Raw genomic sequence first — 72089 nt, 5'->3', positions numbered from 1 at the left:
GCCAAGAGCTTGGGGGTAGAAGTGATCGAAGCCAAGTGCGACTCCCTCCTTGTGGTAAACCAAGTCAATGGAACATTCGAGGTCAGAGAGGAATGAATGCAAAGATACTTGGACAAATTACAGGTGACATTACATCGGTTCAAAGAATGGACTTTGCAACATGTACCTCGGGATCAAAACAGCGAGGCCGATGCCCTCGCTAACTTGGGGTCATCGGTCGAAGACGACAAGTTAAACTTGGGAGAAGTCGTACAACTTATAAAATCAGTAGTGGAAGAAGGCCACGCCGAGATTAACTCGACGAGCCTAACTTAGGACTGGAGGAATAAGTACGTAGAATATCTCAGATCCGGTAAACTTCCATCGGATCCAAAAGAGTCAAGGGCCCTACGTACAAAGGCGGCCCGATTTAGCTTGTCCGAAGATGGAACCTTGTTCAGAAAAACATTTGATGACCCACTTGCAATATGTCTAGGGCCGGGCGATACCGAGTATGTTTTGAGGGAAATCCACGAAGGTACCTGTGGAAATCATTCAGGTGCTGAATCGCTAGTTCGAAAAATAATCAGAGCCGATTATTATTAGATCTAAATGGAAAAAGATGCAAAGGAGTTCATTCGAAAATGTGATGAATGCCAAAGACACGCTCCGATAATCCATCAACTCGGGGAGCTTCTCCATTCGGTTTTATCATCAAGGCCGTTCATAAAGTAGGGAATGGACATTGTTGGCCCTCTTCCATGGGCACGCGGTAAGGCTCAATTTATATTATTTATGACTGACTATATTTCTAAGTGGGTTGAAGCACTGGCATACGAGAAGGTTAGGGAGAAGGAAGTCATCGACTTCATTTGGGACCACATCATATGTTGGTTCGGAATGCCATCCGAAATCGTATGTGACAATGGGAAACAATTTATCGGCAGCAAAGTGACCAAGCTTCTCGAGGATCATAAGATCAAACGGATCCTGTCAATACCTTATCACCCTAGTGGGAACGGACAAGCCGAATCGACCAACAAAATCATACTCCAAAACCTCAAAAAGAGGTTAACCGATGCCAATGGAAAGTAGAAGGAAATCCTACCCGAAGTCCTATGGGCATACCGTATGACCTCAAAGTCCAGTATCGGGGCCACCCTGTTCTCATTGGTTTACGGCGCCGAAGCTCTAATACCGGTCGAAGTCGGAGAGACAAGTATTAGATTCCGATATGCAATAAAGGAATCAAATGACGAGGCAATGAATACGAGCTTGGAACTGTTGGATGAAATGCGCGAAGCCGCCCTTGTCCGGTTGGCCACCTAAAAGCAACGAATCGAGAGATACTATAACAGAAGGGCCAACCTTCGATACTTCAACGATGGGGACTTAGTGCTAAGAAAGGTCACACTGAACACCCGAAACCCGAGCGAGGTAAAGTTGGGGTCGAACTGGGAAGGACCGTATCATATTGTCGAAATCACCGGAAAAGGATCCTACAAGCTCGGAACGATGAAGGGTGAACAACTACCCAGCAATTAGAATATAACTCACCTAAAACAATATTACTGGTATGGTACGACCCCATTCATTTTCTTTTATTTATATTTCGGACTAACACTTGCAGGTGACCGACAAGGAGAAGTACAAAGTTTTAGGTCTGAAAGCACGCGTTGCACTCTTTTTCCCTTGAACCGGTTTTGTCCCAAATAGGATTTTTGGCAAGGTTTTAAACGAGGCAACAGTGGATCGTGCTAGCTTAGAAACAAAGACCGATCACGAATCAGTGTCGTAGATCACATTAAAAGTATCAAAAACTTCTATCTATGATCAACTTCGAATACTGGGGGGCATTACCCTCATATATCGACTTTAGCAAGGAAATTACTTCGTAATGGAAGGTTCTCGATAGGTACGATTTATTGTAAGGGCCAAACGGTCAAACGAACCGTGCCCACATAGATTGCTCGAGCCCTAGCATAAAGCATGCACACATGTATGACTGTTTTACACAAGAATAAAGAGAAGTTTCTTCCTTGCAATCATTTTGTCTTTTAAAAATTTCTTATTTATATTTCTTAACGAATTCCCTGCTTCCAATCCCCTAAAGGTAACGAGCCCAAGGGCCGCTTTAACCTGAGATCGAACAATCACTCTCTCACTCGAGGATTGCCGTCCGAAAACAAACTCGAACGGTCCAAGCTATTAGACCTCGAGAGCATAAGACCTATTAGGCAACCCCCAAATTTTAAAGGCCACGGCCATCCCCATTCGGGGATTGTTATCTTAGGAAAGCCCAGATAACTCGGGAAAGCAAGCCCACTGGGCGACACCCGAACTAAAAGGCTACGACCATATTAATAAGGCTCTGAGACATCCGAGACCCGTAATAAAAACAAGGCCTTCGAAAAGAAAATTTTCATAACCTGTTCTAAAGGCTACCCTCGGCGAACTATAATCTCAACTACTTACTTTGGGAGGAAGTTTCCGGTAACACCGAACCCCCAAAATGCCTTAAAACAGAATAATGTAAAGGCAAGGTTTATTTGAATCTTCGAACATAACCTAATTATTTCGTGCTAAGGCATTTCGGTCTTTGTGAATATAAATAATAAAGCAAAGGGAAAAATTCGAAAGCCGTGAAAGGGAAAGAAAGACTTATATATTTATACAAAATTCTTTTTACAAGGGCCAAACAGCCCGATAAAATTTTTTACAAAGGCCGAACGGCCTCAACAAAAATGCACAAAACAAAAAACAAAAATATCTAAAGACCTAAGTGGCCTGGTCCTCATCGGGGGCAGCGGCTTCACCCTCGGGATCTTCCCCGCTTTCGGACTCGCTTAAACCCTTGGAGTCATTATCATCCTCGGCATAAGGCAACCTTTTAGCCTCAACTTTGAGCTCCTTGGCGTTCCCGATCTCAGCTAATAGGTCGAAACCCCAAGCATGGATTTCCTCGAGGGCCTCCCTTCGAGATTGCCATTTAGCATGCTCAGTGATGTCTTTTTATTAAACCAAAGCAGCCTCAACATCGGCCTTATAAATGGCCACCATCTCATCGACATTGGCCTTAACTACTTTGGCCTCCGACTTGGCCGCTTCGAGATCCGTGGCCAGATGTTCTCTATCAGAGATAGCTGAATTCAACTGGGATTGGAGTTACTTGATCTTCTTGGCCTGCACCAAGGTCATCACCTTTATACCTCGGAGCTGGATTTCAGCCGAAGCCAGTTGGGCCCGAGTGGTCTCCTTTTTGAGGCCAGACGGTCCATGTTCTTTCTCCATTCTTCGGCCTGAGCCTTTACCGCATCTACCTCTTCTCGAAGCTGTCCGATCTCATTGATCTTCTGCTGGACCTGCGGGTTCGGACCGTTAGTCACCGTGACCGATTCGTCGTCACTAACTTCAAATATTCTTCTTACCTGCTCAGCCAGGTCTGAATGCTCTTTCCGAACCACCTCTAACTCAGCCCGGAGGCCCTTAGCCTCGCCTTCTCTTTGCTCACTGAGAAGTTTGTAAGTATATCTTTTCTCAGTGAGCCCTCGGATCTCGGCCTCGTACTGGTTTAGTTCTTCCCGGTATCGGATTTTATGGTGGAGTACTGAAGCCTACAAACACAGAAGGAGGAGTTACGATCATTCACAAAATAATCTAAGTACACCCTAGAAGTTTTTAGGAGGTATCTGAGGTTACCCGATTTAATGCATGTTGGGCTTCGTTGAATAAACAAGGCACTTCCACCTCATTTATCTTGGCTTGATCCTCTTCGGTCACAAGCATCGAAGGTAACTGGCCACCCCCATAGGGGCAGAAAGAACCCGGGCATCCTCCGGAATGGACATAACAATTGATCTCTTCCGGTCAGGATTCAAACTCGGGGCTGGGAATCGGTTGACTAGTTTCAGGCTCGAGGCAGGTCCACTTGTCCCCGATGATGGACTCTTCTTCGGCACTGGTATATCACCCAACCCGATGATGTCCTCCGTAGCGGTAGAGTCTACACCATCAAAGAAGTTTTAAAAAGAGTCTACCGCCCCTTTTGGCTCTTCGTTGGGTCGTTCTTTCAGCGCCTAAGCATTAGCGATCATAAACTCAGTAAATAATGGCGAACCGTAGAGGTCTATCACTCCGGGTATACCCTTCGGAACACTATTCACTGTTCGGGAAGAACTGGCTATGATCTCGTTATCGGCCTCCCTATCTCGAGGCAAAGCAGCCTCGCCTCGTTCTGGGTCAGAAGCTTCGGCTAAAACTCCCTCATCGACCTCCCTGAGTCGAGGAAATTCAGTTTCAGCTCTCACCGGTTCGGGGGCTCCTCGTACCTCAAGCCCTAATCGCACACGGGCCACCAGTTCAGAGTTTTCTTCTTTTTCTTCTTCTTCTGACTCATACCTGAGCCGGTGGAGTGAGTCCGAAGAGGGAACCCGAGCACTGGTGCAACCCTTAGTTTTACGCACCAGACTTCTTTTTTGTTTTCTTTTTTTTTCCGAGCTCGGAGAACTCGGGGCCCTCTTCCTTTTCTTCTCATCACCCTGCCTCGAAGCAGGGGACTCGAGAGGCACATCCTCGTCACCGGATGGAGGCCTCATAGAAACATCCTTGGGAAGACCTGCAAAAGAAAACGGAAATAATAAGAACTCAACTGCACGAGGAAAAAATCAAATATTATTAAATCGGAAAAGGAAAATTACCATGGGAACGGGCCTCTCACCGGCCCTTCGATAGTTCGCACCACGCGCGCTCGGAATAGGGTTTCTGTGACACGAGGTCCTCGACCCACTTTTTGAGTCGAGGAACTGCATTCGGCATTTGAGCAACAGCTTCACCACAAAACGTCGATAAGAAGGGAGGAAAAAGAAAAAACAATAAACGAAGTCTTTAAGGCAAAGTTATACTTACGTTTCATGTTCCATTTATCGAGAAATGGCATGTCCTCGGCCGGGATTAAATCTGAGGTCTTCACCCGAACAAATCGGCCCAACCAGACTCGGTCTTGATCCTCGTCTATACTCGAGAATGGGGCCTTACTGGCCCAGCGGGCAAGCTTTATTAATTCCCCTGGATAGAGTCGGGGACTGTACAGGCGCATGAGATGATCGAGGGTGAAGGGACACCCCTCGATTTTGTTTACAAAGAAGCGGAGGAGAATTACTATCCTCTAGAAAGAGGGATGGATTTGACCAAGGGTCACTTCGTACCTCTTACAGAAGGCGATGATGACAGGGTCCAAGGGGCCCAACGTGAAGGGATAAGTGTAAACACTTAAAAAACCTTCCACGTGGGTAGTAATCACTTCCTCACGCGTGGGCACCACCACGTGTTTATCGACCCAGTTGCAATCCTCTTTGACCTTGGGAAGGAGACCGTTGGTGATCGAGCATATATATCTCGAGACCGGCTCGCATCGACCCGGTACCGAGGAAGTATTTTCAACCTTGAAGTCAGCACCAGTCGAGTACCTACTAGGAACAAACACTTCAGGGTGAGGTTCCGCCGTTGTTTCCTTGCCGCCGGCCGTGATGAAGAGGCAGTTTCTTTTTGTGAAACTGTCTTAGAAGTTTTTGCCATTTTTTCTAAATAGAGATGAAGAAGAGGAAGTTAAAAGGTTACGCTAATGTTTTGGAATGAAGACAAATGAAGATTCTAGCAAAAACCTCAAGAAATCTGGTACAAGTATTAGAGAATGCGAAGATTTTTTAAAGAACAAAAGTAGAAGAGGTTTAAACGTAAAGTTTGAATGAATGAAGGATGAAGTATATATAGTATGCAAACGACGGTTCAAAGTCTATAGCGGCCGACTAGCGACTGAAGAACATTTAATGTCATTAAGATGTGACTAACGAGGCGTTTGGTCTATTTTTATCGTTTTTGAAGCGAAGTATTGAGATCAAGATCAGGGGCTCATATAGTTTCTCGTTGTTTACACTCTGAAAAACGAGAAGACTATCTGTATACGGTATAAACCGAGCTCGCCTATTGCATGACAGACCGAGGGTGAAACATAATGGGTTGAGTATCAACCCCGGATTCCGTCGAACCTAGGTACGAGGTTAGAACATGCGCCTTCAAATATTATCGAGTCCGTGACCCCGGAACTGACTCCAACTCCGAATTAGCTCGAGATAACATCATCGAACCAAAATAACGGAAGGCCGAAATATCCGTAATCGGTTGCGCATCACGGCGGAAATCTCGGCACGTATCAATGAAACCGCTTAATTAGCAAATCATGAGATTGTTTTACTTTATATAGAGTTGCACCTAAAATAAGACTCCCCAACTATATAAAGAGGGTCTGATTATTTGTAAATCACATGGTAACACGCATCCTAAAAGCATTATAATATCATTTTCTTTCTGCAAGCTACTGTTCTTATGTATTTGACATTATTTGGATCGTATTCAGTTCGAGTAAGGTCTATTTCTCAAGGTTATAACTGTTCAAATCGCATGATTTGAATTTACTTTATTATTGTTTGCTTTACTTATAGTTCAATTTATCGCTTTGTGTTAAATTAATTCATGTATCCTTAAAACCACTTATGAATTTAATTGTTATTCAATTTTGAGGGTAAAGACATATAGCGTGATCTTTTAACAAGTAACTCGGGGGCAAAGTTGGTAGTAGCTAGTATTGAAGATGCTGATCTAACTCTAGACCACAACTGATTTTATAGAGAAATGAGTGAGATTACCGGTGAAGATTGGAGTTGTTTCTATTTCTTTTTTGCCTTTATAATTAGTTTTTTCTTGTAGTCTTTGCTGCTGCTAGTGCTAGTGCTAGTTCGTGATTTTGGAGTATAAGAGAACGATTACTCCAAAAATAACGACAGCCAATTTCTATTTTAGTGAAGTTGAGAAACTTGAACAACCAACCACACCCTCTTTATAAATCTGAAGTTTTAAACCATGATTCAGATGGTGGTAAAAGCATAAGCATAAAAGTAAAACCAAAACGCCGTTGCCGGGGATCGAACCCGGGTCACCCGGTGACAGGCGGGAATACTCACCACTATACTACAACGACTTTGTTGCATGTTTGAAGGCACATTTACATCAATATTCATTTCTGTATAGCTGTTGTTTCTAGTTCTTTGTTTTCATAAAATAAGTAAACAAGTAATAAGATTCAGAAATAAAAGAAGTAACTATGCGAAGAAATTAAGGGGCCGGATTCAACATATATACATGAAAAAAAGTTAACCTTATATAATAATGTAATTTTCAACGAAGGGGGTTCGGATAAATCAACTAGTGTACTCCAACCTCTGCTAGCCGGAAACGACACGAATTGATCAAGAAGATCTTATGATGTGTATACATGTTAAATTTCTTTTATACTAATATACATAATTCAAGCCTATAAAAGTAATTAGTTTGTTGGACCTATAGAATTCACCCTAAATTGTCTTTGGTTATCCATTTTTTAAGTGGATAATATGGTTCTTTATTCATATTTGATTCATTTTTAAATAGTTCATTATTCGACCCATTTTTTAATGGATAATATGAGTGGATAACTGTTTTCTTTTTTAACCATTTTGCCACCACTACTCATGCGTGTCAGAAACATCGACGTGAACATTACATTCCAAACACTTGTATATTATATGCAAACATCAAAATTTAGGGTAAAAATGTAAGCGTAAGAATCAACATATTGTTGTATCAGTAGTGCATGAACTAGTTACTAGTGCTAATGTAATTTCACTAGACAAATTTTAATTATATAATCATTCCATGCAATGCACACAATACCAGTGCCAGAAATAATGGCCTAAAAATTCAAAAAGGCCACACTTGAGATTTCTACCTATATTTCTCTTATGTTTAGAAAATCAGATTCAAAATTTTATACATGTATAAAAAATATTATTTTTATCTTATTTACATAGTATTCGGAAACAACCTCTCTACTCCTCGAGGTAGGGATAAGGTGTGCGTATTCACTACCCTTCCCAGACCCCACTTGTGGGATTACACTGAATTGTTGTTGTTGTTATTTACATAGTATATCTTTCCAACGAATTGAATCCCATTCATGGTAGGGGCGTATCTAGTCTTATGGTACCGGGTTTATCTAAATCCGGTACTTTTGATGAGGAGCATAATTTATGTGTAAAAATTTATTAATATTGCAATAAATAGTAATTATGAACCCATAACTTTAAAAATATAATGGGTTCAATGCTAAAAAACTCATATATTGAATCCATTAAATTTAAATCTTGAATCCGCCTTTAATTTATTGCATGGCATGCATGTCCAACTAGTTTGTTTACAAATTACAACTTGATTGCAGTCTCAAAAAACGTGGCTTAATCAGCTAAGGATTTCCTAGTCGAACTAGAGGAACCTGCATTAATTGATGTGATTATAACAAAGATGTCTGGCCCGTTAATTATCAATTTCTATAATCTCTAAAATCAACCTTAATTTGTGAAGGACGATTAAATTAATTTTAATTTTGAAAGAAAAACATTTTGAACATATATATATATATATATATATATATATATATATATATATATATATATATATATATATATATATATATACACACACACACACTTTATGTGATCTTATTTGGTGTTCAGTTTAAGAAGGAAAATAAGATTTTTGAAATATATGGTGCCAATTTTTGTGGCTATAAAAACTTGTAACCCTTTTTTTTTTTTTACGGTCTCATTTTCAAATCTCTATGTTGTTCGGGGTTTTCCATTTTCATTCAACTTTCCCCCGTGGGAAGTTTAAGGTTAACTTACTTTTAAAGTTATAAAAGAGTCATTTTTATTTTAAAATAGACTAAAAAAATATAGAGTCACATAAATTGAATGGGAGGACTATAATTGAAGAATTTTAACTATGATGGAACTCAATTAAAACTCTATGGCTTTCCTACAACAATAAGCATCACAAGGGTTTTAGGAGGGGTTTTCAGGATTACGGCTTTTAACGGTTGTTTCTTTCCCATGTTTACCCGCCGTCTAATTCCTCCTAAAACCCTCTACACAGTCCCCTTACACCGGCAGTGGTTGGCACAAAATCTCCGTTCATTTCACAATGCACGCCAAGTGTTTGATAAAAGTCTTAAACCAGCTCTTGTTTCCATTCACCAATCCATGCTCAATTGGATACACCAAAACTGTAAAATTGAAGCTCTTAAGCTATTCAAGAATCAGCTCCAAATGGGTATCTCAGAAATCGATGAAGTTGCAATAGCCTTAGCTCTAAAGGGTTGTCGTGAAAATGTAAATCTTGGGTCTCAAATCCACAGCTTGGCCATTACCAGTGGGTTCATTTCATTTACAACAGTCCCAAATTCATTAATGAGCATGTACTGTAAAAATGGGCATTTCAATAAGGCATTGTGTGTGTTTAATGCCCTTGATTTTCCTGATAGAGTTTCTTATAATACCCTGCTTTCGGGTTTTGAAAATGGTAAAGAGGCATTGAGTTTTGCACTTTGGATGCATTCCATTGGGTTTCTGTTTGATGCTGTGAGTTATACTACTGCTCTTAGTCATTGCACGAACGAAGAGGAATTTCGTTTTGGTATCCAATTGCATTCTCCTGTTTTGAAGTTCGGATTGGAGAATGACGTTTTCGTTGGGAATGCACTTGTGACTATGTATTCGAAGTGGGGTAGTAATATGGCCGAAGCTGAAAGAGTGTTTTATGAAATGTTGCATAAAGATTTGGTTTCGTGGAACGCATTGCTCTCAGGCTATGCACAGGAAGGGAGTTACTCGTGCCAAGCCACTTTGGGGTTTAGGGAAATGATGAAGGCAGGAGTGAAACCTGATCATGTGTCGTTCACCAGTGCTGTATCTGCTTGTGGACAGGAAAGATCTTTGGATCTTGCGAAGCAGATACATGGTTTGGTTATTAAGATGGCGTATGGTACTCACATTTCAGTGTGTAATGTTTTGATATCATTGTACTATAAGTGTGATGTCACCGAAGATGCAAATAAGGTTTTCCAAAGTATGACCGAACGTAACGTAGTGTCTTGGACGACAATGCTTTCTATGAATGATGAAAGTGCTGTATCTGTTTTTAATGGGATGCGGAGAGATGGGGTTTACCCTAATCACGTTACTTTTGTTGGATTAATTCATTCTATAACTGTCAAGAGTTCGTTACCAGAGGGCCAAATGATTCACGGATTTTGTTTAAAAATGAACTTCTTCTCCGAACTAAATGTTGCTAATAGCTTCATTAGCATGTATGCTAAGTTTGAATTAATGGAAGACGTGTTTAAAGTTTTTGAAGAGCTCGACCAGAGAGATCTCATATCGTGGAACGCATTGATTTCTGCATATGCTCAAAATGGAATGTCTCGGGAAGCTTTACAAACATTCTTGTCAGCATCAATGGAGTTGCCACCTAATGAATACACGTTTGGCAGTGTCTTGAGCGCAATCGCCTCATCTGAGTGCATTTCTTTAAAGCATGGCCAGCGATGCCATGCTTGTTTGATTAAGCGAGGTTTCAACAGGAATCCAATTGTTTCAGGTGCTCTTCTTGACATGTATGCTAAACGTGGGAGTATCGCTGAATCTCGAGGAGTTTTCTATGAGATAGCTGACAGGAGCCAAGTTTCGTGGACTGCTATTATTTCTGCTCATTCGAGGCATGGAGATTATGAATCGGTAATGGCTTTGTTTAAGGAGATGAAGAACAAAGGCGTGAGTCCAGACTCAATAACTTTTCTTTCTATACTAACAGCATGTGGTCGAAAAGGGATGGTTGATATGGGAGTAGATATTTTCAATTCCATGGTTAGAGATTACTCCATTGAACCATCTTCAGAGCACTATTCTTGTATGGTGGATATGTTTGGTCGGGCGGGGAGGTTAAAGGAGGCTGAAATATTTTTGGCTCAAATTCCAGGAGGACCTGGATTGTCTGTGTTGCAAAGCTTACTTGGTGCATGTAGGATTTATGGAAATGTGGAGATGGCAACAAAAGTAGCCAATACTTTGATTGCATTAGAACCAGAGCAGTCAGGTTCATATGTCTTGATGTCGAATTTGTTTGCAGAGAAGGGGCAATGGGAAAAGGTTGCAAACATCAGAAAAGGAATGAGAGACAAGGGAGTGAGGAAAGAGATAGGATTCAGCTGGGTAGATGTAATAGGTAGTATTGATTGTTCTTTAAATTTGCATGGATTTTCATCGGATGACAAGTCTCACCCCCAGACCGAGGAGATATATAGGATGGCAGAATGGATTGGTTCAGAGCTGAAGTATTTGGAGCACGAAGAAGAAGAGAGCGAGTCTGTGGCATTAGCGTGTATAATATGAGTTCCTTAAAAAACTTGCTGGAACCTATTAAGCTGCTGCAGTTGAGAACCATGCTGATTTTCTTGGTCACATTGTGGTTGATGTTGGTGCTGGTAGTTGCATTTTGTCATTATTTGCAGCTCAGGTGATCTACTTGTAGCAATGCATTTTGTGCTTTTCGGTGAACGATATCAACATCTGCTGATATACTTATCTTTTCTTTTCCCAACTATCTTTCAAACCAAAAAACCCTCTCAGGCCGGTACAAAGCACGTTTATGTCATATAGGCCTCTGAAATGGCTGAATATGCCAGGAAACTTATTGCTGGAAATCCATCACTGAGTAAAAAGTTACTGTAAGTGTTCTTTTTACTTGTTTAAGCTGACCCCAACTAGTATGCGATTGAGGTGTTGTTGATTGATTGATTGATTGTTCTTTTGCCTTATTTGGGTGTCTTTTCCATTGCTATTCTACATATTCATATAGTATCTTGGTTGTCTTCTTATTCTTTTTTGTATGTCTTCTATTCATGATGTTTAGGTAGTCAAAAGAAAGGTTGAAGAGGTAGAATTACCTGAGAAAGCTGATATTTTGATCTCTGAGCCAATGTGTAAGCTTATCTAGTTAGTCTTGTTCTTAATATTTGATAGATCGATCATGTTAACTTCCTAGATAGAGCATTGTGTTGGTATACTTTGGTCATGCTGCGAGCTTGTTAAAGTTACTCTCTTGGAGTGACGACTAAAGTTCTTTATGAAACTTATCTACAGCTATGTGAGTGATACAGTGCTCATACCTTACAGGTACTTGATTAGTTAATGAAAGAATGCTGGAGTCTTATGGGGGCTTTGGTCCAGTTTTAAGAGCATAGCACGTACATGTGTGGGTTAGGCGCACGTCACAGGTTCGAACCCTTCTGCATACAAAAGTCTGGTATTTAAGTGGAGTAGTATAGAAGGGTGGGCTCATTATTGGCCGAGTTCTGAACCGTGCACCATTGACCCGCAAGGATTTCTCAAGAATTCTGGAGTCTTGTATGATTGCAAGACCAATTTTTTTGTTCAAAATCTTTAATTTGATTGTATACGGCTTGTATACAGGGTTTTCCATCAGTAATAAAAATTGTTTACCTTATAAATTTGTCTTCCTACACTAATCAATATGGATCCCAAGGGCACTTACAGAGGTCTGTATGGTTGGCGGCTAGAGGAGCGATTTTGACTGCCAAAAATTTGAGTAAGAGGAGGATCTCCTATGTTAGTTGGTGTTTCACGTGCACGAATTTGAGAGGATGTGGGTCACCTTCTATTGTGAGATGAATCCTGATTATGGTGGGAGATTTTGAGATGGTTTGGGTTAGTGTGGACCTTGCCGAGCATAATGAAGGATGCTCAATTCAGCTAGGCATTTAGAAGGCGGAAGAGAAGACATAGAGTGCAGGATATTGCTCCATTGGCTTTTAATGTGAGCTGTACGGAATGAAAGAGAAATAAGAGAGCGTTTGAGGCAAGTGAGCTTGATTTTGTGCATTTGAAGAACATTTCTTATCTTTAATATCTCTTTGGTACACCCATAAGGTTCCTATTTAAACTGAAGAACCATTCATTTTTGTAGGTTCTCTACATTTTGGTATACTTCTATAGGGGAGTTTATCCCCCATTATTAATGAATTTCTTCCTTGTTCAAGAAAAATTCTCATTATTCAGCATTTGCTAATGTTTTGTTTCCTTAGTGTAGAATATAATGTCCTGAATTTCTGCAGACAGCTCAAGTCTTTTTTGCCAAAAAAGACTTCATTTTAAGATGCATTCAATAGAATCATGAAAGGATTTTTTGATCGGCATGAAAGATTCTTTTTTTTTTTTTCTTCTCCTCCTTTTTGTAATACAAGAGTTCTCTTTTCGATTTCAAGCGGAGAATAAAATTGCAATCTTTAGAAATAAGTGATTTTTCGCATCTGTCTAAGCTTTGATAGCAGAATTATCTAGTACCCGTACTAGTGCTATAACAGATATCCGATGGAATGGTCGAGGTGCGTGCAATTTGGTCCAAACACTACCGTCACTAAAAATTTCTCCAGTTTCGTCTATACCTGCTACCTTCTACGAGTAAAAGTACCGAGTAATTTTGCCCATAAAGACTTGGGCGTATGGAAAGAAATCACAAACATTTTTTTAGCGCACTTGGGCACATCCTTTCAGAATTTAAAAGAAAAACAATAATAAAAGGGAAAACGAAGTGAACGAACTTCATTCAAAGGAGAAACCAACTAGGAATATCATTACTTGGCTTTAGTTTGCGTACCTTAATTCTCATTTTCACTTTGTTAGTGACACAATCAAGGGGTCATTATCACTGGGATTAGAGAATGTAAGGGATGAGACAATTTCTCTCCGTTGTTTTAATTATGTTAAATTTATCAAAGGAAATGATCCTTCATTACTAGATGTATATTACTTTATTCTCAATGTATGTAATTGGTGTAATCCATCAAATTAACTTTTTAAAATTTGATTTTGGGGGAATAAACGTAAACAAACCAATTCAATCTCTTTTAACTTTTTACATTCCCAAGTTTGTTTTAAAGATCAAACTCATCCTCCAACTTTGAACAACTATCATTCTGCTCCTTATATTAAAGGTGACTTCTTAAAATGTCTATTTTACTTGTTACAAATTTTATCTCTTATTTTAATTCTTTAATATAATAAAATTTTCTTACTTTAATTTATGTTATCGACTTACAGATAGACAAATTAAAAAAACTTTTTCGAAATCAAAAAAAGTGAGAAGTAATAGTCAAGAATATAAGTTAATGATGTTCAATGGTGGAATAAATGAGAAAAATAAGAAATTACAATAAATAATTTACTCATATCAGTAATTTTATTAATAGAAATCAAAACTCAATCTATTTACAAAATTGAGAATAAAAGAGAGTGAAAATTTTATAAATTATACAAGGAAAATTTTATAAATTATACAATGCAAGTAATAAAAATATAATGGGCAAAAAATAGATGTAAATTTTATAATAAATTTGTAGAAATTATCTATTTACATTTTACAAGAACTTTAATTATAATTTAGAAAAAATCAAGTAATAACAATCAGAACACAAAAACTCATATACACATATAAAATAATAAAAATAGTAGAACTTAAAATCACACACACACCGACATAAATTATATGCATTTTAATATACATAATATTAAAATAATAATAATAATAATAAAATAGCAATATATTTTGTAATAAATTTTTAATATGAATATTTATTTATAATGTTAGTGAACTTAGATTAAATATATAATAAGATATAATATTTTTAACATAAAAATAAATACCTGCATTAAAATATATCTAAATAATATAAAAAAGGTATTATATGTATGGAGATTTGATATATATGGGGAGTCGAAAATATCGAGGGTAATATAGAGATTGCGTAGGATGAAAGGATGAAAATGACAAATGTTCAAAATTGAAGGATGAGTTTAATTTTTAGAGTAAACTTGGGGGATGTAAATGATTTTTACCCTAGCTTATTCCCTTTTATAGCCAAACATACACTAACTTGTGAAGGAAAAATCCCAATCAAATTCTTACGAACCTTTTAAAAAAACTCTCACTTTTTGAATATCAAATGAGATTTATACAGTATAATATGGAGAATAGATTCACTACTAATTTAAGTTGAAGAATACGATTAAGAAAGACTGTTGATGCTTATTAATGTCACTTTATTAGAGAAAATTCCATTCGTTAAATAAACAAACATATATGTATAGCTGGCGAAGAAAAAGTACAACTAAGGGATCATAAAATTGTATTTACCCATTGAAAAAGTAATAGGCTTGTGAATCAAGCTTTCTAATTTATGAGATTAGAGTATGTAATCATCATCTAATTATGAGATGCCTTTAAATCTTTATACGCAAGAATCATTTTGCTGATATATATCTTAATCGTACGTGAAAAATATTGAAAATTTGTTTTTTTTTTCCTCTTCTTTTGGCAGTTGTCTAGTGAGTACACCACTTTTAAAAAGATAAAGTTCTGCCAACTTTGCATGCATATAATTTTCAGGAGCACACCAAAAATAAACTTTTTTCTTTGATTAAGATGGATCACTACTTGTTTTGCTTTGTAGAAGATAAGGTTTATATAAATCTCCAATGAATAAGGAGAAGTAATCAAATTGTTAAGGAAATTTAAGAACTCGTTTTTATACCTTGAGAATAAGATAAAACGTCAAAACAAAGTGATTACGTTGCAGTAACGGAACAATATATTTACCCAAGAAAGATTGTGGTGGAATAGATAGGATTTCGTTCTCCATCGATCATTTGGGTTCGAGCCTTTAAAATGGAATTTTATTTTTATGAAGAGCGCTTTCCCTTTTAATAAATCTTATTAGATTAGTTAGAGTCCCGGTTAATGATATAAGACACTATAAGTGGGAAACATATATATATTTGTCACTTGTTTTACATCATTGAATGCGTAATGTAAACATTGTGCAGGAATATTCTGTTGTTTCGTGTGGCTTTAACATTTGGCTTTGCTTTATTTTAGGGGGGACAGATTGGAATTTGTATGCAGATCGATAAGCCAAATTCTTCCTTCTTTCTTACAAGTCCGTATGTTCAATAAATTATGAATTTAACTTATATCCGTTAAAAGTATAATCTGCTATTATATATATATATCCGTGCAATTTAATCTGCTATTGAAGATGCTTTCAATTTTCAAGTTATTAATATTACTACTCCTTCCGTCTCATATTAATAGTCATTATTACTAAAAATAGTTGTCTCAAATTATTTGTCATTTTAGAAGTACAAGACAAAATCGTTTGTTTTTTTTTTCATTTTTAACCCTTAGTAATAATTGTTCCTGAAGATAGAGATAACACATAAATTGAATAAATAAACAATGAAGAGAAATTATATCTTAAGATATAAATAAGGGTAGAATAGTCTAATCCCTTTTATAATATTAATATTTCTTAAGGGGCGTGTAAAAGAGAAACACAACATATAATATAAGTCGAGAGAGTAATTGTTATGAGTAACTAACTATACAAAGTAGATATAAAGACACAAAGGATCTCCAAGGTGGCAATGATATTGATAGTTGGGGAAGCTAAACCAACTCAAATTTAACATAATATCGAAGCAACTGTAGATTTTGGTTTGAATCTCATCATTTATTGTCAACAAAATATTTCACGTATTTGACCAAGAAGTCAATAAAAAATTAAAAGTATATATACCATAAATTCAACCATTTTTGTGAGTTAATTTCCTCATGATTTTACTTGTACATATTCGACATCACAAACAACTTCCTTTTTGTTTTGTGATTTTCATCATCAAATTTCCAACCATTTTTTTGGGGCGAATCTAGGCTTAATTAAGCTTATGGGTTTTCGTCAACTTAAAAATTTTTGCTTAAATTTTGTATTTGTATTAAGAAGTTTACTGTAAATCCATTTATTATTATATATATGACTCAAAATTGCAATAAAAATCTATAAACTTTAAATTTTGGATCGGTATCCGCTGACTTGAAGCCATGCAATTGCATGAAAGTTGTTTTCTATTGGTCTTTTTGTAGAAAAGTCTGAGACAATTCCAATGTTTCCTCTCCAATCAAAGATTAATTCCCTTTGGTGGGGTTAAGGATTTGGATGGATAAAGTAAACAGGATTCTCCACAACTAATTAATCCAATTATTCCTTTTCTAGAATTTTACATTCTTTCTTCTAGACTTTTAGTTATATGGTCACATACTACATTTTCATGGTCTTACATCATTGTATAGGAATTTACTTATGAAATACGTACGTGTCGATAGTATATCTGTATAACGAGAAACGTAGAGCATTTGAAGAATTCAATATTCTTAATGTAGACATTTGTCTTTTATGCAGAGACAGACAGATTTAAGATTTGAGCTTTATAAATTAGAATTCGTAATTCTATCTTAACTCATTTGATTTATTGAGTTCGAATCCAATTATTTGCACTTGTTTATGAACATTTTAAACAAATATATTAGATTCGAGTCAGAAATACTGAGTTTGTATGAAGCCATAACTTACTATCTATATTCGCGTTCATGTATATATATATCGATGCACATAACCAAAACTTATATGTTATAGAGTAATTTTTTTTAATTATAGTGTACAACTTTTACACCATCAGGTTAAGATGGTCTATAACAGTAGATAATAATTATTATAGTTGTCCTAATTTGATAATCTACAAATACAACAACTAATCGGCTAAAATATATTGATAATGTAAAAGTTTTTTACTCTATCAATATATCAGTTAATTTCTTGAAAACAACTTCTCTATCTGAGAGCAACCTCTCTACATGCACAGTGTAGGAGTAAGGTCCACGTAAACATAATCCTCCACAGACCCAACATGTAGGAATATATTAGGTGTATTGCTGTTGTTATTGTTGTTGTAATGTATCAGTTAATTCTATATTATATGTAGCCAAGTTATCTATATAAACCCTGCACACTTATATATATATTCCCAAGCTGCACACTTATATATATATTCCCAAGCTGCACACTTATAGATATATTCCCATATTATTCTCCTTTCTTCTACAAATTTTTTTGTATTTATTAACTCCACACATACTAAGAAGAAGATGTCTGGTGTTTGGGTATTCAAAAATGGAGTACTCAGACTAGTAGAAAATCCAGGAGATCATTTCCAAGGTTCTAGGAAAGTGTTGGTTCATGTTCCTACAAATGAAGTTATTACATCCTATGCAATTCTTGAAACTAAACTATATAACCTTGGTTGGGAAAGGTACTATGATGATCCAGAATTACTTCAATACCATAAGAGATCTACAACTCATCTTATTACTCTACCAAAAGATTTCAACAAGTTTAAAACCATGCATATGTATGATATTGTTGTCAAGAATCGCAATGAGTTTGAAGTTAGAGACATGTGAGAAGAAAGACATTAAAAAAAAAGTTTATGTTTTGCCTCATTTTTCCAGGTGTGATTAGGCTTCTTGAAATCATGTTGTATTTTGTTTTGGTTGGTTTTCACAGTGTTGCAATTTTGTTATGGCAAGGTTTTGTTTCATGGTGCTTGAAAGTCAATGTTGTGTATTTAGGGATATTATCACTTTTAAGCCGCGCTATAAACTATTTACATCTGGTAGCCGAAAAAGTGTATAAAACTTGTATAATTTTTCTATATAACATACAGAATATATATATATATATATATATATATATATATATATACAAATTTTATACATTTTTCGGCTATTATTTTTACAGCGGCTATACAGTGTCATTTTTTCGTGTATGTATTTATAGGAGTTGTTTGCATGTACAAATTCAGAATTTGAGTTTATGGGTTTAGATTCTAGAAAAGGAAGCTTACTATATTCTAAATAAATTATTTTTATATATTAAATAGATTTCTTAAGATAAATACATGATTTTGTCCAAAATTACTGGGTTCTGCCGAATCCGTAAACAGAACTCTAGCTCCGTCCCTAATTGTTTGAATAGTTTGTCTTAAAGTAAATGAATTCACAAATGAACTGCAAACTGATCTTGTCTAAACGATTATTGTATTGCTACTACAAGTAGAAACAACTAGAGAGGGAGAGCTTCTCAAGTGTAGAAATCAGAGCTAATTAAGCCGTTCATGTCTTGAGAAATTGTATTATACATGCATATGGTTATTTATTTGAATTTAATTTGTTGTTGGATTAATTATATGAAGTATTAATTACTTACTACTAGATTGATTGGTATTCATTATTAGCTACAGAGAAGTGGATGCCAAAAAATAAATGTGCTTCAAGAGTTGTGGGAGGTAGGGTTGGGTATTCGGGCGATTCGGATTGGATATGAAAATTTCGGTTTGGATTTTCGATTTTGGGATTGAAGAAATGACAATCCAAATCCAATTCAAATAAACTTGTCAGTTTAAGGCCAATCCATCAATTTATGGTCAGTTTTGACTTCACCTTCCTACACTGAGATGGTGATATAGGATCACAAAGGATTGTGGTGCGATGAATTACACAGTTTTTAACTTAACATTCCTACACTTAAATGGTAGTATAAGATCACCTAGGATTGCGGTGCGATGGATAGGATTTCTCTCACTCTTAATTAGAAGTTTCGAATTCGAGTCATTGGTATGTAGTTTTTTTGATAAAAAGCGTTTTTCTATTTAATGAATCTTACGTGGTATGAATACAAATTGCTACGTACTTTGGGTATATATATGGTAGGGGTCTTGTCACGCCGCAAAACCGATGAGCGCGACCGGCGCTCAACCGAGTGAACCCGGCCGAGCAAGCCTATTAGATTTCCTTCTACCCAAACTCATTCATGAATAAAGAGAATATATATATTCGTTAATCAAACAATAAAGTGATCATGTCTGTAATACCAATTTTTTTTTACCATTAGTCACTTCATTTCAAAGTCTCAATTTCCCACACATTTTTCAAAATCTTAAGTGGAAATAGTAATTCAAACACAACATAACGCATTTAACTTCTCGAGCACCAATATACAACTCACACTATGTCTACAGAGCCTCTATAGATAAAGAAGAGTACAATGATAATGTCGGCAACAAGGCCCCGACAATACCTCAAACAGAATATACAAAGTACAATAGATACATGACCCCAGGATGAAGTGGGGCTCACCAAGTCAGGTGGGAAGAAGGTGTATTGCTATCACTGATCAATATCTCCTGCTGTGGAACCACCTGCATCCATTTAAAGATGCAGCGCCCCCGATAAAAGGGACGTTAGTACTGTCGAATAGCACTAGGATGTATAACTAAACGCCCTCTCAATAGAACAAATAATATTACAAGGAGGAATAATCATAAAATCAATGAAAGTCTCGAACAATACCAAAACATTAAGTTTTACGTAAATTCCCATATTTTCAAATTGGTGATTCTTAGCACCGATATACCATTGTTCACAATATCATTATTCACAACACCACCAATACCACCGTACTCTTAGCACGGAGTCCGATCACGACCCGATCGGTTAGGCTGTCTTATTCGAGACATCAACCCCTTTGTTTTTTTTCTTTTATCAAAGCATTTCGTATTTCTTTCATTAAAGTACATCATAAGACTACAAAATATTGTGTAGGTTCAAATATCAAGCCTTATTATACTTGCATCATTCTAAACTTCTTTTAGGGTCAACCGAGCCATATAATCTATACTCAGAACACATAATATAATGTAATTCAAACAACATGTACAAACGAGGACAACGAGGGTGGAACCTATTGTCTGCATTAATAATGCGTCTCATTAGACTGTCCTTTGTGTTCATATATCATATTATACACTTATGTGTTTCATAGACCGTCCATAGTGTTTATTCATACAGTATACATATACATCTCATATACAATGCACCTATGCATTTCATAGACCGTCCACAGGATTTCATAACACAATATACCTATATGTTTCATAGACCGTCCACAGGATTTCATAACACGATATACCTTGTGTTTCATAGACTGTCCACATGATTTCATAATACAATATACCTATGCGTTTCATAGACCATCCATAGAATTTTATAACACGATATACCTATGCGTTTCATAGACCGTCCACAGGATTTCATAACACGATATACCTATGCGTTTCATAGACTATCCATGGGATTTCCTAACACAATATACTTATGCGTTTCATAGACCGTCCACATAATTTCATAATATAATATACCTATGCGTTTCATTATTCGTGTTTTGGCAAACTACCACAATTCATGTTCATACTATCGCTTACTTGCACTAGCCACGGGTGATCATAGGACATTAATGACATTATTATGTAAATGAACTAAAACTCATTTTATAATGTTCATGTATTCTTTCACTTCATTGGCACTATTGGCCACATATTTAATTCTCATTCTGGGCACGATGGCCATATTATTATTCCATACTCACCCATTTCACTTTCAAGCATCATCATCATCAACAACAACAACAACAAGGCATTATAAATCAATGTTTTTAGTGCACATGTGAACAATTAAGAGTCTTAGGCACATAGAGGGTTTTCACAAAATTTGGCTTAATATCCTTTGTTGAACTTGACTTGAAGTCGCAATATTATTTACGCATAACCCAATGACCCATACTTTGAACATATTCTCAAATACCTATACATATTATAGACCGTCCATAGGATTTCATAACACGATATACCTATACGTTTCATAGACCGTCCACAGAATTTCATAACACGATATACCTATGCATTTCATAGACCGTTCACAGAATTTTAAAACACGATATACCTATGTGTTTCATAGACCGTCCACTTGATTTTATAACACATTATACCTATGCGTTTCATAGACCGTTCACAGGATTTCATAACACAATATACATATGCGTTTCATAGACCGTCCACAGGATTTCATAACACGATATACTTATGCGTCCTATGCGTTTCATAGACCGTCCACAAGATTTCATAACACAATATACCTATGTGTTTCATAGACCGTCCATAGGATTTCATAACATGATATACCTATGCGTTTCATTATTCGTGTTTTGGAAAACTGCCACAATTCATTTTCATATTATCGCTTACTTGCACTAGCCACGGGTGATCATAGGACATTAATGACATTATTATGTAAAGGACCTAAAACTCATCTCATAATGTTCACGCATTCTTTCATTTCATTGGCACTATTGACCACATATGTAATTCTCATTCTGGGCACGATGGCCACATTTAGTATTCCATACTCACTCTTTTCACTTTCAAGCATCATCACCATCATCAATAACAATAAGGCATTACAAATCAATATTTTTAGTACACATGTGAGCAATTAAGAGTCTTAGGAACATAGAGGGTTTTCACAAAATTTGGCTTAATATACTTCGTTGAACTTGACTCAAAGTCGCAATATTATTTACGCACAACCCATACTTTGAACATATTCTCAAATGATAGCATAATATAGTAAAATCATCTTGGGATACATATTGTACATATATCTTTCATCACAAGCTTATTCGGAATAGCCGCTTTCATAATGAACAATTCGGGACTTTACATAAATTGCATGGATACCGTGGGATTTAGTTCTAGGAGAGGAGTTTAGCCAACATACTTCAAATTCATCCCTTAATGATACTACAACGATGCACTACACTAATCAACTTCAATCTATAATTACAATATCCAATGAGACCAATATTAGTAACAAATCTCATAGGTTCATTGTATTCATAAATTTCATCGCCAAGATTACCATTCATCTTCTCTCTTATTTTTTTCAAAAGTACTATTCATGCCATGAACTAGAGTTTTATAATCCAATCTTTCAACCATTAAAACTTGTAACAAATGCTTCAAATACTTCTAACTACTCATAATAAATGAGTTTGAAGCATTAGAATTACCTATAGTAGATCAATCTTGAAAAATCACAACTTTGGTGATTTTTGTGTTCTTGAGGATTTGATGATAAAATCTAGTATTTGGATCTAAGAATGATGTTAGAACTCATGTATATTGAGTAATAATCAACCCAAAATATCATTAACAACTTACCTTGGTTGATTGGACTTGATTTGAGCTCAAAATCGCCCATTCACCTCAAGAACCCTAACCCCACAATACTCAAAATACCCCTCTTCCCCGACCTTGTATTTATAGGCCCAGATTTTTGGGTTTTGGATGCGGCCCTGGATGCTTCGCATCCCCACTTCACTCCTCTTTGAAGCTCGGATGCGGACCCGGACGCTATGGCAGCACTTCACTGCCAGCCTCTCTTTCAGACGCGGCATCGGATGTTTCGCATCTGGAGGCTCCTCCGCTAGCCTTTGGTAATTTGGTCATAACTTCTTATAGGAATGTTAAAATGATGAACGGTTTGAAGGTTAGAAATTAGACTCGAAGACCTTTAATTTGATAGGTAATACATCACATAAATCCTTATATATATGTAGATATTCCCATCAAAAATTTAGTCTTATGCGCACTCATTTGGAACTTTAGTCTATCATGAAATTTCCAACTTGACTTGGACTTAGGGCTCTCCCTAGACCCCACATCACTTATAATGTGATTTGTACACTTATTATCATATTCAATTGATATCCATCCTAGTAATAGTCCTCATCTTCACACAAAATAATATAATTAGCGCACATCGACTTTCTTAATAGCGCTTAAGTACTTCGAAATCTTTCGGGGTGTTACGGGTCTAGCCAAACTCCCCACAACCTAAGGCACACCCCCGAAGGTTAATGGCTTAATTATTAAAAAAAATACGAATTAGTCGGGATCCCAATATAAATATCGGATACCTGGTACGAAAAGAGAAAATAGGGAAAGGGAGATGTATTTTGTATTTCTTTATTTTTTTCTCTCTCATTTTCTTCCCATAAATAATGAATCCTATCCAATCCAATTATATACACAAAGTATGGGACATGATAGATCTTTATCTCTGTGTCATGAGTTTGATTTTGATGGCTTCCCGTGCATTTAAAGGGCAACCCGGTGCACTAAGCTCACGCTATGTGCGGGGTCGAAAAAAAGGCCGGACTACAAAGGTCTATTGTACGCAGTCTTACCATACATTTAGTGTACCATGTACAGCTTTTGGAATATATAATCTTTGATTTCTATTTATGAATCTTTTCGTATAACCAAACAATATTTTTATGCCATTTAATTACTTTTCTTTTCTCAAAGGCAAATCAAGAAGTTTAACTTTTATACATGGACAATATAAAATTATTTGTACTTATCCATAATAAATGAGATCAATGACATATATAGCTTATTAAGCTACTAGTTCAACGAAATCCAGTATTTTGACACGTACATAAATATATATGTGTAAAAAAACAATAAATGCTATATTTAATTTAGAAAATCCTTATAAATTCAATTTTAAGACTTTAAAAGTTGAACCTGTCAAGTTTAAATTTTAAGTCTTCCTCTGCCAAGCTGCATCCATTCTCATTATTTTTGAAAAATAAGTTAATTTGAGTGAGAAAGACAATTGTTTTTTAAAAAAGTATACTTATTTAATTAATAGCATGCCCCCAATCAGAAACCAACCTCTTTGTTATGCCCCTAATTCTTAAAATACTTCTCATCATGAGCACTAGTTATATTATTATAATATTACACATCAACCCCTATAAAAAAAACCCACCCATTATCTAATTTCAGTTGACATATATTGGATGAGTTAATATATTAAAAACACCAACCGAAGTGTAACAACAAAGTCATTGTAGTATAGTGGTGAGTATTCCCGCCTGTCACCCGAGTGACACGGGTTCGATCCCCGGCAATGGCGCTTCAGTTTTTTGTTACTTTATGCCACCAATATTCTTCACAGCTGAGTCATAGCTTCTAACTCCCTCTAACCCCTGTTCGATCCCTGCTCTTAGCTCAGGCAGAATTAGAATATTTTGGTTTTTTATTCGGTGTTTGATTTCTCCATTCCTCCGTTTAATGGATAACCATTTGTTACCAATGGAGAATTTCTTATCATCTTAAATTCAGGTGATTAAATTTATACTAATGGAAACCATAAATTTCGTACACAATAGAGGGATATGATTAGTTTTTTTTTAATAATGAACGGAGTTCCTTCTTCCATCCTATCCTATTCACCAATACTAATCATTGGTACTGTAAAAGTCATTTTCTTGCTTTTGTGCCTGCTCGTGATATAAACGAGTCGCACATACACCTTAGTATATGATCCTCAACGTTAAGGGCACCCCTGAAGAGAGGAGGATCACCGATTAATCTATATTTACATAACATATTCAATTTCAGGGTTAGAACCCGAAATTTTTAATTAAGAATGAAAGATTCCTATCCTTCCCCCAGCAAACTCTTGGTGATAGCAGAATTAGAATATGAGATTAAAGAAATGCTTAGAAAGGGCCAAAGGACTAGAGGCAATTTCACTTTTAGCCACTCGGCTGAAACTTTTAACAAGTTTTAGCCCACAAATCTATTATGCAATTTGAAACCAAAAACTAATTATAACAGCTAGCCTAAGGCTGGCAAGTGGGCCGGTCCAAGCCCGGGACCGCGGGCCAAACGAGCCAGGGCCGATAGGACCGGTTTTAGTGGCCCTGGGCCGCTCCTATATTTTGGGCCCGCCAGGACCGAACCGGTCCCCTCGCGGGCCAAACGGTCCCAACGGTCAAATTTTTAAATTAAAAAAAAATTAAATTTAAAAAGTAGTCGTTGGGCTGTCATAGCCATTGGCTATTTACAAAATAGCCATTTAACCCCCCAACTTTGTTTTAACCCCAAACTTTTTATAATCACACTTTTTTCCTATTTTCAACTATAAATACCCCCTCATTCTTTTATTTTTCTTACAAAATCATCAATCTATCACAATCTCTCTCTAATTTTATTCTATAATTGCTACTATTGCTTACTTTATTGTTACAATTTGTGAAAAATTTGTGAAGTTGGTGAATTAAATTCTTCAAGTCTTCAACGATAATCAATTTTCAACAAGTTGTTCGTCAATTCGGTAAACTCGTTCCAACTCTTAAGTTTTAATATATACATCTTATATAACTTATATAAGATGTTTACTTTATTGTTACTAAGTGTATAATATATAAGCTATATTCGATATATATATATATATATATATATATATATATATATATATATATATATAAGCTATATTCGATATTAAATATTGAATATAAAACTACAAGGCATTGCTTTGAATATCTCTTTATAATATTTTTGTCGTTAGACTTTCAATTTGAAATAAAAAATTTAGGTCACAATTCTATAATAAAATTTACAAGGCATTGCCTTAGATATTTTTTTAACATCCTTTTGTCTCTAATTTCTATTTAATTTTTTTTTAAAAATCTGTTGGGCCCATTTAGCCCGCGGGCCGGGACCGTTTAGCCCGGGACCAAACGGTCCCGATCCCGGGCCGGTCCCTACAAAAAGACCATTTGGCCTGTTTAATTTGGGACCGGCCCACTTGACTCGTTTAGGCCCGGGACCGGCCTACTTGCCACCCCTAAGCTAGCCAGTGAAATAAAAATTCCAGTAGTCGTATTCTAATACCATGTCAAGTATTTCAAGTCATTTTTTATCTTAGAAATCTCATTTACAGTAATAAAAAATATATCTTCGTCCAAAGCAATTTAAAGTATAAAACTATTTCTGGCAAATAAGTTTTCAATTACACAAATAAAATAATTCGGTCAAAAGTCCAAAAAGCTGGTGAATTCAAAAAAATAAAATATTTTTCAAAAGAGAAAAACTTACTTAAAAACTCAACTCAAGAAGAAAAAATACACACAGATAAAGAGATTATATGTGTGTGTGTGTGAGAGAGAGAAAGAGATGTACATTTCACAATGTATACAAGATATACTTTAGATACACAAACACACTCGGATACACTCAATATACACAAATGACACACCGTCAAACTTAGTATACATTGCATATATAGTTTTAACATTGCATAACAATGTCTTTACAACTTCTATATAAAATTAATATACAAGTACCATGTATATATAAATTTATGAGTGTATATACAATTTTTATACAAAACTACAAGTTTATACAACTTTTAAGAATTAACTAAAAGAGAAAAAAGTGAAAGATTGAGAATTCATACAAAAGATTTATTACAAAAAAGAAGAAGAAACCCAACTGTCTTCTCCACAATCACCAAACTACTTCCTATTATACACAAATTACAATCCCATTTTTATCTTTTACGAAAAAAGAATTAAATTTTTAGTGATCCAATCTAGAAAAATATAATATTGCATAAGCAAAAATATCCACGATATAAGAAAAAGAGGAAGAAGGTGATGTATTGAGTACACGTACTATACATATTATACACTAGTACAGTGTGTATAGACACTTTTTTATATATTGTTGAACAATATATGTTTTTTATACACTTAAAATATATAATATGCTCGAAATACACTAAGAATACATTATCAAACTCGAAAAATACTGTATATAAAAATTTTAAATATTGTATAACTGTAAATATACATCTTATATACACACACAACAGTTTATATAATAATATTATATAGTTTACATACATGATATATTCTTATTGTGTAATATATATACACTATATATTCATGTATAAAAAGCTCAATATACGCTTTGGATATACAAACACGTTCAGAATACACTCAATATACACAAAGTGCATTGCCAAACCTAGGATACAATGTATATACAAAGTATTTTTTAATTAATTAATATTTATAGCATTTTTTCTCTAAAAGACCAAACTAGATAATTTTCTCTTTCTATCGGGGTGTTATCACTTTTAGGCCAAAAACTAATTACATCTGGTAGTCGAAAAAGTGTATAAAACGGTATAATTTTTGTATATAACATAAATAATGTATATATATACAAAAATATAAAGTTTTTATATATTTTTTGGCTATTATTTTTACAGTGACTATACAGTGTCATTTTTCTCCATCGGATACTTACTGTAAAATATCTTCACTCACAAAATACTATTATGACCCGAAGAAGAAGAAGAAGAAGCTTGACTAGAAAAACACACGGCTTTTGCTACCACTCTTGTATCATGCATTGTAATTAAGTAAATCTTTTTTAGAATTGAATTAAAAAATTTATGATCTTTCTAGGTACTCAAACAAGCTTTTTCAATGTGAGGTAATAAATAAAGAGAAAAAAATATAGATCTGAAATGGGAGACAGAGAAGGGAAGGAAAATGATAAAAAAACAAATAAAGAAAAAAGGAAGACGAAGAAGACACAGAGAAAGAAAGAGGTGAGAAGGAGGGTGAGAAAGAAAGAGGATGGGATTGAAAGTGGTAATGGGAAGAAAGATATGTGCATTGGATAGAATAAAAGAAAGATAAAAAGGCTGGGAATAAATGTGGTCTTGGGAAGATAAATGCATTGTAAATAGACAATGGCTACAAATTACAAATAAATTGAGCCGGAAGGCTATTTTGGGTCAGTGATGAAAATATGGGTTAATAAAATCTTTGAGTGCCCATACAATGTTATTTTCTCAAAGGACTATTGTTTCTAAGTTTTGGAAAAATCTTAGCTCTTGTCCAAGTACCATTAAATTAATGGAGTTTTACATATATACTTGTCACATCAAAATAAATTTAAGTCACACTTTCTATAATATTATACAGCCTCTCCAGGACTGACACACACCCACAAAAAAAAATACCTACATAAAATGTTTATAATTATAAGTAGAGGAAGAAATATGGTGAACACCATGATTTTTATATTAAATGAAAACAATCTTCACACATTAAAACTAACATAATTTTTTGCCTATTATTTTAGTACATAATTTTTTTATTTGATAATTATAGTATTCAGATCAGTTTACGTGTATTTTGACTAATTCCATAATAATATCTTTTTAGATTCAGTTTAGCTAGAAGTACAATGGGGCATATTTGAAAATGTTATAAATATATTATATTATGGATGTTTATTTAATACTCCGTTGTAAATAAGCTTCCTGAAGAAACTTATTTATATGAGATTCCGCCATAAATATGTTTATTTATTTAGTACTCTATTGGAAATAAGCCTCCTAAAGAAACTTATCCTTTCGGTACCCCGTTATGGATAAACATCACCCTCGGTAGAAGATTATCTATATCTGGTACAATAAGCTTATCTTTTCGGTACCCCATTATGGATAAATATCATCCCCGGTAGAATATAATCTATATTTGGTACAGTAGCAACTTACAAGCAGCTTACACAACAGCTTGTAGAAGCAGCTGACAACAACTTCCTTTCTTCTATAAATAGAGGAGATTTCATTTCATTATGTACACAAGTTTGAAGTTTGAATAATATATCAGTTTCTTTCTATACTTGTCTTTACTTTACAGTCTTTATTTCATAATACGTTATAAGCACGAGACTCTGCCATCTCGAGCAAATACTTTGAAAGTATCAGATGTACGAACTTTCTTTATCTAAATAATGTCAAATCTTTCTAAACTTGAATTTGTAGCCATGGATATATCGGGAAAAAGCTACATGTCTTGGGTGCTTGATGCTGAAATTCATCTTGATGTGATGGGTCTGGAAGACACCATCAAGGACAAAAATCAAGCATCAAACCAAGACTGTGCCAAAGCAATGATATTCGTACGACATCACCTTGATGAAGGCTTGAAAATGGAATATATCACTATTAAAGATCCAGTCATACTGTGGAATAATTTGAAAGATAGATATGGCCACTTGAAGATGGTCATTTTTTCACAAGCACGTTATGATTGGACTCCTCTAAGGGTACAAGAATTTAAATCTATCAGTGAGTATAATTCTGCTATGTTCAGAATTATTTCCCAATTGAAATTATATAGTGATAATATTACTGATCATGATATGTTGGAAAAAACTTTCACCACTTTTCATGCCTCGAATATGCTCCTGCAGCAGCAATATCGAGAGATGGGATTCAAAAAGTATTCTGAACTTTTCTCACATCTTCTTGTAGCCGAGCAACATAATGAGCTATTAATGAAAAACCATGAAAGCCGACCTACTGATTCTTGTCCATTCCCTGAAGTGAATGAGACGAACTTCCACCAAGCTAAGCGTGGAAGAGGACGTGGCCCCAGTCGTGGTCATGGTCATGGTCGGAAAAGAAACTCTAATCATGGTAATAATAATGCACCAAAAAACCCTCCTCACTACCAGCAGTGAAAAAGAAAGGAACAAAAGTATGAAGCGGTGCAAGCAGCAAAGGCAGAAAATGCATGTTATAGATGTGGAGGAAAAGGGTACTTGTCACGTACATGTCGTACGCCAAAGCACCTGGCTGAGCTTTATCAAGCCTCCCTGAAGAAGACAGAGAAAAATATTGAAGCAAATTTTATTTCTGAAGATAATTTAGACTTCATGCATTTGGATGTAGTTGATTACTTTGCACTCTCGGAAGGAGAATCAAGTCATGTGATCAGTGATAAATATGTAGAAATATAAATATTTTATTTTTTGTTGATTGTAGTAGATAGTATATTTATGTAATTGTTGTACATAATAAAAGTTGTGCTTTGATAATGATGTTTACTATCATATTTATTTTGTTTATGTCATTTTGAAGAATATGGATAATCCTCAAATTATGTTTGGATCAAAGTCCAATCATGAAGATATTTGTGTAAATGATAGTGGAACAACTCATGCCATATTCAAATATCATAAATACTTTTCTATTTGCATAAGGAAAAAGCAAATATTTCAACAATTTTTGGTAATATAAGTTTGATTGAAGGTTCCGTAAGAGCCACTATATTTTTCTGTCTAAGGAAACAAAATTTATTATAGACAATGCATTATTCTCCTCCAAGTCCCAAAGAAACTTGTTGAGGTTTATAGATATCCGCCGAAATGGATATCATGGTGAGACGATAAATAAAATAAATATGGAATATCTTTGTATTACAAAGAATGTTTCTGGCCAGAAGTGCATTGTAGAAAAGTTACCAACTTTATCTTATAGCTTATACTATTCAAAGATTAGTACAGTTGAAGCACACTCTATCGTAAATCAGAAGTTTACTGATTCAAATATTTGTGTGCTTTGGCATGGCTGTTTGGGCCATCCTGGATCAATAATGATGAGACGAATTACTGAAAATTCGAGTGGGCATCCATTAAAGAACCTGAAGATTCTTACAAATAATGAATTTTCTTGTGATGCTTGTTATCAAGGTAAAATGATCACTAGACCATCACCAATTAAGGTTGGCATTGAATCCCCTACCTTTTTAGAACGTATACATGAGGATATATGCGGACCTATTCACCCACCAAGTGGGTTGTTTATATATTTTATGATCCTAATATATGCATCTTCAAAATGGTCTCATGTGTGCCTACTATCATCTCGCAACCTAGCATTTGCAAAGCTATTAGCCCAAATAATTCGATTAAGGTTACAATTCCCAGATTATCCTATAAAGGCTATTCGCCTTGATAATGCTGGAGAATTCTCATCTCAAGCTTTTGATGATTATTGTATATCAGTTGGAATAAAAGTTGAACATCCTGTAGCTTATGTGCATACTCAAAATGACCTTGCAGAGTCATTTATTAAACGCCTGCAATTGATAGCAAGACCACTACTTATGAAAACAAAATTACCCACTACTATTTGGAGCCATGCTATCTTGCATGCAACATGACTTATCTATCTCAAACTGACACATTATAATAAATATTCTCCGTCATAATTAGTTTTTGGTCATGAACCAAATACTGCCCATCTACGAATTTTTGGATGTGTTGTATATGTGCTAGTAGCACCACCACAATGCAGTAAGATGGGCACGCAGAGAAGGTTAGGAATATATGTTGGGTTTGAATCACCCTCTATTATTCGCTATCTTGAACCATTGACGGGAGATTTATTTATTGCTCGATTTGCAGATTGTCGATTTGATGAAACAAATTTCCCACAATTAGGGGGAGAGAAAAAGGAAATCAAAAGAGAAATTGTGTGAAATATTTCATCATTATCTCATTTTGATCCACGTACCCATATATGTAATCAGGAGGTCCAGAAGATCATCCATTTACAAAATATAGCAAATCAAATGCCAGACGCATTTACTGATTTGAAAAGGATAATTAAGTCACATATCCCTGCATAGAATGTGCATATCCGAATTGATGTCCCAGCAGGACCATCTACTAGCATGGGAGCTAACGAACCTGAAGCACGCCTGAAGCGTGGTAGGTTTGGGTTCTAAGGATCGAAATCCTCGAAAAAGAAAATTGACAAATGATAACTATACTACGAAGGGATCTCCTGAAGAGACCCAAGATCTTATAAGTTCTGAGATTTCTGAAGAAATCAATGAACCCGGGACTCAAATGAGTGAGAAGCTTTTAATAAGTTCTACTGGTGAAGGGATTAATTTAAATCGATCTGAAATAGTGGTGGATAATATTTTTGCATATAATGTTGCAATTAACATTATGTAAGATAGTGAGGATCTTGAACCCCGATCTGTCGAAGAATGTTGACAAAGATTTGATTGGCCAAAATGATAAGAGGCAATTCAATTAGAATTGAACGCACTTGCTAAAAGAGAGGTCTTTGGACCAGTAGTCCAAACATCTGTTGGTATAAAACCTGTTGGTCATAAATGGGTTTTTGTGCGAAAAAGGAATAATAAAAATGAAATTGAAAGATACAAAGCTCGCCTTGTCGCACAAGGATTCTCACAACGACCTGGAGTCGATTTTGATGAAACATATTCACCTGTTATAGATGCTATAATATTTCGATATCTCATCAGTTTAGCACTACATGAAAAGCTTGAAATACATCTAATGAATGTAGTTACAACTTATCTGTACGGTTCACTTGATAATGAAATTTATATGAAAATCCCTGAAGGATTTAAAATGCCTGAAGCAAATCCAAAATCTCGGGAAATGTATTCAATCATATTACAAAGATCTTTGTACGGTTTAAAGCAATCTGGGCGTATGTGGTATAATCGCCTTAGTGAATATTTTCTGAAAGAGGATTACATAAATGATGTTATTTGTTCATGTATTTTTATAAAGAAAATGGCATTAGAATTTGTTATACTTGTTATTTGTGTTGATGACATAAATCTTGTTGGAACAGTAGAAGAGTTCCAAAAGGCAATTGAATATCTTAAGAAAGAATTTGAGATGAAAGATCTTGGAAAGACAAAACTTTGTCTTGGTCTGCAAATTGAACATTTAGCAGACGGGATCTTTATCCATCAATCTACCTATACAAAAAGGGTCTTAAAACGCTTTTATATGGACAAAGCGCACCCATTGAGTACACCAATGGTTGTTCGATCACTTGAAGTGAATAAGGATTTGTTCCGACCTCCAAAAGAGGATGAGGAACTCCTTGGTCCCGAAATACCTTATCGTAGTGCAATTGGTGCACTTATGTATCTTGCTAATGTTACAAGGCCTGACATAGCATTTTCTGTTAATCTACTAGCAAGATATAGCTCTTCCCCTACACAGAGACACTGGAACGGGATTAAGCATATATTGCGATACTTAAAGGGAATACTTGATATGGATTTATTTTATTCTAACAAAGGTAGTGCAGATCTTTTTGGTTATGCAAATGCAGGTTATTTATCTGATCCACATAAAGCTCGATCTCAAACCGAGTACGTGTTTACATGTGGAGGTACTGTCATATCATGGCGCTACACAAAGCAATATATTGTTGCTACTTCTTCAAATAATGCTGAGATAATAGTTATTCATGAAGAAAGTACGGAATGTGTATGGTTGAGATCAGTGATTCATTTTATTCAAGAAAAATGTGGTTTGGAATGTGATAAAAGATTCACAATTTTATACGAAGACAATGTTGCATACATAGCCCAATTAAAGGGAGGATTTATAAAAGGAGATAGAACGAAGCACATTTCATTAAAATTATTCTATACACATGATCTTTCAGAAAAATGGTGACATTGATGTGCAACAAATCCGTTCAAGTGACAATCTGACAGATTTATTCATTAAATCTTTGCCAACTTCAACTTTTGAGAAGATGGTATACAAGATTGGAATGCGGAAACTCAAATATTTGAAATAATATTTTTATCAGGGGGAGTAAAATATACGCTATACTATTTTTCTCTTACTAAGGTTTTTCCCATAGGGTTTTTCTTTTTAAGGTTTTTAATGAGACAACTAGTTATGCGTATTACTAAATATGTGTACTCTTTTTCCTTCACTATGATTTTTTTTCCACGGAATTTTTCCTAGTAAGGTTTTAATGAGGCACATTATATTTTAATGAACATCCAAGAGGGAGTGTTATAAATATATTATATTATGGATGTTCATTTAATACTTCATTGTAAATAAGTTTCCTGAAGAAGCTTATCTATATGAGACTTCGCCGTAAATATGTTTATCTATTTAGTACACTACTGGAAATAAGCTTCATAAAGAAGCTTATCCTTTCGGTACCCCGTTATGGACAAACATCACCCCGGTAGAAGATTATCTATATCTCGTACAATGAACTTATCCTATCGGTACCCCGTTATGGATAAACATCACCCCGATAAAAGATTATCTATATCTGGTACAGTAGCAGCTTACACATCAGCTTGCAGAAGAAGCTTACACAACATCTTCCTTTCTTCTATAAATAGAGGAGATTTAGTTCATTATGTACATAAGTTTGAAGTTTGAATAATATATCAGTTTCTCTCTATACTTGTCGGTCTTTATTTCATAACAGAAAAGGCATAAACTCAATGGCTGACCAGACCAAATCTTTTGATATATAACCTTCGGGGGCTCGAAAAGTCAAGAATCATTTCAGATTTTTAAAAAAAGGCCAAATCTAGATGAGTCTTCTTCAGCCATTGGTTATAACTCTAAGCAGTAAGATTCTTCTTGTTACCTTAAAAACAGAATCAAAGCATTTTATATTATAGCTTAATATTTGACGACTGTGATGTTCGGATTAGCTTGTCCGCATCTCATTCGATTACCTACTACTTTCCACCAATACAGGCGGTAGCATATGTAGTTAGGGTACAGGTTCAACTGAACCTATGCATTTTTTATACTGAGTAATAAGCATGTGAAAATTCACTATAAATTAATAAATTCTGAACCCATAATTATATTCTACAAGTGCAATGAGTTCAATTGTAACAAAATAAAGATTGAACCAGTCAAATTTATTCATAGATTCGCCTAAGTGTCGGATAACTTTGTTTACCAAAACTTAGAAGGAAAAAAGGCATGAAAATGATAACCAAACTATACAATAGATTACAAATGAAGTGAAGGTCTTTTAACAAGTTCAAACAAATCCAAAAATGGTGAATAACATAACACTCATTTCTAACATAAGCAAAAGAACCCCCTCCTCTCCTCCCTATCCCGGACCGTGGTTCCCTTACTTCGTGATCAAAATATAAAAATAAATGAAATAGAATAGACAAAATTGTTCTTCAGAATTAACAAACTCATAGGCGAGTCGATGCTTTTGAGGTGCGTTTGTTCATTCCAAGAATTATCACAATTACTGTCACATCGTCGTGATATTTCCTCCTCCTCCCAGCTGGTATGCTCATCAACTCTTCCTTACTAAAGCCTGCAAATTCATATAATTAACTCAAACTTTTGGCGGGTATATCGACAATGCAGTTGATAGCCGATACAACCTTCTATTCTTTTGCTGATCTCACTGTGTTAGCTACTTAAACTAAAAAATGCTTTTCAGTATGTGATAGGTTGTGTGGTTGTCATATAATGTGGTTTCATTGATTTTGTTATACCATAAGGAAGCAAGATTGTGCTGACAGTAGAAATAGTAGTCTAATAGGTATTGTTTGATTAAATTTAATACTCCCTCCATTTCAATTTATGTGACGGTATTTGACTGAGCACGTAATTTAAGAAACAAAGAAAGACTTTTGAAACTTGTGATCTAAAATAAGCCATAGATAAACTGTAAGGCTATAAATCATCTCATTAAGGGTAAAATAGTCATTTTAAAGTTAAACTGTTACAAAATATAGAAAGGTATATCATTCTTTTTGGGACTAGCTGAAAAGGAAAGAGTATCACATCAATTGGAACGGAGTGAGTATAGAACATTCACAGATAAAAAAAGAGTTGATGTGGTCGAATGGAGAGAATATTGATGCAGATGTCATACCTGCACAATCTGCTGCTCGAATTACAAGCTGCTCCAGCAGAAATTTGGCTGGATCACCTAAAGGGTAACGTTGAATATAAGAATGGACAAGCTTTACAACCTCATCATTGTTGAAGAAGTCAAATAGACCGTCGCTTCCAAGTACAACGAAGTGATCAGAACTTGATATTTCATGTACAGTAAGAGACGGTTGTACAGAAATATATGGAGGGCTGATTAGATTTCGGACGCGAAGAATTCCCATCAAAGCATCATTCATACTCTTCTGCAATAAGTAAATGAAGTGTTATCTTTCCTAATAGGTAAGAACCAAAAATTTAAAAGATTACATCAGTGCTGACACCAACACGATGCCAAAAACGATAATCGTCTAGTGTCTATAAACATTAATTGGCTACAAAAATGAAAATTTCAAGATTCTAGGTCATTTAAAGAAACAAAAATGCAGTTTGAGATAAGGTGCGCCAAAGTATAAGGTAACTATAAGGTGCACCAAAGTAAAAGAAATAGAAGTTGCACCTTTTTCAAGTAACCAACTCCAAGTGCCCGAGTAACCTTTAGCTTTCCCTTGACTTTCCCACCCACGATCGTGGAGTGATCTTCAGGATGATTCTTTAATAGTTGGATTCTTTCAGATTCATTATCGACAGTATGACTAACTGTAAGCTGCACAGCTTGCAATCGTCCATCACTATTAGTAACGATGGCTTCACCATAAGTTGCCAATACAGCTCGACTATCTCCTGCATTTAGCACATACAAGTTCTTCCCGAGTAGAAGCACAACTAATACACAGGATCCAATCGATACTAAGTCAGGACGGTCATCCATTTCCTGTTCAACCATGTGAAGGAAATCGTTCTCAGCTTGAGTAAGAGCCTGTTCCAGGCTATTAAGTACCTTTTGCTTAAAAGAGCTACACGACTTTTCTGCCTCTAAATAAGGAAGGCCATTAGCGAAGCAATCAACATATGAGCCCTTATTAACTTTAGACTCTCGTTCAAGTTCCCAATTCAATAAACTAAGGTAATGTCTAATTGTTTCATACAATGTTCCAGCCAGAAAGTCAGCTGCATCTCTTCCATTAAATCCATCATATATGGCACAGAAAAGTGAGTCGTTCTCTTCTGAACAGACAGCCTGTACTCTGTCTTCACCCGCTGCACCACCCGCTATTTGAACTTCTGTTGCATTAAGGAAGCTTTCACTCCAAGAAGGAGCACTTATCGACTTCAATGAAGATGAATTGTCTTCAGCTAGCTCACTCGGAGAGGACGGACTACAACTTAAGTTTGACAAACTACTCTGAAAAGAAGATGACAATAAATCCAACTTTGAAAAGGATGGAGAAGAGGGTATCCGGCGGAATGAAGTAGGTGAATCCAGTGCGGGCAGTATCTCAGCCCCAAACAATCCATTGCAAATATTTGTGTTAGCTAGAGTGGCATTGGCACTTAGAGCAGCACCAGAAAGGCAAGAGAAGGAACTGTTGGCTCTTCGAAGTTTAGTTCCAGGACGCATGTCAATACCATCTGATTCGTCGCCAGAATCATCGGTGTTGGAATTACAGTGATATCCAAAACTTATTTTGATTTCCGCTCCTGGATCAGTTATTGCTTGTCCACCCATCATTTGTGCCTACAAACAAGTCAACAATCTTCGTTAATTCCAATACCGTTTGGAGAAACTTCTTCCTGCCAAGGACAATACTATGCTACGTAGTATTTTACAGCAAATACAATTTTCATTTTGATGTGAATATGTATTCTCAATAATCTTGATGATGCTATTACCAGACACTCTCAAATCTCAACTACTTTAAAACGATTAGACAAATGACTGCACACTGGACGGACAAAGAAGCTAGTCAATAAAAAAGAATCTCCAGTTTCTTCTCCTTCCCGAGGAGGGAATTCAGATAATGGCTCGTAAACTAGAAATTAATTAGGTAGAAAATTGCCATAAACAAATGTTCAAATAACCCTGCTTGGCTTATCCTTGATTGTGTGATGGAAAAATTATTAATCGTTAGATGTTTTCATTTCTAGAATCTATTTATTCCAAACAACACAGTTCTGCAGTACCCTAGACCAAACCTTGAACATCACCCTAGATCAAACCAAAACTGTGAAAGCGCAAAATTGTACGTGCCCAATTGAGATTGGATATGATTGTATCACTATTTTAATCCTTATTGAATATAAAAGTTTAGCATGCTAGATGAAGTTGAATAGAAATTGGATCCATATAGCCAACTCAATCCAAAGAAAATAAGGCTGGATATCTAGTATCTGGTACCCACTAGTCCGACAAATCCAGAATTCACGCCATATAGAGCTCATTAAAGAAGACATTCTCATTCGCTCTCTCTTCTTGTTCTTTTTCAGATTTTAATTGGTAATACTAGCTTCTTTGGATATATTGTGCACTACCTTCCTATTGCATTTCAGAGGTTGTTTTTACGACTTGAACCAGTGAGCATAATGTCAAGACTCCCCACTAGTAAGTAATACTATTGCATTTCAGATAAGAGGTTGTTTTCACGTCTTGAACCTAGTGACCAGCATATTACTAAAGGAGCATTCTTCGCTGCAATCGCTTCGATCCACCCCCTAGGTGAAAAACCGTAATACGCCGTGAGGAATTCCTACCAGCATGTTCTCAAAGTGAATTGTCTAAGTGCTCTCCTTTGTCTCATAAGGCTCCCCACTAATAAGCAATACTAAATATCATAAATAACAAAATCTTTTTCAGAGAATTTATCCATTTTCAAGATTATATATCCCAAGATACTGTTAACAATCCAAAATTTCCTATTTGAAAATAAAATCATGGCACATACAGATTACAACAACAATATCCGTATTGTGAGGATTAATCATGAAAATGACTATTTTCTCATGAAAAAAACAAAACAAGCAAATCCACACCAACCCCATTAACTGAAATAACTGAAAAACAGAAGAAGAAAAAATTGATAAAAAGCAAATCTTTTACAAAGAATTTCACCATTTTCAAGATTATACATCCCAATATACTATTAACAATCCAAAATCTCCCATATGAAAATAAAATCATAGAACATGCAGATTACAATAACAATATCAGTATTACAAACAAAAAAAAAAAAAAAAAACTGGTAATTAATTCACACCAACCCCATCAACTAAAATAACTGGTAATTTGCCAATATATGAGTTAAAATTGTAACCAAAAACTGACCTTTTCTTGGATTTGATGTCAACCCCAAATGACAAAAACACCCAAGATGCTGAAAATGCTCTATCTTTCTGCTTAGTTTAAATTGTTTACAGAAGCAAAGTGTTAAAGAACAGAAGGAACAAAGAGAAAGATAAAAGTTTGTGATAAAATTGGATGGCGTTTATTAAATGGAAGAAACAAAATAAGGGGCGGCTCAGTTGGAGAAAATTTCTATGGATGACGTTTAGGGGAAAGAGAGAAAGAAGTCAAATTTTCTGTACAAAGATTCACTTCACACCAATGGTGGTAATTTTGTTATACAGTAATTGAGAAAAAAAAAAGTGCAGCCTTTTTATTATTGTCTTATTTTGGGAGGTTTCCTAATTGGCTTGGGACTCTTTAATTTATCTATTTGAAAAGTAATGAAACAAATTTTATTTTTATTTTTTTTACATTCCAAATTATAACAGTGTCAATCTTCTAGAAAAAGGAAAATTTCAATGCATAGGATCCGAGGAAGAGCCGCATCCAAGAGGATGATGTAGGCAGCTTATCGTGATGCAAGCATTTGTGACTTATTTCACGGCTTGAACTCGTGACCTATAAGTCACACGAAGATAATTTTAACTTTGCCCCAAGGTTCCCCCTTCAAGTGTCAATCCTTTAGAGAAAGAGCAGTCTAGTGTACGAAGCATCTCGCGTTCACGCAAGGTCCGAAAAAGCGCCACACTCCAAGGCAGTGACGAATCTAGAATTTTTAAATCATGGGTGCTCAATTATATTTAATCTGAAAATTAGTACTGGAACTGTAATATATTTGTATAATTTACTAGTTTTTTCTGCTCCAAAAGTAATGGGTGCCCAAGCACCCATAACCCATAACGTTCATGTCACTGCCCTAAGGGGATGTGACGTAAACAATTGTAATACAAGTACAATGGTTGATTCTACGGCTTGAACTCGTGACTTGTAGGCTACACGAAAATAATTTTACCTTTGTTCTGAGGCTCCCCTTCAAGTGTCAATCCTTTAGAAATGGAGTAGAATGTGTTTTTTGTGTGGTTTTTTATATGATGCTTTTTATATTTGCATTTTAATTTCGTGTGAGTATTATGTCATCACACCGTTCTAAGTAAGTAAAAATAACATATTTCAAAGATTTAAATTCATCATTTTAAATTTTATAGTAAGAATTTCAAGAAAGATAACTAAAGAGAATTAGTTCATTTATAATTAAATTAATTTAATTTGGTGTAATTTCAAGTGTGAGTAATTTTTTTTCCCTATATAGCCACATATCAGCTTCCCCAGCACAATAATAGTCAGATTTATAGTCCCCACATAATTATGGGGGAAGATTTTATGCCTATGCCTTCAGTCTCCACCCATCCTTCTCAACACCTTTTGGAAGATATGAGATATTTATTGTAGCTTTCTATCTCCACCTTTTGTTTTTTTTCTTTTTATTATTGTGATGTCCGTGTCAGTTTACGTGTACTCGACTAATTTCATATGATACCTATTATTTTCCACTAGTATAATAAATATCGGATAACTTTGTCCATCAAAATTTGAATAAATAAAAAAAATCACCTAACGCTTTTGCTTTCTTTGGGATATTTGTTTTTCCCTTTCAAGAATTTATATTTCAAAAGAAACTACAACTTCAAAATTTAACATCTATTTCATGTTGAAAACTGTGACCAAACTTCTTCAAGGTATGTAAAAGTTCCAATAATTGTATTAGCAATCAGATCACACGCTGAAACTTCAACAAATGGCATAATTATTAGGCTACTAGCTCTATAGCTTCAACGTTTCTCAAATTAGAATTGGTTTAATTAATTTTCTATTTTTTTTCAAAAATAACATTACAATTTTATTATTATTATTATTATTATTATTATTAAGATGATGTCATTTTCCAAATTAATATACGAAAAATGGCATTCCTGATTTTTTAATTGTATAAGTCTAAATAATTTGAGACGATAAATTCCAGTTAAATTCACAGAACTCGTCCTAAATTGTTTTTCGAGGAAATGTTATTGGACTATAAGGGGATCTATGCAGCCCAATTGGCCCAACTTAACAGTTTGCGAATATAGCCATGAAACAGTGGAAGTTTTGTTAAATGACCAGTCCCTTTTTGTGAAAATGATAACTTCATCATTGCTGCAGTGCAGCCCATCATTTTATTAAAGTTTAGGCACATGTCAGCTTGAGAGCCCATTTGGATTAGCTTAATTTAAGTAGTTTTTAAGCATAAGTATTTTAAAATATTTTTTAAGTGTTGGAGATGATTTATTAATAAACAATTTTGAATATAAGTGCTAAAGAATAAAATAGTTAATGTGGTGTTTGGCAAATAAGTCCTCATAAGCACTTTTGCAATTATGTATTTAGATAAAAGTGTTGAGTCGACTATTTTAGGTAGTCAATGACCATTTCATCTGGTTTAGATTTTTTTTTCTTATTGTTTTTTTGGGAAAATTGTCTTGTGTCATGTGTAAATCAGTAAATATGGGCAAAGGAATTTGGATAAAGTAATTTTTTTCCTTTCTATACAATATTTAAAACTTATTTACTAAAATTATTCTAATTTTATTTATTACCAGTCCTAAACAAGGATTACTTACAAATTATATACAATCAATTATTAGTACCTTAAATTAGGGTATTTATAGCCTGTTTGGCCAAGCTTCTCAAGAATCCAAAAGTACTTTTTTTCTCAAAAATACTTATTTTCCTAACTTTAGGTATTTGGCCAAGTTTTTTGGGGGAAAAAAGTGCTTTTGGGAAGAAGCAGAAGCAGTTTCTGAGAAGCAGAAAAAGTAGCTTCTTCCCAAAAGTAGAAGCAGAAGCAGTTTTGACTTTTGTTCTTACCAAAAATACCTTTAACAAAATATAGTATATACCAAAATAACCGTTAAACCTAATACTTAGGATATTAATGTATAAATATTTCTTATTATTTTTAGGATAACTTTCTAATATATAGTGACTTTAGGGGTGAATGCTTTTATATTTGTTGAATAATTTTTAATATATTTAACTTATATTAAAAGAATTAAGTACTTTAAATTTTATATTCATATTTTACTTAAATAAAATGATAAGATTTAATTATTGCATGTAATAATAAATTTTTAATATTATTTATTTACTATAATATTAACTATTAAGTAAATCTATTCATGTCTTTGTTAATAATTTGATACTTAAAAGCACTTTCTGAAAAGTTTGGCCAAACATAAATTATTGCTCAAAGTGTTTTTCAGAGTGATTAGCCAAACACAACTTGCTTCTCTCCAAAAGTACTTTTTTCAAAAGCACTTTTAAAAAAAATACTTCTCAAAGTATTTGTGTTTGAGACATCTTAGTTGATTGATGATTTCTTTTATGATGTCATTATTTGTGTTTTCTGTACTTTTTTCCTCTGTGAGTTATTTATTTATCAAAGTATAGTGCACATGAGTCGATTTGAATGCATTCTCTACTTTTCTTTTCTTAATAAATCAATATATTTCGTACAAATTAAAAATAAATTTCATACAAATTTAATGCAAATTAAATATCTACAACAACATACATAATAAAAATAAATTTCATACAACTAATTATATAGTATACAACTTATCTACAACTTTCATATATTATTTCTACTCAGTTAAATACAACTATAACATCATACAACTTAAATACAATTTTTATACAATATGTCTTTTGTATATAATTTGTAAATATTTTGTAAGTGGCGTGTTCTTCTTTTTCTCTGAAATTCTAGTCAAAACTTCCTCTCTTAAAATAATTTTGATACATATCAACAACTTTATGTAAAAAAGATAGTATTTATAACTTAAATAAAAATTTCATACAATTATTTTTTAACTTTCATATAATATTCAAATAAAAAATATATATAATTACAACAGAATACAATTTACATACAACTTTAATACAATTTCGTAAGTATATTGTATGTCATGTGTTCTTCTTCTTCATTTTCGAGTTTCAATATAAAATTCGGTCAAAATTAAGTCTAATCTTCACCAAACACTCTCAAAATTGAGATACAAACTCCAAAGAATATTTTCAATTGTTTGTAACAATACCCAATCCAAACAAACAATAGTTTTTGAAAACCTAAATTCGAATTCAAAGTTTCAGAGTTTTTTAATGGCTGTCAATGGTGGAGAATCAAATATCTTCAAAATTTATTGATTGACAATTTCAATTCGAACACCAATTGTGCAATATGAAAGAAAATTGTTAAGTTAAAACTCTATATTATAACAATTGAAATTCATTGATGAATTTCCTGGAAAAAAAAAGGGATGAAAACCAGAGAAAAACGAATGAAGAAAATTGGGGAAAGAACAGAGAGAGAGAGAGAGAGAGAGAGAGAGAGAGAGAGAGAGAGAGAGAGAGAGAGAGAGAGAGAGAGAGAGAGAGAGAGAGAGGATTCCCTATTCAATTTCTAATATAAAGGGATACTCATTTAAACTAATTTGTATATAGTTGGTAAATTGTATATGCCCATATAATTAAGTTAAAACTTGATTAGGGAGGGTAATAAAATTTCATATAGTATAGGAAGGTAAAACTAGATTGACATCATTCACCTTTAGAAATATAGTTACTAAATTTTACCCATTATAACAATGAGGCAGAATATACAGTTTGCTTCTGACCGTGAGGTCAAATCCCTGTGACCACTCATAATTAAAGAAAGACAATTAAAAACATTAATATTATGAGAATTAAATCAATATAAATCAATTTAATATGCTATCAAATAAAATTATTTTTAACTGTAAAATTTACAGAATGTCAAAACACTAACGTGGTGAGCGACTTATCATAACCTATAACCTGTTACTGAAAATTTGACTTTTTCATTGATTTGTATTTTTTGAGCAATTCACACGTAATTCCATTACGTGTATGTGAAAAAACTAATATTATAAAGTTACTATTATAATGGTTAAAAGTTCTAAGATCATACATGAATTTAATTCATTGACTCGTGAACCATTCTAAATTCCCATTTTGGAACTTGAGAATGGAAAAAAATTCTAGCTTTTCTTTTTTCCCCATGAAGAATTAGTGGAGTAGTTGTTAAGTAAAAAGGTTGGTAAGTTGTGTCAAAGGCATACAAAATTAGCAACCAATAATATAAAGCTAATAAAGATGCTAAAGCAACCAAATCAGCACAATCTCCTCAAAACTGTGTAGGTACCACAGTCTTACTGTGTTAGCATCAGCGTTTGTTCTTAAAATCTATGTTGTCGGGATTCTTTAAAAATATTATCGCACTCGTATCGGATCCTCCAAAAATGCATTATTTTTAGAGGATCTGACACGCATCCAGCTATATTTTTTAAGTGGCTGAGCAATATAGTCTAAAATTGATCTCATAAGATTGCCTCATGAGTCATGACCCTATTCATGTGAATAAATCCTTTTCAAGTCAAGGAACAAACCCTTTCCTTCCTTTTATTTCATCTAGAGTTAAACCTCTCTGTAACAACCTCATTTGTTCTGAATATTTTTGGATGTTATAGTGAAGTGTTGTTATAGTGAACATATATTATAACATAACATAAAAATTGGTTCTGAAAAAGCTTGGCTTTTATAGTGAAGTGTTGTTATATAGTGACGCTATTATAGAGAGGTCTGACTGTATTTATAGAAAATAATCAACTAGGGAAAAAACTTTACACTCATTGTTTACGCTATACCACATCAACTTACCATGGTTAAGCGACAAACTGAAGTAAAAATACTTTGTTAGGTCTCATGGTTAAGAAATAAAAGTATATATGGAAGACACATGACATGTTATTATTAATTGAGAAATTTTCAGAAACGACTATTGTTTAGTGGCTATTAACTTGCTGTAGCTACCATTTACTTAATTACTTTCTATAGCTATGTTTTCACCTGTTATAGAGTGTATTCGATGTATTCAAGCTACTGTATTCATGAATACAGTAGCAAAATTCGGCGAAAAACAAGTATGTCCAGCTAAACATAGATTGTATTCATATGTATTCGCGAACTGTATTCGTGAATACAGTAATGGAAATCTGCGAAAAAAAGGTCTTCAGCTGTTTAAAAACGGTAAGTGAATCAATCAACGCGATAGACTCCTAATATAACTCAACAAACTCAATTATAACACGCAAAATTTATATTTTCACGAGACAATGGAGATGAATTAGTGGAGAATGATAGGGAGAAGCAAAAACAAGCCGACAATGATATCAAGAACATGTTGTCTGTATTTCCTGGTGTTCATTTGGATATAACTGATTATATGGAACATGACCAAAAGCCAACGCTATTAGGACATGGAAAGAAGAAAGGAAAGAATAAAGTAAGGGGAACCTCTAAACATGACCACTATTTGGTACATTCAGACTAAGGCAATACCAAAGGCGGATTCAGAATTTAAATTTTTTTATAGGTTCAAACATTCTAAGTTCTTTGAGATAATGAGTTCATAACATAATATTTGTACTAATTTTTAAAGTTTTCACATATGTATGTGTGGTCTAAATAACAAAGCAAAAAAAGAAGGAAGCTGCTAAAAGTTCATTACATGTTCCATAGGAATAAGTTTCATATTGTACTTGGAGCATTAGAATGGGTGTCTTGGCGTAGCTGGTAAAGTTGCTACCATGTGACCAGGAGGTCAAGGGTTCGAGCCGTAGAAACAGCCTCTTGTAGAAATGCAGGGTAAGGCTGCGTACAATAGACCTTTGTAGTCCGGCCCTTCCACGGACCCGCGCATAGCGGGAGCTTAGTGCATCGAGCTGCCCTTTAGTGTACTGTTGCATTGTTTCTTTTACTGTTTCCATGTTTTCCTAATTTCTCTTTCTTGATATCTTTGTAATGAGAAGTTCTTCCATTGAAGTTTATAGTCAAATATTTCCCTTGAGCTAAAAACCATTACTATATTATTGCTGTTTTCATTCTACTAAGCTTCATTGAGTTTAACATAACAAGTATAACAAATGCAGAATATTGTGATTTGTATTTTCAAAATGATAATTACAACTTGCTACTATAGTTCTTTCTTCTATATTATCATCCTTGGATTTTTCTTTCTTGTTACTTTTACAGTGGCAATAATCTCTCATGTTCATCCAATTAAGGTATAGACTTGATTCTTACACGTTAATGGCTTGAACGGTTCTTTGAAGTTGGTTCTTGAAAATATAACAAAATTTAGTTCATAGTTACTACATGTTTAGGAAAAAAACTTAGTTCAAAGAAATAGTGAAATACTTCAAGGAATCCTGGATTCATCATTGGATTCATGAACTTGAAAAGTTAGCTCCTTGTCCTTTTTCTCTGCAGTTTCTTGAGGAACTTTCTGAATTTCTTTAGTCTTGCCCCAAAGTAGAAAGTATAGCCCGACGATTACAATAACTGATCCCATCACACTGATCATGTTCAATTTTTGAAAGAAATGTGTCAGCTGTATATAATATTATGAATTGAAATATAGTCTTAGGTAAAAATTAGCAGCATTGAAAGTGTTGAATTACCTTCCAAGATTGAGTTGCTCGTGTAGAAAGGGAACGTCTAACATGGCTGCCATAACTTGGACAAGAGGACTGAATGCTGCAGTAAATACAGGTCCCCTCTTCTTAACACACCATGACATTCCAACATAGCACAAGCCAGAACCTATTAACCCCTGTCGCAAGTAGAATAAAGTCAGACCTCTCGATATAACAGTCATTCACTATAAAAGTCAAGCTTTTTATGGAACCAATTTCCATGCTATGTTATACTATATATTCTATATAACAGCACTTCGCTATAACATCCAAAAAAATTCGAAACAAATGTGGTTGTTATAGAGAGGTTTGACTTTACATTATTGTTATTTTAGACTCCAAAATAAGATGAAGTTTAAGTGTACTTACAGTATAAATGACACTCAGCATATCGATCATTTCCTTTGGAATCCAAATAGAAAGTCTTCTATTAATGGAAAAAGTTAAGATAGCTGATTGTATGGCACTGAAGAAGGTCATAATAACAGTGCTAGAGTATTGACATGGATATTTCTTTCCAATATTTGATTGAAGAAGGAACCACGAGGACCACAAAAGCGTTCCAGCAAATAAGATCAACGACCCAAAAATCCATCTTTCTTTTCTTTTAGAGGAACTAATGTGCTCTTCCATTGATTGAGATTCAGTTTGTTGGTCTGAAAAATGGATTAAAGGAATGCCTTTGTAAAATGTCAATAACAAGGCGCCCCCGAGGCATATTAATGTACCAATCACTTTTGCTCTTCCACTTCTATCTTTTATGTTAATTGTCTCTAACCTGCATTACAATCATACGATATCCTTAGATTGGATCAGTAGATTAAGAAAAGGGGAGACTTGTAACTTTTTAAGTTATTTTTACTTGTTGAAACAAGAGAGAACGAATTCTCATACCCAAAAGGTAATGCCATAAGGAATGTTGTCACTGGAACCATGTTGACAAAGGCACATGCAAAAGTTGCAGAAGTGTATTGTATGCCAAGAAGGAATAAGTATTGTGTAAGAGATGCCCTACGAAAAAGGCGTCTTAGTTATGCTGCTAAAATTTTAGCAGAGAAACACAGAGTAAAACAAAAGGACTTAGCAACAAGAAAGCTATTTAAAAGACAATCTTACCCAACAATTGCACTCAAGAAAAGGTAGCACAAGATTTGAGGGGTGAGTTTAGGTCTAGTATTTCTGCAAAACAAGAAGATTATCATATGAAAAGTAGTATCATAACTTCAGATTAGTGAAAAGTAGGAAGAATGATTCATACCTTTCAAGAAAGAAAGCAATAGGGGCTAAAAATATAGTCGAAATGGACTGTCGATAAGTGATGAAAACCAAATGGTTCATTCCATCCATGATAATCTTCTTAAGAAGTATATTACTTATTGCAAAAGCAAAATCAATTGCCAACATAACAATAATTGGATACCATTCCACATATCTCTTCATCTTAGTTAGTCTTTACTTCCTTTCTGTTGTGTGCTTCTTTTTTTGTGAATTACTCTGTGGTTTTTAAGATGAAGCTGAGGCAGAAGGCAGATATTTAAAGTCTGTTAAGACTGTTGTTTGTTCCACTACATTATGGCAATCACATCAATGCTTTAAAGCTTCAATAGATTTAGACATTTGTTTAACATAAGTATACTCTTGCCTTTTACTTTTCTTTTACTTGAAAGATTGCAACTATTTCCCTTTTCCTTACTTTCTATTGATATTTTTGGCGTAACTGGTAAAGTTGTTGTCATGTGACCAGGAGGTCACGTATTAAAGCCGTGAAAATAACCTTTTGCAGAATGCATGGTAAGGCTGCGTATAATAGACTCTTGTGGTCCGCCCTTCACCAAACCCCGCGCATAGCGGGAGCTTAGTGCACCGGCCTTTTTTTTTTTTTTTTTTTTTTTTACTTTTGATTGATATGTTTGGCGTAACTGGTAAAGGTGTTGCCATGTGATCAGGAGGTCACGGGTTCGAGCTGTGTAAACAGCCTCTTGCATAAATACAGGGTAAGATTGCGTACAATAGACCTTTGTGGACCGGCCCTTCCCCAGACCCGCGCATAGCGAGAGCTTAATACTCTAACAGATGTTAACTGTATGTGAATCGTTTACCGCAACAACAGGTTCATCAACATACACAGTATAGAGAATCTTATTTTGGGAAATTTAGTTTTCTTGGACTTAAATTAGATAGGATATTGAACATTTTTAACATGTGAGTCAACTAATGCTTCTTTTCAATCTTTCTCTGTTGGTATATAAATAAATAAACAGTTTATGGCATCTTGTGGGTGGGGTTCAATTAAATATGATTCTATTTGTCAAAATTTCCTATGGCATCTAATGCATTCTCTCTCCTTAGTTCTCATGTGTAAGTGTAGGAGGCATCTAATGCTGCTTTTAAAAAACTTGTAGTATAGAATCTTGAGATTACAACATTGAACAGAAAAATTTACTGTCAATACATCATATTCCTTGAATGGATAAGCTTACGAATTCTTTAAGTCAGAAAGCATACACCTTTGTCAAACCAAATACAATTCTGTCGATAGGAATCGAGTGAGGGAAGATATGGTTTCCAAGTTAACCAAAAGATAACGCAAGCGTCCTAAGATGAGCTCAATGAGAACAGAAATCTCGTGTGAAACAGAAGGGTAATAGCTCGTTTGATTCTGATTTTCAATACGAATATGAACGGGTTGGCCTAAGAGTCCTTCTGAACTTGATCAGTGACTAAAAACTTGTTTGAGTTTAGTTCTTGAGATAAGTTGGCCAAGTTCTAACCAAGAAAAACTAAGCTAGCTCAAGATCAAATTTAAGATCATGACCACTTGACTCATCAGTGGCCTTAGGCAAAAAGAGAAATAGAGAGTGTCAGACCATTTGAACAATGCTAGGTACAGTTTGGTCAACTATTATTCCAACAATGAGTTCGCGGGTTTGGTAGAACTATAGTGTTTCAAGGTCGAATCCTATATATATGTGCCAAAAAAAAGTGTAAAGACAACCGAGTGCACAAGACATCCCGTGTTCACACTGGGTCCGGAAAAGGGTCGCACCCGAAGGGGTGCGATGTAGACAACCTAGATTCTGAACACGCCACTGATGGGATATAACATAGTATTAGCAACCTAAAGGTCTTGACTACTAGGAAAATCATTGGGAACTATGTAAGAATTTCACTTGTGTAAGCCTTAGAAAAATTCAGAATTATGCTTGTATCAGGGTAGGCTGCCTACATCACAATTACTTGGGGTGCGGCCTTTCCCCGAACCCTGTGTAAACGCTGGATGATTTGTGCAATGGGTTGCCTTTTTAAGTCATTAGTCATTTGGTTAATGAAAACATGGCAAGTGCTAAATGATGGATCAAATGTTGAAATTCTTGTACAAATTTAAAAGCTTTAAATAGAAAAATTCCACTTTCTTAGCAAAAATGAGGACCACCAAGAAGTAGTTTTGGCAACAAATCATATCAGTGCTTTTAAGTAACATCAAATTCTTTTTCAATGTAAAGTAGGAGGTACACAATAGAAATGATTTTTCATGCCCTTGTCTTAATCCATATTCTTTTGTTCCTTAACCATGATTTGAGCTGGAACCCTACATCTTTAGTAACAAAAAATCCAGAATTATATGCTTTTACTTTTAGTTTTTTCATGAGTAAGGAACCTCTAAAAGTCCAAGCATTATCACCCTAATAAATGGTCAAGAATTAATCAAGATTACTAGTACCTTTAGAGGGCATAATCCTTCTTCAATATAGGGGCGGATATAGGACTGTGTTCTATAGGTTTAACTGAACACACTATTTTTGGTTCACATACAACACAACTATTATTACGCCTCAATCCCAAGTAACTTGGGGTCGGCAATATGAATCCTCATTGACTATCTCGCTTCATTTAAGTTCATCTCATATCAATATTAGACTAAAAAGGGTACTAGAAGTTCTCTGTATTTCTAATTGACAAATAAATCTCCATCATAAATTAACTAGTTTTATGCAAGTTGTCAGTCTGGCTACCGCAACTTTCTCCTTTATCAGAGCTTGGCACCAGCAATTTGAGCAAGCTCACTATAAGGAAATAGCTTTTTTCCGACTACCAAAATAGCTGGAAAGTAGTCGGAAAAGTATATGTTCCGACTACTCTCCGACTGTTTTCATGTAGTCGGGAAATGGTACGTCGGAAAAACATGTCCCTACTGTAGTAGTAAATTTCTGACTACTGTAGTCGGAAAATTTATTTTGCCAAAGATCCAAAAAAGTTGGTATTTCCCGATTGAAGTAGTAAGAATATTAATTAAATAGTTATAGTCGACAAGCTATATATACATTATGCAAAAAAAAAAAAAAAAGTATTAAAACATAAAACATATACTATTAAGACCAGACTTCCAAACTCACTGAATATAAATTTTGGATTCGCCTCTGCTTCGATTCTTATAGTCGGCATCATATATTCTTTTACTCATGTTTAACCCTTTTCAGAATTTTTCTATTTTTTCCCCATCTTCCATCTAAACAGATTTCTGCGAGTAGTATGCAGTAAATCATTCGACGCTTTACAATAGAAAGTTTTGGTTCTTCGAATAATCTGCTTTAATAACAGCCTAATCACTATTAATACCTTATTTTGTGCACTTTAACCTGATTCATTACATGTTTATCTTACAAAATGTGTCGACACAACAAGTTCATATTCAGTTCCCTTTTTTGGAAAATACAGAACTTAAAAGGCATGATGACTTGAATAATTAAGATACTTAAAAATCCCATTTGATATAATTCAAAAATAATTACACTTTAATTTGTTGTTCAATAATATATATAGAAGTGGTCAATTCTACATAAATGGTCAATGGTAAGTTAATGTGTATACAGTTAGCTCCATGGCTTGGTTCATTGGTAAGGATGCAACATATGATGTGCGATTTAGTTACATGTCACGAATCTTGTGCAAACAAAATTTGGTATTTTTTCCGGTCCATTTTAGTCGTCATGTTTCATTTTTAGATGTCTCTTAGAAAATTATATTATTTTGGACCAGTTATTTTTAGTAACCACGACAACTAAAATGGATCAGCGAACGTGTTTATTTAAGTTAGGAGAAGCATAGAGGGATGTGCCCATATACTCTCCCACAAGTGGGGTTTGAGAATGGTAGATTGTAGGCAGGCCTTACCTCTACCTTTAAGAAGGCTGATAGGACCCTCGGCTCAGGAAAGATAAACACCCTTGTGTGTGCACTAAATGTAGAATTAGATAGGCACAGTTGAACCATCAACTAACTATATGCCAAATTTGTTTCTTTTCCCACAAACCATGTGAATTTAAAGGACAGTTCGGTGCACAAGACATCTTATGTTCACACTGATTCGGGAAAGGCCTGCAGTCCAAGGGATGCGATATAGATAATCTATCCTAATGCAAGCATTAGTGGCACAAACTATGTGAATTTCACGCATAAAATTAGAAAAAAAATTATCGTGGCTTCAGAAAATTCATATATCGTACAGATTTAAGTATGCAAATAATTAACTTATTGATGCAAAATTTTAAGTGGTTGTATTTGAACATTATTACACAAAAAATTCATCTCTAGAAAAGGTACATTAACTATGTTTACTGAGACATGGAAGAAAAGATTCTTTATAGCTTTATTTAGTTAAAGAGATGATCACTTCAGTATATGGAAAAATGAATCATCCTTCAATAATTCAAAATAGATAAGACAACACATAGTAGGTTTTGTATAACTAACAAATTTCTAAATTTGGATCTATCTCCTAAGTTTTACCTACTAAGTTGACCGTTAAGCTATACCCTTAAGTGCAGTATCGCCGGATCTAATGAAAGAGCTACGAGTTCATCCGAACTCATCAACTTTGATTTAGACTCTATAGTGTGTTTAAAATCCATACATAAGCACAAATAATAGATTTCGAATATTCCTAAATGAGAGTAACGAAGCTAATGTCTTGTTTTGTTAAAGTAGTTAAAGTAGTCAATTACTTGTGTTAAAAGTCGAGTTAAGGCATGTCCTTCAACCCTTTTGTACCTGCATTCTTGAGTCATTATCCACCCACAAAAATATAAATGTCATTGTAAACCAGTGGCGGCTCCAATTACGGGTTTGCAGCGAAGCGGTGTCGCGCGACACCGTTTTTCCGGAAATTCTACTCTATATATATATAATTGTGAGGAAACAGATAACTAAAAAAAAATAATACCACTAGACAAAAAGATTGTCTCCTGGCGTGTTGCTCATATGCCTAACTTTGTTCTAAAGAGGTTCGAACCTCAACTAGCTCGTATTTTTTACAAATATTTGAGAAGCCTTTATGGTAAAAAATCGTGAATCAATAGAATTGAAATCAAGACTTTTTTCTAACTTAAGACTCAACAAACCAATGGACTAAAGGCTAGTTTTTGTCTAGAAATATGATAATGAAAGTTATTTATATTGTTCTTCTATAAATTTCGACTACGATTACAAAAATTTCTGCGTTCACACATGTTTGCAAGTTCAACAGAATTCAGTATTTTAATACGTGACAGTCGGCCAAGTAACGACAATAAGAAAGACTAAGACATAGTTAAATCTCGGGCAAAATAATCTAATATAAAATTGTATAAGACCTTAATGATTAACCCAATGTATGGAATCCCAACTTGCGTAATAAAATTATTATCTTTAAAAAGGATAAAATTAAGGATATTATGTAGCTATCATGTGTTTCTTGGCCGAACTTTATATATATGTGAGAAAATTAAGCATATATAAATAAAATTAGATATACATCTTACAATAGTGTCTCTCAACTCAGAATTCATAGCATAAAAATTATAGATCCGTCAATGCCACTATCTTTGCAAGATCTAGATTCTAGTCTATCCATACACAGCCACGTAAAACGTAACTAGTATTATATGCTGTCTCAGTTACTTAGAATAGGCCATGAAAAAGGACTTACCAAATGGAAATGGGGTGAAATTCAAAAATAGTCAAATTTACAAGTGATAATTAAAAAATAGATATAGTTTCAAAAGTAATCAAAATTTATTCACTTTTCATGTAAAGATAAATCTGAACGAAAATACAGCTCAAAATCCGGAAAATATTCCAGTATAATATACTGGAGTTCGAATTTTTTACATGTGAACTTCCAGCAAAATATACTGGAGTTCCAGCATATTAAGCTGGAATCCCAGTATAAATATACTCAAACTCCATCATAATATACTGGAGTTCCAGTATAATATACTGGTCCAGCATAATATGCTGGAAGTTCATACACAGGTGCTCCAATCGCCAGTATATTATACTGGAACTTTCTGTGTGATGGAGTTCCAGCATAATATGCTTGAAGTCCATACACAGGTGCATCAATCTCCAGTATATTATGCTGGAACTTTTCGTGTTGCAGCAAAATAGTGGCTATTTTTCAATGACTTTGCAAACGCTGGCTATTTTTTAATTACCAGCCCGAAAAATGGCTAGTCCGTGCTATTTAAACTACTAAATGAGACAGAAGCAACTAATATTGACCATCCATTATTTGGTACCCTTTTCTTTTTGCTAAGTATACTTTTTTTCCATTTTGACTAGTGTTTACCCGAAAATGGATAGAGTTGAATTTATACGCAATTCCGAGGATATGTGGCGTAACTTAACACAAAATGTAAGGATAAATAGAAATATAAATATAGATTGCAGAGAATGCGAAATAGATAAGGTTGTTAGGAATAATGAATCTTAGGATTCAACAAATAGAATCAATCTAAGAAATCTGAAAGAATGATTCTTTACTGTAGAAGAATATAGCGCTTTTATTACAATGTAAGCCTGAGAAAAAACTTGTTTTACAGAAATGGTAACCAAGCCCTTTTACAGTAGACAGATTTGGTTCTAAGCATAATAAAATAAACATTCAGTGGGAGACCCATAATAAGTCAGCTTTTCCACCATTTCTGCCAAGATTCTCTCTAGTGGGATTGCAACGGCTTTTGTCTGCAAGCTCGATCTTGCTTAGAACCCTCGATTTTGGTTTGAGCTTGATTTCGACTCGAGCTCTTGATCTTGGTTCGAGCCCGATCCTGGCTCGAGCCCTCGAATTGATTCGAGGTTAATGTTGGTTGGTCTCTGGATTATCAGCATAATAGATCTACTCTGCATCATGGTTCGATTTAGATTCGAGCTTGATAATTATATCGACCTCGACATGGATCGGCCTCCCCGGGTTCGAGGTTAGTTTGTTCTACCTTCGAGATCTTACTTCGATAAATCATTGTTCGAACACGATCGGACGTGCTAAGGCCGAAAACTATTTCGACCGTATACAGATAGTCCCCTCATTTCTCAAAAAGAATATGGTGAGAAACGATATGATTTTTTAACGGCTCGATCGGATTATAACCTGACGTTTCCATCGGGTTCGACCATAACGCATCTGGTAGTTGTCCCGTCAGTTTAGTCTTTCAAGGCATTTAATGCATGCCATTCGGCCACCGCTGATACTGAACCGCCATCACCTGAACCTATAAATAACCCTTTCTTTTATCTTTTACCACTTTTACATCTTCTATCTTCCAAATTTCCCAAGTTCTTCTTCATACTCTCCAACTTACCAGTAAATCTGTGATTTCTTTCTGCAAAAGCCCCTCCTCAATTTTACCAAATCTTTGTCATTTTTCTCTATTCCTTGCTTCTGACCTCGAAAATGGCAAAAACGTCACAAACCATCCCTCAGAAAGAGAAAACTTCATCTTCACAGTGTGCCGCTGATGATACGCCGGCAGAACCATGGCCTGAGGAGTGCGTTCCTGGGGTGTGCGTCCTTACTTCTGATTTCAAGATCGATAAAGGATCATCGGTGCCGGTCGATGTGAACCGGTATCGAGGTATATATGTTCGATAACCGAAAAGTACCTCCAACAGCTAAAGAAAGATTGCAATTAGGATAAAAAAGAAATAATGATTCCTTCTTCTGACGAAGATATCACTTCGCACGTGAAAGGGTTTTTGAATGTATATTCTTGTCCTTTCACGTTGGGTCCCCTCGATTCTATTATCATTGATTTCTGTCGTCAATACCAAATAACCCTAGGCCAGGTCCACCCTTCTTTTTGGTGGATCGTTATCCTGATCCGATATTTCATAAGCAAAATCGAGGGGATGTCGTTCACCCTCGACCATCTTATCCGATTATATCGTCCTCGACTTTTTCGAGGAGGGTTAATAAAACTTCAGCGTCGGGCTACCAAGGCCCTGTTCTCGAGTATTGACGAGGACAGGGATCGGGGCTGGATGGGCAGGTTCGTTCGAGTGAGGACTTCGGACCTGATTCCGACTGAAAAGATGCCCTTTTCCCGAGGAGTGGAATATGAAATATAAGTGTGATCTTGCCGTTACTTCTACTTTGTTCTTTCATTTATTCTCTCATCGACACTCTTCTTTTTGTGATGTAGTGGTTCCCTGGATGCTCGGAGCAGTTTTCGATCTCAAGAACTGGGTACGAGCCCTTGTTTCAACCTCCACATACGCCAAGCGCTCATGGCGTGATTTGTCAAAGGGTCGGTGGGAGGCCAAAAATCACGGTAAGCTCATTTCTCGTACTCTTTGATGATCCGAACGAGGTGGTTTTCAAAATATTTTATTAAGGTTTTCTATATGCAGGTTTGGATAAAGACGCGGTTTTGAGGCCCTTGTCCAATGAGGAGGAAATTTCGGCCTCTGTTCCAAAGCCGGTGAAGGAAAATAAAAGGAAAAGAGCCTCCGTTCCCGAAGATCCAAAACCGAAGAAGAGGATGGCTCATAAGCCGAATAAGAATGTCATTCCTTTGACCGTGGAATCCGTTCTGCGTCTAAGGGATGAAGATGAAGAAGAAGAAGAAAAAGAAAACGATGAGTCCGCGCCGGTGGTCCGAATGAAGAGAACCACTGATGCCTCATCAGCGGCTGGATCGATGATGCTCCATGAGGCTCCGCCTTGAACTGAGGATATACCGGAGAGATATTCGTGTAGAGTCCCCGAACTATAGGATATCGAATACACATCTCATCAGAGTCAACGGGCAGGGGATATGACCGAAGGGCCCTCGAACCCCTTCGAACCGAGGAGAATGCTCCAGGCAATTCATTTGGGGAAGCATCAACCGAGGATTCGCCTACCTTTCCCATTTTTTTCCACAGGGGTGATTCGGGAAGCCCAAGCTCTGGGAGCCCTCGATCTAGACAGGCCTCACGATGAAGAAGATCCCTTTCGTGACCTGTTTATCGGCATTGAGGACGTTGCCGGTGCTGGTGATGAATCGGATATTTTTCACGGATTGCGGCAGGCTTTGAATCAGGTGAGATTTTTAAAATTATTTTGTCGGTACTATCTTTATGTTCATTTTTCGTTAACTTCGCTTCTTGTTTCTTTGTAGGCAGCGATAGTTCATCGAGAATAATGTTCTCGATCCCAAAATGAGTTGCATCGATACGAGGCCGACCTACAACGGGCTACTGACGAGAGAAACTCCCTTAGACTTTCCTTAGGGCAGAGAGAAGAAGAAATAAAAGACCTCCGAGCTGAGCTGGCCAAGGCTTATCGAGATTAGACCGATTTGTCTGAGCAGGTAATGATGCTTTTGAAAGCCTATGGGCTTGATACCGGAACGATAGCTAACATTTCGGTCTTACAGCTACAGCAAAAAATCGAGATGATCGGGAAGCTTTGTGAGGAGGTCGACGTGATTCTTTGCGGTAGAAAGAAGGTATGGACCGCTTTGCTGCAGAAAAAGAGACTGCTCGAGTCCAGTTATCATCGTCCGAAACCCAACTTCAGAAAATGAAGGAAAAAGGCCTGGTTCAAGCAAGAAAAATTGAGGAGCTTGAGGCTCGGTTGGCCTCTGTACTTGCCAAGTCCGAATCTGATGCCGAAAAGGCAAAGACCGATGCGGATGTGCTCGTGGTCGTCTATCGGGCCGATGCTGAAGCTGCCCAAGTCCAGGCAAGAGAGGCAGCCGAGTCCACCGATACTTGAGCACATTGGGTCGCCGAACTTGCTAAGTGCCGATCCCGAAGGGAAACTCTCTAGGAGATCCATGCTCGTAGTTTCGATCTTGCTGAAGAGATAAAAAGGGCCAAAGAACTCGAAGCCGATGCTGAAGCTCTGGTTTCTGATGGCGATGATGATGATGATGGGAGCAAGAGCAGATCCGAGAAAGGGAGGGAGCCTGATAAAGAAGAGACTGCTCCTGACCGAGAAGTTTAGTTCTTAGTTTTTATGTTGTAATCACCCATGCGAATAAATTTGTATATAGATATATCCCTTTTTTTGCCGACTTGCTTCTGTTTTTGTTTCCTGTCTTGTGAGGACTTTATTCATGCCTTATGAATATTTTCACAATGATTTAAACAACTTAATCAAATTTGGACTTCGTAGCCTCTATAACCGAGCGAGCGCTTACTCAAACTTGGAGCGATGTAGCCCTTAGGCTTATTAGTTGAGTCAATGATTCGAGCTTGAAGAAATATAGCCCGTAGGCATAATGGTCGAGTGAGTGCTTGCTCGAAATCGAAATAAAAGTAGCTCGTAGGCTTAGTAGTCGAGTGAATGATTCGAACTCGAAGCAATGTAGCCTGTAGGCGTAATGATCGAGTGAGCGCTTGCTCGAACTCGAAATAAAAGTAGCTCGTAGGCTTAGTCGAGTGAATGATTCGAACTCGAAGCAATGTAGCCCGTAGGCATAATGATTGAGTGAGCGCTTGCTCAAACTCGAAATAAAAGTAGCCCGTAGGCTTAGTCGAGTGAATGATTCGAACTCGAAGTAATGTAGCCCGTAGGCGTAATGGTCGAGTGAGTGTTTGCTCGAACTCGAAATAAAAGTAGCCCGTAGGCTTAGTCGAGTGAATGATTCGAACTCGAAGTAATGTAGCCCGCATGGATAATGGTCGAGTGAGCATTTGCTCGAACTAGAAATGAAAGTAGCATGTAGGCTTAGTAGAGTGAATGATTCGAACTCGAAGTAATGTAGCCCGTAGGCGTAATGGTTGATTGAGTGTTTGCTCGAACTCAAAATAAAAGTAGCCCGTAGGCTTAGTCAAGTGAATGATTCGAACTCGAAGTAATGTAGCTCGTAGGCGTAATGGTCGAGTGAGTGTTTGCTCGAACTCGAAATAAAAGTAGCACGTAGGCTTAGTCGAGTGAATGATTTGAACTCGAAGTAATGTAGCCTGTAGGCATAATGGTCGAGTGAGTGTTTGCTCGAACTCGAAATAAAAGTAGCACGTAGGCTTAGTCGAGTGAATGACTCGAACTCGAAGTAATGTAGCCCGTAGGCGTAATGGTCAAGTGAGTGTTTGCTCGAACTCGAAATAAAAGTAGCCCGTTGGCTTAGTGGTCGAGTTTATCTTAATTCAGATTGCATAATAAATCTCAAAATAGAGGAATTTTCCTTGGATATAAGATGCCGATAAAGAAGAGAACTTTCTTCGCACGTTATTACACGCCTGGGTTCGGGCCAATCTATATGAGCATGGTTCGCTTCGACCATTTGGCTCTTTTAAAAATTTTCCTATTGGAACCCTGTTGTTGTGAAATAACTTTCTTGCGAGGCCTCGGATATTGTTGTAAATGCTGCACGATCAATGGTTGCCTCTTTAAAAACCTTGCCGAAAAACCCATTTGGGATAAAAATGGTCTAAGAGAAAAAGAGTGCAACGCGTGCCTTCAAGTGAGAGATCCATCTTAGCCCTTGTTCAGACTTCTGCAGGGGTCAGTTTTGAAATATAAACGAATATGGAAAGGTCGTACCTTAGCAGTAGTACCGTTTTAGATGTGATACATTCCAGCTGCTTGATAGTTGTTTGCCGTTTATAATGCCGAGCCTGTACGATCCCTTTCTGATGTACTCGAGCACCTGATATGGTCCTTCTCAATTCGGTCCTAGTTTTCCTTCATTCGGATTTCGGGTATTGATGGTAATTTTTCTTAACACTAAGTCCCCAGGCTTAAAATGGCGGAGCTTGGTTCTTCGATTATAATATCTTTCGATTCGCTGCTTTTGGGCGGCCAATTGGACGAGAGAAGCTTCTCGTCTTTCGTCTGATAGTTCGAGGCTGGCATTCATAGCCTTGTTGTTTGATTCTTCCATCGCGAATCAAAATCTGGCACTGGGTTCACCAACTTCGACTGGTATCAATGCTTCAGACCCATATACTAAGGAGAATAGGGTCGCCCCCGTACTGGATTTTGACGTCGTCCGATATGCCCAAAGGACTTCGGGCAGGATTTCTCTCCATTTCCCTTTAGCGTCGTTCAACCTCTTCTTTAAGTTTTGAATGACAGTTTTGTTCGTTGATTCGGCCTGTCCGTTCCTATTAGGGTGGTATGGCGTCGATAGTATCCTTCTTATCTTGTGGTCTTCGAAGAATCTTGTTACTTTGCTGCCAACGAATTGTTTTCCATTGTCATACACTATTTCGGCGGGTATCCCGAATCGGCATATGATATGATCCCAAATAAAGTCTATAACTTCTTTCTCTCTTATTTTCTCGAACGCTTGCGCTTCAACCCATTTAGAAAAATTGTCAGTCATAAATAAAATGAATTTGGCTTTACCTGGGGTCGATGGCAGAAGGCCAACGATATCCATTCCCCACTTCATGAACGGCCATGGGGATAGGACTGAGTGGAGTTGCTCTCCGAGTTGGTGGATTATCGGTGCAAACCTTTGACATTTGTCACATTTACGAACAAATTCCTTCGCATCTTTGCCCATATCGATCCAATAATACCCTGCTCTGATTATTTTTTGAACTAGTGTATCGGCTCCAGAGTGATTCCCGCAAGTACCCTTGTGCACTTCCTGTAGGATGTAATCGGTATCTCCCGGACCCAAGCATACTGCCAACGGTCCATCGAATGTTCTTCGGTACAGCGTTCCGTCCAAAGCCAATGTGAATCGAGCAGCTTTTGTCTGTAGGGTCCTGGAATCTTTAAGGTCCGATGGGAGTTTTTCGCTCTTCAAATATTCAATATACTTGTTTCTCCAATCCCAGGTTAAGCTTGTAGAATTTATTTCGGCGTGACCTTCTTCGATTACCGATCTCGAAAGTTGAACAACATTCCCCAAGCCCGAGTCATCTACCTCGACCGACGACCCCAAATTCACAAGCGCATCGACCTCATTATTCAGTTCCCATGGTACATGTCGTAAAGTCCATTGTTTGAAACAGTGCAAAGTGACAAGCAGATTATCTAAATACCTTTGCATTCTACCTTCTCGAACTTTGAAGGTTTTGTTTACTTAACTCACCACCAGCAAGGAGTCGCAATTGGCTTCAATGACTTCTGCTCCCAAGTTTCTAGCTAGCTCGAGACCTGCAATCATGGCTTCATACTCGGCCTCGTTGTTAGTCAACCTGATAGTTTTAATAGATTGCCTAATAGTGTTACCCATGGGTGGTTTCAAAACTATGCCAAGCTTGGACCCTTTCACGTTCGAAGCCCCATCCGTAAAAAGGATCCATACCCCCAATGATGTACCTGATTTCAACAAAAGTTCTTTTTCGACTTTGGGTATGAGGGTTGGCGTGAAATCGGCCACGAAGTCTGCTAAAATTTGAGACTTGATGGCCGTATGGGGTTGATATTCGATATCGTACCCACTGAGTTCGACGGCTCATTTGGCCAGTCGGCCTGATAACTCGGGTTTGTGCAAAATATTATGAAGCGGGAAAGTGGTTAACATACATATAAGATGACATTGAATGTACGGCCTTAACTTCCTAGAGGCGCTTATCAGTGCAAGTGCCAATTTTTCTAGGAGCGGATATCTAATTTCCGCTTCTCCTAAGGTTCGACTTATATAATAAACGGGGAATTGCGTACCTTGCCCTTCTCGAACTAGGACACCGCTTACGGCGACTTCCGATACTGCCAGGTACAAACAAAGTTTTTCGTCTGTTTTTGGAGTGTGAAGTAGTGGTGGGCTTGATAGATATCGCTTTAGTTCCTCTAATGCTTGTTGGCACTCGGGGGTCCAAGCGAAATCGGTTTTCTTTATTAGTAAAGAGAAAAATTTGTGACTTTGATTTGATGATCTCGAAATGAATCGGCCTAAGGCTGCAATCCGTCCCGTTAGCCTTTGTACAACTTTCACGATGTCCACAATGGTGATGTCTTCGATGGCCTTGATTTTATCGGGGTTAATCTCGATTCCCCGATTTGACACCATGAAGCCGAGGAACTTGCCCGAACCGACCCCGAAAGCACATTTTTCGGGGTTGAGCTTCATGTTGTATTTCCTCAAAATTTTGAACGTTTCCTGCAAATAGGTCAAATGGTCCTCTGCGCGCAGGGATTTAACTAGCATGTCATCAATATAAACTTTCACTGATTTTCCTATTTGTTCTTCGAATATTTTATTTACTAGGCATTGGTAAGTAGCCCCTGCATTCTTTAGCCCGAAGGGCATCACATTATAACAATACGTTCCATATTTAGTCACAAATGAAGTTTTTTCCTAGTCCTCCGGGTTCATCCGGATTTGATTATACCCGGAATAGGCATCGAGAAAAGTGAGGATCTCGTGGTTGGCCGTGGCATCGATCATGCGATCGATGTTGGGCAGCGGAAGGAATCTTTGGGGCATGCTTTGTTTAAATCCTTATAGTCCACACACATTATAAGTTTGTTCCCTTTTTTAGGGACTACAACTACGTTGGCTAACCATTCGAGATATTTTACCGCCTGAATGGACCCTGCTTTGAGAAGCTTGGTTACCTAGTCCTTTATGAATGTGTGCTTTCCTTCGGGCGGGGGTCTTCTCTTTTGCTTCACCGGTCTAAACCTGGGGTCCAAACTTAGCCGATGCGTCGTTATGTCCGGCGGGATCCCTGTTATATCTAAATGGGACCAGGAAAAACAATCGATGTTATCGATAAGAAATTGAACGAGTTTCTTCCTGAGTTCGGGGCTCAACCCCGTTCCCAAGTATACCTTTCGCTCGGGCCAGTGCTCGATTGATGTGACTTGCTCTAGTTCCTCGATTGTTGATTTGGTGGCGTCGGAGTCCTCGGGAATCACGAAAGATCGAGGGACCCTTTGATCATCATCCTCTTCGATTTTCTAGTTGTCTGGCTGGGTCGAAGCCGATGTCTGTGATTGCTATTTGGTGTCCCGTTCTCCTTCCGAGCCCGATCCTTTTATCGGCGAAGGTGAGGACATTGGTTTAGCTCCCTCGACGGCGAACATTTCCTTCACGGCTGGTTGTTCACCATACATTATTTTGACACCTCTTGATGTCGGGAATTTGAGGGCCTGGTGTAGGTTCGAAGGTACAGCTCTCATGTTGTGGATCCATGGTCTTCCGAAAAGGGCGTTGTATCTCATATCGCCTTCGATCACGTGAAACTTTATTTCCTGGATGGTTCCAGCCACGTTTAGTGGTAGGATTATCTCGCCTTTGGTGGTTTCACATGCCATATTGAACCCGTTTAGAACCAGAGTTGCGGGTACGATCTGATCCTGTAGGCCGAGCTACTCTACTACCTTCAATCGGATGATGTTGGCCGAGCTACTTAGATCGATTAACACACACTTAATTTTAGTTTTATTCATGAGTACGGATATTACCAGTGCATTGTTATGAGGTTGGATGACCCATTCTGCATCTTCATCATCAAAGGACAAAGTCCTCGTGGGTACGTAATCTTGAGTCTGAGATCGTTTTCCCCTTACAATCTATGTTTTAGTACGTTTAAGCACTGGTCCCTGAGGGGTATCGATGCCGCCGATGATCATGTAGATAACGTGCTGCGGTTCTTCTTGCTCGTTTTGCTTGCTGAAATCTCTGTTTTTTAAATGGTCCTTCGCCCCATCACTCAGAAATTCCCGAAGGTGCCCTTTGTTAAATAAGTGTGCTATTTCCTCTCTTAGTTGCTTGCAATCTTCCATTATGTAGCCATGGGTACCATGATATTCGCACGTTTGATTGGGATTTCTTCGGGCAGGATCGGTCTGCATGGGTCGAGGCCATTTAGTGTCTTTGATGCGTCCGATGGCCGACACGATAGCGGATGCACCAACGCTGAAGTTATATTCTGATAATCGAGGTGCTTCTATAGGATCGGCATATTTATCGAAGCCGCTCTTACTCATAAGTCCCCGAGAATTTTGCCCTCGATCAATCCTTCGATTGTTCCGAACTGCATTACGTGTTGAACCGTTATTTACCCGACCTGCGACGTACGGTCGATATCGGTCTCTGTTTGACCTTTGTTCTCTGTCGATCTTCTTTTGGTTTTTAGTAACTGTCCTGTTCTGATGCACGGGTCCGTACGGAGCTCCCAACTGATCATCCTCGACCCTAATTTTTGATTGGTATCGGTTGTGTACATCTGCACAAGTTATCGCTGGATACTCGATCAAATTTTATTTCAGCCGATGTGATGCTGTCGAGCTTAGCTCGTTCAACCCTTGGGTGAAAGCTTGTACGGCCCAATCGTCTGTGACCGGTGGTAATTCCATGTGTTCCATTTGAAATTGGGATACGAATTCCCTTAGCATTTCATTCTCCCTTTGCTTTACTTTAAAGAGGTCTGATTTCCTTGTTGCAACCTTTATGGCACCAGCATGTGCCTTTACGAACGAATCTGTTAACATGGCAAAAGAATCGATGGAATTCGCTGGTAAATTGTGATACCAAATCATCGCTCCCTTCAAGAGGGTCTCCCCGAACTTTTTCAACAACACGGATTCGATCCCATCGTCCTCCAAATCGTTGCCTTTTATGGCACATGTGTAAGAGGTGACATGTTCGTTAGGATCGGTCGTACCATTATATTTGGGATTTCCCGGCATACAAAATTTTTTGGGGATTGGCTTCGGCGCTGCACTCGATGGAAAAGGCTTTTGTATGATTTTTTTACAATGAAACCCCTTTTATCATTGGTGGAGCCCCCGGGATTTGATCGACCCTGGCATTGTACGTTTCCACCCTCTTGTCGTTGGCTTCGACTCGTTTTGTGAGTTCCTCGAGCAATTTAGTAATTCCGGGAGTAGTGCCCGATTCTTGCTCGTTAGATTTCACTATGGCAGTCTCTGTTCTGAGGGTGACTTCTCGAAGTGGATTGGAATCCGGCCTGCTTTGTGCGCGAGTTTGGGTCTGTAGCTGAGCTATCGCTACTTGTTGGACTTGTAGCATCCCGAAGATCATACGTAAGCTGGCCCCGATTTTTTCCGCATTTTAGGTATCTCGGGCTACGGATCGAGTACCGCCCTGAATGCTTCTTTCCGGTTCGGAACGCTAATTCGCCTCCAAAGCTATTTGTGAATTGACATCCAATGGTATTTCGGCTCGAATTTCTGGTACTTCGATTCGAGCCTCGGTGCCATCGTTAATTGACCTTCCGGCCCCGGGTGCCAAGTTGTTGGTTTCATCTTGAAGGCCGGCTTTGTTATCCATCAGTGAAGCCATTTGATTGGTGGTTATTCGTAGCTGATCCGAAATTCAAGATATTTTCGGAAATAAGCGCAAAGCACAATGGCGTGTTTTTTCAGATTTGTATCAAATAACCACTATTATCCTCGGCCCCACGGTGGGCGCCAAACTGTTTACCCGAAAAATGGATAGAGTTAAATTTATACGCAGTTCCGAGGATATGTGGCGTAACTTAACACAAAATGTAAGGATAAATAGAAATATAAATATAGATTGCAGAGAATGCGAAATAGATAAGGTTGTTAGGAACAATGAATCTTAGGATTCAACAAATAGAATCAATCTAAGAAATCTGAAAGAACGATTCTTTACTGTAGAAGAATATAGCGCTTTTATTACAATATAAGCCTAAGAAAAAACTTATTTTACAGAAATGATAACCAAGCCCTTTTATAGTAGAGGGATTTGGCTCTAAGCATAATAAAATAAACATTCAGTGGGAGACCCATAGTAAGTCAGCTTTTCACCATTTCTGCCAAGATTCTCTCTAGTGGGATTGCAACGGCTTTTGTCTGTGAGCTCGATCTTGCTTAGAACCCTCGATTTTGGTTTGAGCTTGATTTCGACTCGAGCTCTTGATCTTGGTTCGAGCCAGATCCTGGCTCGAGCCCTCGAATTGATTCGAGGTCAATGTTGGTTGGTCTTTGGATTATCAGCATGATAGATCTACTCTGCATCATGGTTCGATTTAGATTCGAGCTTGATAATTATATCGACCTCGACACGAATCGGCCTCCCCGGGTTCGAGGTTAGTTTGTTCCACCTTCGGGATCTTACTTCGATAGATCATCGTTCGAACTCGATCGGACGTGCTAAGGCCGAAATCTATTTCGACCGTATACAACTAGTTTCACCGAATAAACTGGAGCATCATTTTGTATACATGTTAAATGCTAAGTACTTCAAATCACAAAAAATCATAATAATGAGAACAAAACTTGCATTATTCAACATTCTGCCTTCTTCCAAATCAAATTGCTGAAACTTTTCTAGTCATAAAATGAATCTGAAAATTTCCTTAAACTAAGGGACTGCTTTTACACTAGAAATAGAGATTATACAAATACTTATTAACAATTCGATATGATTTCTATGCCCTTCTAAGCATGCCTTGCTCCTCTAATTAAAATATTTCATTCCCTTGAAAGATCTGCACATATATTATTTTTTTATATTTTATAACATTAAAAAAAAACAAAAAAGTGATTTATTGGATAATTTTAACTATAACAGTCAAATAACATTTGAATATCAAAAAAGTTATAACAGCCAATCGCTATAAAAACCAAAAAAATATCAGGACAACCAAAGCAATTGTAGAAAGATTTGACGGTGTAAACAATCTTTCAAGTACTGGATATATTTGGTCCGAAATCTAAAAGAAGATACAAAGAAGGATTATACAAAAGCAAGTAGAAAAAAGAGAAAATGTGTAGATATTCAAATTTAGCACCTCTCAACAAATAACTAGTTGACGAAAATGTATAAATTATACTGTCTAAAATGAATCCAATGGTAATAGCATATTTCGATAACCTCAACAATGACCAACACAAGTCAATATCTTTCAACCCAAGAAGCCATGTACACACTATATGTATCACATTACAAACCAAATGTCATAGTAGACAAAATGAGACAAGACCTTCAAAGCTAAACAATTGTAACAAACATAGCCAACTGGCTCCAAAACAAACGTGAAGTATCATCACTTGCTTATGCACTATCATCCGGTGTCTTGGGTTCCTCTCTTGGTTTCAAAGACGCTGAAGGCGATGGAGCACCATCTTGACCCATTTCAGCTCTCAAATCGTTGATGCTTTGTTCAAGTTCATCAATCCGGTTTCCCATCTCGTCAAGTGCAGCCTTGTCAAGGACTAAACGTACTTTGTTCAAGCTTGATCTAATAAAACTATAAAAGAGAGGTAGATGCCCTGTACAATATAAAGACGTATTTGGAACAGTTTGATATGCAAACCATCCAATATGAGAACTCTCACCAGTATGAAAGAGGATTGGAAGCAAGAGCGACAGACTAAAAAATTGTAGTTGATGACAGTAATGAAACCCCTTTTAAATTTTTCTAAGAGACTAAAGAAGGTTAGATTATGTTGACGGATTACCAGAACCCCTACCGACCTAAAAAGTTGAAAGACAGCGAGCTGGAAACCATGAGCCACTCAAGAGCCTAAGAACCAAGAAGGCAGTTAACACATTCTTGAATTCACAGTTCTATGTAATGCTATACATAACTAAATGCATTTTAGATGACACTAATGTAAGCAACAACTGGATCAGATAGGGAACATCAAATTTGAAAAGGATATTTTTCGAGATGATTGATTCAGACATTGTCTGAAATCTGGTTTGCTGCAAAGAGAAAATATCAGTTAGATAACTCTAATTCATACATGTGAAGAATCCAAGGGGTTGCAGAGTGACCGGACTCACCATTTGCTGAAGAAGATTCTGGACCTGGAAGAGAAGGAAGGGCGGTAGTAAGAGTTAGATAGCATAAATGCATGTTCTCGTTTCTGTCAAATGATGTGCTAGTGAAAGCTATCAGAGACCAAAAAAAGGGACAGCGATACCAAATATGTTATACTTATATGTCAAGTGCACAACATTGATCCAAATGTCATGGTATTAGCATCATGATAAAGCCATATTTATGAATAAAGCTAACTCTTTAAAGGGCCAAGGTTGTATGTTAGAATTTTAATTTGATTATGAAAAAGAAAGTAACTTTTGACTCCAAATTCCAAAGTAATCACGCTTGATAACTCAGTGTGGTGAACAGATTGAGATGATTAGAAATTTTAGAGATTGTTAGCAAGCTAAGCGCAGGAGAGTGAGCCTTAAGCTAATCAATTAAAGAAATTAGAGTTGTCTTTGCCAGAAAACTTACAAACACAGTCATATCAGCAGTGCTTTGTTTTGAATTATCTCCATCATGCCCATCCTGCCAGAAAATTGTGATAGCTACGTTTAGAATAGTGCCAATACAGCAGCTCAGACGCAGGAAAACACGCATTTGAATAAAACATACTATTGATTGAAACCACACTTCTCTAATCTTTTTTTTTTTTTTTGGGGGGGGGGGGGGGGATGGTCTTATTTTGATTTGATGACTTTGATGACTGGTTCCACATGGACTACTTTCAGCAAGAAAAAGATTTGGAAATATTAGAATTGAATAATCCATAACTGCCCTCCCCCATCCCACACGCAAACATATGCTAACAAGGTACACTGCAAAGTCAAGGATTAACATGAAAACTGATTCACTTAAGAGTCTGAATTAAAGTTCCCACGATGAAAGATGATATTGTTGGCAATAGTAGTACTAGGAAAGTTTCATAAGAGATCTCAGAATTAGAACACATTGTGCTTTACAACGTCACTGGCAACTTTTCCAAACATGTTTAGGGTATCAACTCTATTAAACTAAATGCCCTAAACAGCATTGAACAAATATATTTATCTTGAATTGCTAAGTTTAATTCATCAAGGCAACTGATTGGATATAAAAAATAAAGTATCTCACAGAGTTCGCGACAATAATCCTTTCCCAAGTATTCAAAACGTGGGATTGTTATTGAAATTATAACCATCAACTAAAAAAGAATGCTAAGCAAAGATATACACAGTAACAGAGTACATGGTAGCCTCGGGACAACCAACACATGACAAGAAAGCTGCAATGTATGCAGGTTCCCAAAATGAATGCAAGTACCATATTTCTGACTTCATTAAGAACAAGGTGATGCAGAATGCACCTCAGTAACCCTTTTCACACACTTCTAACAGCAATCTATACCCCTAATTCATACATTATACAGAAGTGGTAGAAATTTTTCATTTATAAAAACAAAATATAGAGTCTACTAACTTCAGAGGCAGATGCAGCAAACGGCTCATCTGAACCCAGTACTTTAGGCGCGGAGCATAAACTTATGAGTAAAAATTACTCCCTCCGTTCACTTTTACCTGGCACGTTTTGACTTTTCACGCCCATTAAGAAATAATAAATGAAGTGCATAATTTACCATGATACCCATATTAATTGATGCATACTTTATTGGATTTGAGAAAATGATTTGAAGTGAGTAATAAATACGGTGGGTATAACAGGAAAAAAAAAATTGTCATTCTCTTGATATTAAAGTGACAAGTAAAAATGAAAATCTATTTTTAGTATACATGTCAAGTAAAAGTGAACGGAGGGAGTATCTAATTTTTGCAACAAATAGCAGTTCCGAACCCATAATTTTATAAAAACAAATGAGCTCAACGCTAAACACCTTAAAGGTTGAACGCATCGAGTTATTTCCTAGATCCGCCTCCGCTAACCACCAATGGTTGTGGTGGGATGGATATTATCCCTTCACCCTTAACTAGAGTTCTCGGGTTCGAGTACCTTGAGAACTCTAGAGATTTGTGCTTCAGTGATCAGTATTATTAAGTGCAAAATCTAGAGCACCTCGAAAGAGCCTCTAATTTGTCTTATAATTGAAAATATTGCAAATAGAACAATATGGATATAAACAATTCGCGTAACCAGTCTCAACTTTGGGAGCCCTAATTGTTTTTGTTGGTTAATTTATTGTGCTCACTCAAATCAATAATCACAAATTTGCTTCAACTCCAGTCCTCCTTTAGCTAAAGAAAACAAAATACAACAAAAAAATGACATTTTTAATGAAAAGAGGAAGTTTTACGGGTTAAAATTTTAATCTTCGTAATTGCTAAAATTTCAGCTCGATTGAATCAAATCTCCGAAACAACTGCAGCAATTCCGTTAATAATATTCAGTCCGATTACAAAATAAATCACAACGCAAACAGAAACGGAGTCAATATAATGCCTAAATCTGAAAGCAGAAAAGGTGCAAAAAGGTAACATTTTTTTTTGGATTACTTCATTACATGTAGAAAACCTGAAAATTAGAATTGATAGAGAAAATGAGCTTACCATTTTGTTCAGAATTCGATAGTAGCGCCACGAGACAGACAGAAATTGGGATACCAAAAATGGTGAAATTTGGGGGGTCTAAAATGAAAGATAATTTGAATTTGAAATGACCAAAATGGGTGCTTTCGCAGTGACCCGACCCGACACTCGGCAATAAAGCAAAGTAAAATTCACTTATTTTAACCTTTTGAATCAATAATAATTAGATTTCAATTATCGAGTTTCATTTCAATTATTAAAAACATGAAATGTGTTTTTCTTTTCTTGTTAGTCTTAGTGTACACGCTTTGCGTGTGTACCTAACTCAATAAAAAATTTATTTAAAATTTTTCTTTGAGATATAAAATAAAAATATAAGTTCTTGAAAATAATGAATGTTGGTCGTATATAACTAATAAAAAATAAAATTGCTCCACGAAAATACTCAATCATCAGTCAAATAATTCAACTTAAAATGCATTTCAAAGAATGACTGAAGTTAGAATGGGAAATGTATATTTAGTTTGGAAGTATCATTTTTCAAGTGAGATTAGTATTTAAATAATACTAATTAGCTAGTTCATACCAAATTTTAAGTATTTAATTGCAATTATATTTTTATTTGATAACAATTTTTTTTCAAATAGTAAAAAGTCGATTAGGTAAAAAATCATCCACGGAAAAAAGAAATGATAATTCATTGTAAATCTCAAAAATTTAAGAATCACTTTATACCATAAATAAAATCTACAATTAAAATATCCTTTTAAAAGACATAATTATAGTCAAGAAACTCGATTATATTCAGCTAAATTTAATACTATCTAGAGAAATTAAAAGATCTCATAAATTATTTTGTTGAAATAATTGATACTTTTGGAGTTTGTTATTAATTTATGTTCAATATTCCAAATAATTGTAATAACTAATTTAAAAACTTTGAAAACTAATATAATATAGAATACTATTATTAGTGGATTAGTCTTCTATATATTGTAAGTATTCTAATATAGAAGAGTTTCAAAGAAATTAGAACGTAAACAAGTTTTAAAGAAATTTAAAGAAACTTCCATATTATCCAAAGCCAAACGTACTTCCTCTTTCTTTAATGTTTTTATTCTATCCTTTATTTATTTTATTTATTATTTATATATAATTTAAGTGTAAAATTTATATAAAGTAAAATATTAATGATTTTAAAGTTTTAAATGTCAGAATATTTAATACAATTCAAATAAGAAAAAAGTTTATTATACAAACTCCTAAATGTTAGGGAATTAATTAAATGACTATTTTTAAATATTAAAAAAAATAATCAAATGACTATTTTATCCAGTGTTAGTTTTATTTTTAAAGGGTTAAAAAGGCTAACGATATTTCGCTAAAGGCTTTCGTGCTTTTAATATAATATAGATATAGATTATGCTTTTGTCATTATTTATGGACAATTAACATGTGTTTTGCACTAATGTCTATCCACTTACTTTTATACACTAGCTTCAAACATTTATAAGCATTAAACCGAAATAAATTAAACACTTTTTGAGCAAGATAATAAATGAACTCGCCTTTAACACAAAAAAGAGTAAAATTTAGGATTAGAGATATCTTAACATTAACACTCTACCCAAATAAGTTCTTAGAGTTCATAGTCCATGGTCATTCTAAAGGATTATATAAAAGTAAATCTTTTGTAAAATTATATTTTTAGTCTTTCTAAAAAATATATATATATATATATATATATATATATATATATATATAT

At 35.9% G+C, this 72089-nt stretch overlaps 3 protein-coding genes and 1 long non-coding RNA gene across 6 annotated transcripts; 1 reads left to right on the top strand and 3 right to left on the bottom strand.

Annotated features, from left to right (window-relative positions):
* Positions 1-8695: 8695 nt before the first annotated feature.
* LOC107777494 (pentatricopeptide repeat-containing protein At4g32430, mitochondrial-like) lies at positions 8696-12866 on the top strand. 3 transcript variants are annotated; one of them, XM_075231365.1, is made up of 4 exons: positions 8696-11418; positions 11532-11629; positions 11819-11884; positions 12078-12866. In XM_075231365.1, the coding sequence occupies exon 1, from the start codon at positions 8958-8960 to the stop codon at positions 11292-11294; it is 2337 nt and encodes a 778-aa protein (XP_075087466.1). In that variant the 5' UTR covers positions 8696-8957; the 3' UTR covers positions 11295-11418; positions 11532-11629; positions 11819-11884; positions 12078-12866. The 3 variants fall into 3 exon arrangements, with proteins under 3 accessions (XP_075087466.1, XP_016453014.2, XP_016453015.2); XM_016597528.2 differs by having other exon boundaries at positions 11815-11884; XM_016597529.2 differs by lacking the exon at positions 11819-11884.
* A 22333-nt stretch (positions 12867-35199) lies between these two features.
* Positions 35200-39669, bottom strand: LOC107777493 (putative protein phosphatase 2C 40). Its single transcript, XM_016597527.2, has 4 exons — positions 39337-39669; positions 36634-37752; positions 36115-36379; positions 35200-35547 (listed from the first exon to the last, which is right to left on the bottom strand). The coding sequence occupies exons 2-4, from the start codon at positions 37744-37746 to the stop codon at positions 35420-35422; spliced, it is 1506 nt and encodes a 501-aa protein (XP_016453013.1). The 5' UTR covers positions 37747-37752; positions 39337-39669; the 3' UTR covers positions 35200-35419.
* Positions 39670-46464: 6795 nt separating this feature from the next.
* Positions 46465-48411, bottom strand: LOC107777495 (WAT1-related protein At3g30340-like). The gene is made up of 6 exons (XM_016597531.2): positions 48148-48411; positions 48006-48068; positions 47784-47900; positions 47259-47667; positions 46875-47026; positions 46465-46769 (listed from the first exon to the last, which is right to left on the bottom strand). The coding sequence occupies exons 1-6, from the start codon at positions 48327-48329 to the stop codon at positions 46613-46615; spliced, it is 1080 nt and encodes a 359-aa protein (XP_016453017.1). The 5' UTR covers positions 48330-48411; the 3' UTR covers positions 46465-46612.
* A 19191-nt stretch (positions 48412-67602) lies between these two features.
* LOC107811395 (uncharacterized) lies at positions 67603-70476 on the bottom strand. Its single transcript, XR_012699477.1, has 4 exons — positions 70346-70476; positions 68280-68333; positions 67823-67846; positions 67603-67741 (listed from the first exon to the last, which is right to left on the bottom strand). It is a non-coding gene; the product is annotated as an uncharacterized LOC107811395 (long non-coding RNA).
* Positions 70477-72089: the final 1613 nt, after the last annotated feature.

Source organism: Nicotiana tabacum, chromosome 15, assembly GCF_000715075.1.
Source record: "Nicotiana tabacum cultivar K326 chromosome 15, ASM71507v2, whole genome shotgun sequence".
Taxonomy (NCBI): Eukaryota; Viridiplantae; Streptophyta; class Magnoliopsida; order Solanales; family Solanaceae; genus Nicotiana; species Nicotiana tabacum.
Note: the sequence above shows the minus strand (reverse complement) of the source record. Positions and strands in the feature narration are given on the sequence as shown.

Excerpts from the sequence above, each read along its gene's own strand:
- LOC107777494 (XM_016597529.2), top strand. The coding sequence starts at position 8,958 with ATGTTTACCCGCCGTCTAATTCCTCCTAAAACCCTCTACACAGTCCCC.
- LOC107777495 (XM_016597531.2), bottom strand. The coding sequence starts at position 48,329 with ATGAAGAGATATGTGGAATGGTATCCAATTATTGTTATGTTGGCAATT. Across the intron at positions 48,069-48,147 it reads ATTGCTTTCTTTCTTGAAAG|AAATACTAGACCTAAACTCA; the intron begins GTATGAATCATT and ends CTTGTTTTGCAG. Across the intron at positions 46,770-46,874 it reads GAGCAACTCAATCTTGGAAG|TGTGATGGGATCAGTTATTG; the intron begins GTAATTCAACAC and ends GAACATGATCAG.
- LOC107777493 (XM_016597527.2), bottom strand. The coding sequence starts at position 37,746 with ATGATGGGTGGACAAGCAATAACTGATCCAGGAGCGGAAATCAAAATA. Across the intron at positions 36,380-36,633 it reads GAGTTGGTTACTTGAAAAAG|AAGAGTATGAATGATGCTTT; the intron begins GTGCAACTTCTA and ends TACTTATTGCAG. Across the intron at positions 35,548-36,114 it reads TCGAGCAGCAGATTGTGCAG|GCTTTAGTAAGGAAGAGTTG; the intron begins GTATGACATCTG and ends ATGAATTTGCAG.